This window comes from Pelophylax lessonae, assembly GCF_965119305.1.
Source record: "Pelophylax lessonae genome assembly, contig: HAP1_SCAFFOLD_161, whole genome shotgun sequence".
In the NCBI taxonomy this organism is placed as follows: Eukaryota; Metazoa; Chordata; class Amphibia; order Anura; family Ranidae; genus Pelophylax; species Pelophylax lessonae.
The window spans coordinates 320,422-392,510 of record NW_028120130.1 but is presented as its reverse complement, the minus strand read 5'-3'; the positions used below and the strand labels follow the sequence as shown (position 1 = coordinate 392,510).

At 47.2% G+C, this 72,089-nt stretch overlaps 1 protein-coding gene across 1 annotated transcript; it reads left to right on the top strand.

Moving 5' to 3' along the window:
- The first annotated feature begins 22,284 nt into the window (after nucleotides 1–22,284).
- Nucleotides 22,285–69,491, top strand: LOC309543528 (uncharacterized protein). Its single transcript, XM_082276001.1, has 8 exons — nucleotides 22,285–22,342; nucleotides 26,121–26,185; nucleotides 29,807–30,506; nucleotides 34,469–34,501; nucleotides 50,519–50,749; nucleotides 62,683–62,850; nucleotides 66,479–66,634; nucleotides 69,365–69,491. Exons 2-8 carry the CDS (start codon nucleotides 26,123–26,125, stop codon nucleotides 69,475–69,477), a joined length of 1,464 nt encoding a protein of 487 aa, XP_082132127.1. The 5' UTR covers nucleotides 22,285–22,342; nucleotides 26,121–26,122; the 3' UTR covers nucleotides 69,478–69,491.
- The last annotated feature ends 2,598 nt before the right edge of the window (nucleotides 69,492–72,089 follow it).

Below are 72,089 nucleotides of genomic sequence, written 5' to 3'. Positions count from 1 at the left end.
CCCCCAGATCCTTCTCCGCTGTGAATTCTCCCAGATCCTTCTCTGCTATGGATCCCCACAGCTCCTCCTCTGCTATGGACTCCCCCAGATCCTTCTCCGCTATGGACTCCCCCAGATCCTTCTCCGCTATTGATTCCCCCAGATCCTTCTCTGCTATGGATTCCCCCAGATCCTTCTCTGCTATGGATTCCCCCAGATCCTTCTCTGCTATGGATTCCCCCAGATCCTTCTCCGCTATGAATTCTCCCAGATCCTTCTCTGCTATGGATCCCCACAGATCCTCCTCTGCTATGGACTCCCCCAGATCCTTCTCCGCTATGGACTCCCCCAGATCCTTCTCCGCTATGGATTCCCCCAGATCCTTCTCTGTTATGGATTCCCCCAGATCCTTCTCCACTATGGATTCCCCCAGATCCTTCTCCGCTATGGATCTCCCCAGATCCTTCTCCGCTATGGACTCCCCCAGATCCTTCTCCGCTATGGATTCCCCCAGATCCTTCTCCATTATGGATTCCCCCAGATCCTTCTCTGCTATGGATTCCCCCAGATCCTTCTCCGCTATGAATTCCCCCAGATTCTTCTCCGCTATGGACTCCCGCAGATCCTTCTCCGGAATGGATTCCCCCAGATCCTCCTCTGCTATGGACTCCGCTATGGATTCCCCCAGATCCTTCTCCGCTATGGATTCCCTCAGATCCTTCTCCGCTATGAATTCTCCCAGATCCTTCTCTGCTATGGATCCCCACAGATCCTCCTCTGCTATGGATCACCACAGATCCTTCTCCGCTATGGATTCCCCCAGATCCTTCTCTGCTATGGATTCCCCCAGATCCTTCTCTGCTATGGATTCCCCCAGATCCTTCTCTGCTATGGATTCCCCCAGATCCTTCTCCGCTATGAATTCTCCCAGATCCTTCTCTGCTATGGATCCCCACAGATCCTCCTCTGCTATGGACTCCCCCAGATCCTTCTCCGCTATGGACTCCTCCAGATCCTTCTCAGCTATGGATTCCCCCAGATTCTTCTCCGCTATGGATTCCCCCCGATCCTTCTCAACTATGGATTCCCCCCGATCCTTCTCAAATATGGATTCCCCCAGATCCTTCTCCGCTATGGAGTCCCCCAGATCCTTCTCCCCTATGGATTCCCCCAGATCTTCCTCTGCTATTGGCTCAGCTATGGACTCCCCCAGATCCTTCTCTGCTATGGATTCCCCCAGATCCTTCTCTGCTATGGATCCCCACAGATCCTCCTCTGCTATGGACTCCCCCAGATCCTTCTCCGCTATGGACTCCCCCAGATCCTTCTCAGCTATGGATTCCCCCAGATCCTTCTCCGCTATGGATTCCCCCAGATCCTTCTCAACTATGGATTCCCCCAGATTCTTCTCCGCTATGAATTCTCCCAGATCCTCCTCTGCTATTGGCTCCGGTATGGACTCCCACAGATCCTTCTCTGCTATGGATTCCCCAGATCCTTCTCTGCTATGGATTCCCCCAGATCCTTCTCTGCTATGGATTCCCCCAGATCCTCCTCCGCTATGAATTCTCCCAGATCCTTCTCTGCTATGGATCCCCTCAGATCCTCCTCTGCTATGGACTCCCCCCGATCCTTCTCCGCTATGGACTCCCCCAGATCCTTCTCCACTATGGATTCCTCCAGATCGCTCTCCGCTATGGAATCCCCCAGATCCTTCTCTGCTATGGATTCCCCCAGATCCTTCTCTGCTATGGATTCCCCCAGATCCTTCTCTGCTATGGATTCCCCCAGATCCTTCTCTGCTATGAATTCTCCCAGATCCTTCTCTGCTATGGATCCCCGCAGATCCTTCTCCGCTATGGATTCCCCCAGATCCTTCTCTGCTATGGATTCCCCCAGATCCTTCTCCACTATGGATTCCCCCACATCCTTCTTCGCTATGGATTCCCCCAGATCCTTCTCCGCTATGGATTCCCCCAGATCCTTCTCCGCTATGGATTCCCCCAGATCCTTCTCTGCTATGGATTCCCCCAGATCCTTCTCTGCTATGGATTCCCTTAGATCCTTCTCTGCTATGGATTCCCCCAGATCCTTCTCCGCTATGGATTCCCCCAGATCCTTCTCCGCTATGGATTCCCTTAGATCCTTCTCCACTATGGATTCCCCCAGATCCTTCTCTGCTATGGATTCCACCAGATCCTTCTCTGCTATGGATTCCCCCAGATCCTTCTCTGCTATGGATTCCCCCAGATCCTTCTCTGCTATGGATCCCCACAGATCCTTCTCCGCTATGGATTCCCCCAGATCCTTCTCTGCTATGGATTCCCCCAGATCCTTCTCTGCTATGGATTCCCCCAGATCCTTCTCTGCTATGAATTCTCCCAGATCCTTCTCTGCTATGGATTCCCCCAGATCCTTCTCTGCTATGGATCCCCACAGATCCTCCTCTGCTATGGACTCCCCCAGATCCTTCTCCGCTATGGACTCCCCCAGATCCTTCTCAGCTATGGATTCCCCCAGATCCTTCTCCGCTATGGATTCCCCCAGATCCTTCTCAACTATGGATTCCCCCAGATTCTTCTCCGCTATGGAGTCCCCCAGATCCTTCTCCCCTATGGATTCCCCCAGATCCTCCTCTGCTATTGGCTCTGGTATGGACTCCCACAGATCCTTCTCTGCTATGGATTCCCCAGATCCTTCTCTGCTATGGATTCCCCCAGATCCTTCTCTGCTATGGATTCCCCCAGATCCTCCTCCGCTATGAATTCTCCCAGATCCTTCTCTGCTATGGATCCCCTCAGATCCTCCTCTGCTATGGACTCCCCCCGATCCTTCTCCGCTATGGACTCCCCCAGATCCTTCTCCACTATGGATTCCTCCAGATCGCTCTCCGCTATGGAATCCCCCAGATCCTTCTCTGCTATGGATTCCCCCAGATCCTTCTCTGCTATGGATTCCCCCAGATCCTTCTCTGCTATGGATTCCCCCAGATCCTTCTCTGCTATGAATTCTCCCAGATCCTTCTCTGCTATGGATCCCCGCAGATCCTTCTCCGCTATGGATTCCCCCAGATCCTTCTCTGCTATGGATTCCCCCAGATCCTTCTCCACTATGGATTCCCCCACATCCTTCTTCGCTATGGATTCCCCCAGATCCTTCTCCGCTATGGATTCCCCCAGATCCTTCTCCGCTATGGATTCCCCCAGATCCTTCTCTGCTATGGATTCCCCCAGATCCTTCTCTGCTATGGATTCCCTTAGATCCTTCTCTGCTATGGATTCCCCCAGATCCTTCTCTGCTATGGATTCCCCCAGATCCTTCTCCGCTATGGATTCCCTTAGATCCTTCTCCACTATGGATTCCCCCAGATCCTTCTCTGCTATGGATTCCACCAGATCCTTCTCTGCTATGGATTCCCCCAGATCCTTCTCTGCTATGGATTCCCCCAGATCCTTCTCTGCTATGGATCCCCACAGATCCTTCTCCGCTATGGATTCCCCCAGATCCTTCTCTGCTATGGATTCCCCCAGATCCTTCTCTGCTATGGATTCCCCCAGATCCTTCTCTGCTATGAATTCTCCCAGATCCTTCTCTGCTATGGATTCCCCCAGATCCTTCTCTGCTATGGATCCCCACAGATCCTCCTCTGCTATGGACTCCCCCAGATCCTTCTCCGCTATGGACTCCCCCAGATCCTTCTCAGCTATGGATTCCCCCAGATCCTTCTCCGCTATGGATTCCCCCAGATCCTTCTCAACTATGGATTCCCCCAGATTCTTCTCCGCTATGGAGTCCCCCAGATCCTTCTCCCCTATGGATTCCCCCAGATCCTCCTCTGCTATTGGCTCCGCTATGGACTCCCACAGATCCTTCTCTGCTATGGATTCCCCAGATCCTTCTCTGCTATGGATTCCCCCAGATCCTTCTCTGCTATGGATTCCCCCAGATCCTCCTCCGCTATGAATTCTCCCAGATCCTTCTCTGCTATGGATCCCCTCAGATCCTCCTCTGCTATGGACTCCCCCCGATCCTTCTCCGCTATGGACTCCCCCAGATCCTTCTCCACTATGGATTCCTCCAGATCGCTCTCCGCTATGGAATCCCCCAGATCCTTCTCTGCTATGGATTCCCCCAGATCCTTCTCTGCTATGGATTCCCCCAGATCCTTCTCTGCTATGGATTCCCCCAGATCCTTCTCTGCTATGAATTCTCCCAGATCCTTCTCTGCTATGGATCCCCGCAGATCCTTCTCCGCTATGGATTCCCCCAGATCCTTCTCTGCTATGGATTCCCCCAGATCCTTCTCCACTATGGATTCCCCCACATCCTTCTTCGCTATGGATTCCCCCAGATCCTTCTCCGCTATGGATTCCCCCAGATCCTTCTCCGCTATGGATTCCCCCAGATCCTTCTCTGCTATGGATTCCCCCAGATCCTTCTCTGCTATGGATTCCCTTAGATCCTTCTCTGCTATGGATTCCCCCAGATCCTTCTCCGCTATGGATTCCCCCAGATCCTTCTCCGCTATGGATTCCCTTAGATCCTTCTCCACTATGGATTCCCCCAGATCCTTCTCTGCTATGGATTCCACCAGATCCTTCTCTGCTATGGATTCCCCCAGATCCTTCTCTGCTATGGATTCCCCCAGATCCTTCTCTGCTATGGATCCCCACAGATCCTTCTCCGCTATGGATTCCCCCAGATCCTTCTCTGCTATGGATTCCCCCAGATCCTTCTCTGCTATGGATTCCCCCAGATCCTTCTCTGCTATGAATTCTCCCAGATCCTTCTCTGCTATGGATTCCCCCAGATCCATCTCTGCTATGGATTCCACCAGATCCTTCTCTGCTATGGATTCCCCCAGATCCTCCTCCGCTATGGACTCCCCCAGATCCTGCTCTGCTATGGATTCCTCCAGATCCTTCTCCACTATGGATTCCACCAGATCCTTCTCTGCTATGGATTCCCCCAGATCCTCCTCCGCTATGGACTCCCCCAGATCCTGCTCTGCTATGGATTCCTCCAGATCCTTCTCCACTATGGATTCCCCCAGATCCTTCTCCGCTATGGATTCCCCCAGATCCTTCTCTGCTATGGATTTCCCCAGATCCTTCTCTGCTATGGATTCCCCCAGATCCTTCTCTGCTATGGATTCCCCCAGATCCTTCTCTGCTATGGATTCCCCCAGATCCTCCTCCGCTATGAATTCTCCCAGATCCTTCTCTGCTATGGATCCCCTCAGATCCTCCTCTGCTATGGACTCCCCCCGATCCTTCTCCGCTATGGACTCCCCCAGATCCTTCTCCGCTATGGATTCCTCCAGATCGTTCTCCACTATGGAATCCCCCAGATCCTTCTCTGCTATGGATTCCCCCAGATCCTTCTCTGCTATGGATTCCCCCAGATCCTTCTCTGCTATGGATTCCCCCAGATCCTTCTCTGCTATGAATTCTTCCAGATCCTTCTCTGCTATGGATCCCCGCAGATCCTTCTCCGCTATGGATTTCCCCAGATCCTTCTCTGCTATGGATTCCCCCAGATCCTTCTCCACTATGGATTCCCCCACATCCTTCTTCGCTATGGATTCCCCCAGATCCTTCTCCGCTATGGATCCCCCCAGATCCTTCTCCGCTATGGATTCCCCCAGATCCTTCTCTGCTATGGATTCCCTTAGATCCTTCTCTGCTATGGATTCCCCCAGATCCTTCTCCGCTATGGATTCCCCCAGATCCTTCTCCGCTATGGATTCCCCCAGATCCTTCTCCGCTATGGATTCCCCCAGATCCTTCTCTGCTATGGATTCCCTTAGATCCTTCTCTGCTATGGATTCCCCCAGATCCTTCTCCACTATGGATTCCCCAGATCCTTCTCTGCTATGGATTCCACCAGATCCTTCTCTGCTATGGATTCCCCCAGATCCTCCTCCGCTATGGACTCCCCCAGATCCTGCTCTGCTATGGACTCCCCCCGATCCTTCTCCGCTATGGACTCCCCCAGATCCTTCTCCGCTATGGATTCCCCAGATCCTTCTCTGCTATGGATTCCACCAGATCCTTCTCAGCTATGGATTCCCCCAGATCGTTCTCCGCTATGGATTCCCCCAGATCCTTCTCTGCTATGGATTCCACCAGATCCTTCTCCGCTATGGATTCCCACAGATGCTTCTCTGCTATGGATTCCCCCAGATCCTTCTCCGCTATGGATTCCCCCAGTTCTCCTCCCCCTAGTATGTATGATGCATGCATATTCTTACCCCCCGAGTGCATAACTTTACATTTATCAACATTAAACCTCATTTACCACATAGCTGCCCAATGAAACAGTGCATTGAGGTCAGCTTGTAAGTTGGAGACAGATTAAGTGTATTATAGATGTTGGAGTCAATTAGGGAAGAATAGAATATATACGGTATATATATATGGGGCTTTATGTTGGTATCTTCTGCTTTTGACGTATATCATTTGTCTTTTGAAGTTGTTTTTTCTTTGATTTCTCACATGCTTGTATATTGTGACTCTCAGTGATGTCCGTCTTGTCCTGGGTTTTTCTTTGAATGACACTAATTGCCCTTATATACTGATGCCCACCCCATTGTTGTGAATGTCCACCCTTTGCGTATAGACCATGTATGAGTGGCTTCCTGTCATCCTGGGTGGCTCTTCTCCTGCTGGTTTTCCTTCCCCTTTGTTGTTGCTCAGCAACCTTGGGGTTTGACTCTCCGGACGATGTTACCGCCCCAGAGGCGTAACTAGAACCTTCAGGGTCCCGGAGCAGGAAACAATGAAGGGCCCCCCGGACCCCTTCCCTTCCAGCCTGGGGCTCTTTCCACTGATCCTGGGGCCCTTTACTCTCATTGCGGAGCCCTTTATTGCAGTCCCGCAGCGGGACTCTTTCACAAGTCCTGCAGTGGGCCCCCCTTCTTGACATCTTGGGTCCTCCCCACAGTGGTGGAATGCCAGGGCCTGGTCGCAAGTGTGACCTTTGCAATCCTGGAAGTTCACCCACTGGTGTCAGTAGTTTTTATTTTTTGGTATTTTAATTGAATTATTTTTTATCATTTTAGTTTATTTTTTTACAATGTCACTGACTATGACTCTGTCCATTCAGAAAAGGAAGGAGCTGGTAAATTACATATTTACCGACCCCTTTCTGGTTCTCTATTATAACACATCCCCTGCAGCAGCCGGCAGGAAAGGGGAGGGAGCACAGTGGGGGTCCCAGAGACAGCAAACCACAAGTGAACTGGATAGGAGGAGTGGTGGGGGCAGCATACAGAGGAACCAATCTCCTCCATTTTCCTCCTGCAGCTACAGGAGGAAAAAGGAGGACAGTGATTTCTCTACATGCTGCCTCCGCCGCCCCTCCTATCCAGGTGTACAGGGGAGCCGCACAGACCCCCTGGAGCATGGGGCCCGGTTGCAATTGCAACTCCTGCAACCCAGTGGCGGCCGGTGTATAGAGGGCGCAGGGGCGCCGCCCCCCCCCCCCATCCGTGCGTCCGGCCCCCTAATCTGCATGCAGGGCACTGGACGCATGGAGCTTAATGGGGTTTTTTTTACATCACCTGATTAGAGCCAGAGACTCTAATAGGGCGATGCAAAGGGTGGGCTCGGGGCGCAGAGCAGTGTGTCCTGAGCCCACCCATTGTGTGACAATAGCGAATGAAAATTCACTATTGCCACACCGATCCTCCTCCTGGCCAATCAGGAAGCGCGTCCGATAAGCGCTTCCTGATTGGCTGCAAGGCAAACCCCATGCCATTGGCCGAGGACGGAGGAGGCGGGAGCAGGGGGACTGCAGGAGATGCACCGGGGGACAGAGTGAGGAGAAGCCGCCGCCGGGACTGAAGAGAAGCCGCTGCTGCCGCCGCTGCCGCCGCCGCCGCTGGGACTGAAGAGAAGCCGCTGCCGCCGGGACTGAAGAGAAGCCGCCGCCAGGTAAGTGCATTGGTCTCGGGGGGAAACCCACACTGCATTGAAGGGGGCACGCACGCTGGTCTCTGCATTGATGGGGGCATGCTGTGGCGCTCTGCATTGATTGGGGGGCACGCTGTGGCACTCTGCATTGATTGGGGGGCATGCTGTGGCACTCTACATTGATTGGGGGGGCATGCTGTGGCACTCTGCATTGATTGGGGGCATGCTGTGGCACTCTGCATTGATTGGGGGCATGCTGTGGCACTCTGCATTGATGGGGGCATGCTGTGGCGCTCTGCATTGATGGAGGCATTCTGTGGCACTCTGCATTGATTGGGGGGCATGCTGTGGCACTCTGCATTGATTGGGGGGCCAAGCTGTGGCACTCGGCATTGATTGGGGGCACGCTGGTCACTCATTTTTCTGTTTGCGCCCCCCCCCCCAAAAAAAATTTTGAGCACCAGCCGCCACTCCTGCAACCCCTGTAGTTACTCCCCTGTCCTGCCCCTACGCGCGTGGGCGGGCGCCTGGCAATTGATGCCGCCCTGTCACGGATGGGCGGGGCTGCACCGCACATCACACACCCGGGGACCAGGCTGGAACGCACGCCAGTATCTGAGAAGGATGGAAGTACATCCTTCCTGCGGCTTGTTGTCCATTGGTTGGATGTATAAAAGGAGGACACATTACTGTGTCTTCCCACCCGTCCTCCGGATCCTAGTGCGCTCTGCGACAAAGAGAGAAACAGGCAAATAGCTGTGTCATGGTCAATGTCAATGGAAGTCGTCCTCCTCCAACACGCTTGTTTATTTATGCTCAGGCAAAAAGGGGTTCACAGGGGTGGTGTCAACACAACCAATCACAGACATGTATATTTTCAAAAGTACAATAGAAATGGGAGTGTATGTTAATGGACATCCTGAGCCGTGTGCAAGAGTCAGTCGTTGGGTGCAAGGAGGAACCATGCACTATTGCTAACAATGGGACCCACGTATAGAAAAATGGCTGCCAAACACTATACAATGGAACTAGCGTGGATTCTCATGAAAGTAGCCGAGCCAGTACATACGCATGCACTCCCGTCATAACCTGTTAGAGTGAATCCTATATAATATAGTTCATAAAAATCATATTTGATAGTGATTATGCTATTATTCCAGTAAATGAGACGATATCTGCAAAGGAAATAGCAGCAGTATTTCATTCATGCAGATCAAGCATAATAGAAAGCTACCAGCCATTATTTCAACAAAAGGGCAGATACTTATCAAAACGATAAGAATTCCACATCACAAACATATCTCCGCCAGTGAATACTGGGGCCCTGGCTGGCTGATATATATTTGTGTGGCGGAGTTTGCATCGCACTGCCATAGATCCAGACCGGCACTTGCTTGTTCGTGTAGCCGCTCAGAGCGCCCGCTGATAGGGATGATCAGGCTACAAATAGCATGCAGTCTCCGTTTAATGGAAGGTTGCCACATCTACAGGTCTTTCCTCAATGCCAGTTAAAGCAATATTCGCTGTGCACAGCGATTACCGGTAAACTGACACTGGGAGAAATAATGGCAATTTACATAAAACACATCCTGAAAAATGTCCACACAAATAATAATAAAATTTCAACAACACGGTGGTCATGGTAGAGCTCCCTTATGTTGGTGGTCATGGTAGAGCTCCCTTATGTTGATGGTCATGATAGAGCTCCCTTACGTCGGGGGTGATGGAAGAGCTCCCTTAAGTTGGTGATCATGGTAGAGCTCCCTTATGTCGGTGGTCATGGTAGAGCTCTCTTACGTTGGTGATCATGGTAGAGCTTCCTTACATTGGTGATCATGGTAGAGCTTCCTTATGTTGGTGGTCATGGTAGAGCTCCCTTATGTTGGTGGTCATGGTAGAGCTCCCTTATGTCGGTGGTCATGGTAGAGCTCCCTTATATTGATGGTGATGGTAGAGCTCCCTTACGTCGGTGGTCATGGTAGAGCTCCCTTACGTCATTGGTTATGGTAGAGCTCCCTTACTTTGGTGGTCATGGAAGAGCTCCCTTAGATTGGTGATAACGGTAAAGCTTCCTTACGTCAGTGGTCATCATAGAGGTTTCTTACGTTGGTGGTCATGGTAGAGCTCCCTTACGTCGGTGGTCATGGTAGAACTCCCTTATGTTGATGGTCATGGTAGAGATTCCTTACATACTGTAAGTGGTGATGGTAGAGCTCCCTTACATTGGTGGTGATGGTAGAGCTCCCTTACGTTGGTGGTCATGGTAGAGCTCCCTTACGTCATTTGTCACGGTAGAGCTCCCTTACATCGGTGGTGATGGTAGAGATCCTTTACGTCGGTGGTCATGGTAGAGCTCCCTTGTATTGTTGGTCATAGTAGAGCTCCCTTACGTTGGTTGTCATGGTAAAACTGCCTTATGTCAGTGGTCATGGTATAAATTCCTTACATTGGTGGTCATGGTAGAAATCCCTTACACCCACTGATGCTGACTAGAATTATGTCCCTATACAAGTCACCTTCCCCTAGGATTCGGATTAACGGCTCCTTGTCTCCGGCCTTCCATGTCCATAACGGCACGCGTCAAGGGTGCACCTTATTTTCCCTGCTATATGTCCTTGTCATGGAACACCTGACCATCGCCCTCCGTAACAACCCTGATGTGTGTGGAGTGCCCGTTGGCCCCATCCACTCTAAATTAGCGCTATTTGTGGATGACTTACTACTCTATGTCACTTTGCCTAGACGGTCCTTCCCTGCGATCCTGGCCAAGTTCAGAGAATTTGGCCTCATGAGCAACTTTAAAGTGAATCACTCTAAATCTGAGATACCGAACATCTCTCTGCCCGAGTTGGAGCTTAGACGGATTTCAACTTTGTACCCCTTTAAGACTGGGTCTTCTTCAGACTTGTATAAAGTACTCGAAATTTCTACTTGAGTAAAAGTACAAGTGCTCGATCAAAAAGTGACTTAAGTAGAAGTGGAAGTGCTCGCAGAAAAAGTTACTTAAGTAGAAGTACTAAAGTATTCAACATTTTTTTTACTTAAGTATTGCAAGTAGTTTTTTCAAAAAAATTGCTACTTAAGTACTAAAAGTAAAAAGTACCAGTAATTTTGAAAAAAAAATTCTACTTAAGTACTGAAAGTAGAAGTAGAAGTACTGTGTTATGTAGTTATTAAAGAAAGAAGTCAAAAGTTTGAACATCATATTGTTTTTTATTATTTCAAATGATTTATTCAAATGATTAACCTGTGTTTGTTAGTAGTTTCTTGATGCACTTTAAGCGCTGTAGCACCATTTATTTGTTTGTTTCATATTTTCTTTTTATTGGAAAGATTTGGTATAGCAGCTTTTATTATACACAGCCTTTATTTTCGTATATGCGCTGATTTACAAATGACATTATACACATTTTTTTGAGCTTTATGCAACCTGCCATCTACTGTTCTGGCAGTGGTAATTTTTTTTAAAGTAACGAGTAACTATGCAGCACAAAAAAAAAATATCGGAGTAGAAGTATCGAAATCCTCGAAAAAATGTAGTGAAGTAAAAGTAGAAGTAGGAGAAAAAAATTCTACTCTAGGAAAGTACAGATACCGCATTTCGGTACTTAAGTACAGTACTTAAGTAGTTCTACTTCGTTACTATACATCTCTGGTCTTCTTCTAGTCACTACCTGGGCATCAACCTACTTTCTCATTTGACTTTACTAAAACTCTATCTGATTTGTCTGCGTACTCCGTGAAACGGTTGTCCTGGTTTGGAAGGATCAATGTTCTGAAGATGGACGTTCTATAGCGATAAGCTGCGTAGAGCCCTCTCACGGTTCGTGTGGCATCACAACAGGCCTCGTCTGAAGTACACAACGCTCACCCTCCCAAAATCTAGAGGGGGTGCCGGTATCCCTGACCTCGCTCTCTACCACCGTGCGGCGACCCTGACTCGAATTGTAGATTGGTTCCACAACGCCCCCACTAAACTGTGGGTCCAAATTGAATGCCTTCTCACCCCCTTTGATCTCAGAGCGCTTCCATGGACCTCGTTACCCCTTCGTAGACATATGTCCTCCCTCGGCCACTTAACCCAACAAACCTTGCGGCCTTGGACCCGTCTGAATGCGTCGGGCCGCCTCTCCAACCCCCATGGCCCCATGACTCCCTTTTTTAGTACTCCAGCTTTCCCTCCGGCGGCCTCTTGCTCGAGATTTGGACCTTGGAGCGCGATGGATCATCGCCGGGTGTCCCAACTTTTGCGAGTCGACCCTTCCTTGCTGTTACCCCCTGGTTCCACCATCCCAGTGGAACCTTACAGGCTGGCTTAAATGGTGCCAGGCCCTCTCCTATGTGCATACCCTACCCTCACTGACTGAGGTCTGAGGGGACCTCTCGGCGTTTGACGATATCCTTCTTCAGGATGACCCCCCTGCACATACGGTGTCCCTGTTGTATTCTCTACTCCTGAATACCCTCCGCCCTGATATGCCGGCATACACTGCTGTATGAGGCAGAGACTTGGGGCGAATTATTTCACCTAATGACTGGCGCAAATGCTTCGCTCTTACCTACTCGCTGTCCCCTGCTACACACGTACAAGAGAAAGGGTTGAAGCTCCTGACCAGGTGGTACAGGTGCCCTGCCTCAGCTACACACATAGACCCTCTCCAATCGGACAGCTGTTGGAGGTGCATGTCATCCAGGGGAACGCTCTTGCATATTTGGTGGGAATGTCCCCTAATTTGCAGTTTTTGGAACAATATTATTGCTCTGTACTGCAGGCTTCAAGCGACCACAGTTTCTCCCTCACCGGAATTGGCCCTGTTATCTCTGCTCCCTGGCTCCTTCCGGTTCTTTTTGGCGGCTGTTAGGGCGGTGATCCCCAGACACTGGAAAACTGTGCATGTGCCTTCTAGGCTCGATTGGGTCCTGGAAATTGATAAAATCAGGGACATGGAAAGCTTGTTGGCACGGGAAGGAGGCAGGGAGGGACGGTTCTCTATCACGTGGTCATCCTGGGATATATTTAGGTGTTCGACTGATTTCAAATCTTGGATTGGAACACCTGCGTCGTTGGTTACTGGTTGGCTGTAGTGGTCTGCGAGCAACCCCTCCTGACTTCATACCACTTTTCTTCCTCCTTGAGTCCCTTGTACCTGTTCTTTTCTACAGTACTTTACTTTACTTCCTTCTATGTGCATCCACTGGTATGTCACCGGCTACGAGTGCAGTCCTTCCCATGTTCCCACTTGTTGCTACTCAGCATTTTTCAATGAAATGCCTTGGAATGTACCAATGACCTACACACTGGATTACCTCTATTAACCACTTGCCGACTGCCGCAAGTACATTTACTGCGACAGTGTGGCGCTTCTGGGCAAACCGACGTAGTACAACCTCGCTCGCCCAGGAGCCTGTAGGGAATGAGCGCGCCGCCGGAGGCACGCTCCTGCCCCCGCTCATTTCCTGACATCCCCGCGCGAGTGATTGGCAGCTCCGATGTCCGCCGGCCACTCGCGATCTCCCGCTGTTGAGGGAGAAAGGCAGACGGCTGAAGTAAACAAAGCTGTCTGTCATTCTCCCTGGTGTAACTGCAGAGATCATACGATCCTGCTATGTAGGATCGTATGTCTCTGTGGTTACATCACAAGCCACGCCCCCCACAGTTAGAAACACGCCCCTAGGGATACATTTAACCCGCTGATCACCAAAAAAATTAACCCCTTCCCTGCCAGTGTCATTTTTACAGTAACAGTGCATATATATAGCACTGATTACTGTAGTAATGTCACTGGTACCCCCAAAAGTGTCAAAAATGTCAGTCAAGGGTCCGATCTGTCTGCCGCAATTTGTCGCAGTCCCGCAAAAAAAATCGCAGATCGCCGCCATTACTCGTTAAAAAAAAAAACAATAAAAATTACATAAATCTTTCCCGTAGTTAGTAAACGCAATAACTTTTGCGCAAACCAATCAAAATACGCTTATTGCGATTTTTTTTGCCAAAAATATGTAGCAGAAAACAAATTGGTGATAGTATGAGTCTCGCGCTGTCTAGAGGATTCCTTATACCCCTTAAAGCTGTGTATACCCGTTCTGTGAACCAGACAGTGTATGAACAAGTAAAAGAAGGGGGGGGGAGGTATCGCGCTTCAGGGAAAGATGGTATTCACTCAGTGGTGATAGTGATATAAAACTCAATATGTATAAAATATGTGATAGTGTCCAAAATCAATCCATACTTAAAATCAATAAATAAAATACCAGTAATAGTGACAGTACTGCCCAAATAAATGTACATATAAATAAAGTGTTCTAGTGCTGAGTAGACAGTGAAATTATACTCTAAAATTGCATTAATGGTGACTAAAGTGACAAGTGCTCATAAATTACAAAACAAATCCAGCTAAGTATTTATAAAGTGCTTAAAGCGGAGTTCCGGGCACAAAATCAATATTTTTTTTTGTGCCCCTCCGCTAGTTCGACATCACCTGAAAAGGAATTGGATAGTTAGGTTTTTTTTTTTGTTTACTCACCTTGTAATTGAAGATCCTAAATACTCACCTCAGTGTACTTTCTCCCTCAGCGCCGCGGCTCCGCCGTCACTTCCTGTCTCGCGATGATTCCTGGGAGCTGAACGTCATCGCTCCCAGGAATCAATGCGACGGCACCGGCCCCGCTCGTCACTTCCGGGCGACGCCGCATTCCCCTGCTAAACAGCTTCTGGGCATGCCCAGAAGCTGTGGAGGAATGCGGCGCCGCCCCGGAAGTGACGAGAGGGGCCGGTGCAGGCGCATTCTGGGAGAAGAGGACGCGGAGGAAGACGCAGAAGAGGACCGCGCCGGCTTCAGTTGCCCACAAGAGAGATGGAAACGCTGTGGAAGAAATTTTATAAGTAAGTATTTCTTCTAAAAGGTAAGTGCGAACCGGGACAGATCAGAGGCTATCCATTGTGGAATGTACCAACCCTGACTTTCCCGGGGGTATGTTTACTGAAAAATGACTTCTGTGCCCGGAACTCTGCTTTAAAAGTGAAAAGAAGGTGCTTATAGTGTCCAAATAATGTCCAAATCATGTGACTCGCACATGCAGTGTTTCTTCTTATCTTCGTTATTCCACCTCCACCTTACACCAAATATTTGTGGGGGTGCTTCTTACTCCTTAACCCCCTCGGGGGTGCTAGCCTCGCACCTCAAACTAAACAGAGATACGCCTTAAGATCGTGTGGCTCTCCATTTCCACTCCTTCTCCTAAACCTCTTCACATATGGGGGATGGTAATCTCCTGTTCTCTGGATCGGGGTAGGTACTCACTGGATATACCGCCAATCTCGGAAAAAAGTGCTTATATAGTGCAGTATTTTCGTAAAAGCATTTATTGAAAGATAATATATAATGCACTCACATAAAAACGGGGATTGCGGAGCATAAACTCGAGTACAGCAATCCTGCGGACTGTCCCTCTGCTTCCAACGTCACTTCCGGTATACCGCCCTACGCGTTACGCCACTTCCGGTCACGTGGCTTCTTCAGGGAGTAAGAAGCACCCCCACAAATATTTGGTGTAAGGTGGAGGTGGAATAACGAAGATAAGAAGAAACACTGCATGTGCGAGTCACATGATTTGGACATTATTTGGACACTATAAGCACCTTCTTTTCACTTTTAAGCACTTTATAAATACTTAGCTGGATTTGTTTTGTAATTTATGAGCACTTGTCACTTTATTCACCATTAATGCAATTTTAGAGTGTAATTTCACTGTCCACTCAGCACTAGAACACTTTATTTATATATACATTTATTTGGGCAGTACTGTCACTATTACTGGTATTTTATTTATTGATTTTAAGAAAAATTGGCCTAAAATGTTAAAAAATTTTAATTTTTACATTTTTTTGAGAATTTCATATTAAAAAAATGTGAAAAATATTGTTATTTTTACAAAATTATCGCTCTTTTTTTGTTTATAGCGCAAAAAGTAAAAACCGCACAGGTGATCAAATACCACCAGAAGAAAGCTCTGTTTGTGGGGAAAAAAAAGGATGTCAATTTCATTTAGGTACAGCGTGGCATGACCGCGCAATCGTCCGTTAAAGTCACGCAGTGCCGAATCGCAAAATAGGGCCTGGTCAGGAAGGGGGTAAAATCTTCCGGGGCTTAAGTGGTTAATGTAACGCTCATTATCACTATGCCTATACTATTATTTACTGGTCTTTATTTACCTTCTAAACTGCCAGGTGTTATAACATGTTAATGTTTACCACTATATGAATAGATAATGCAGCTGGACTTTGATAGACTTGGAGGTATATGTTTCTAATATACACTTATTGAACTTGGTGGCTACTTACTGTGTCTGCCTTTTCTGTATGTTTACTGCTGTTCATGCCTTTTTTCATGCTTTGTAAAACTACTTTCTTCTTCAATAAATTCAGATTGAACTAGAAATCCCTTACATTGGTGGTCATGGTAAAGCTCCCTTATATTGGTGGTCATGGTAGAAATCCCTTACATTGGTGGTCATGATAGAGCTCCCTTATATTGGTGGTCATGGTAGAAATCCCTTACATTGGTGGTCATGATAGAGCTCCCTTATATTGGTGGTCATGGTAGAAATCCCTTACATTGGTGGTCATGGTAAAGCTCCCTTATATTGGTGGTCATGGTAGAAATCCCTTACATTGGTGGTCATGATAGAGCTCCCTTATATTGGTGGTCATGGTAGAAATCCCTTACATTGGTGGTCATGATAGAGCTCCCTTATATTGGTGGTCATGGTAGAAATCCCTTACATTGGTGGTCATGATAGAGCTCCCTTATATTGGTGGTCATGGTAGAAATCCCTTACATTGGTGGTCATGATAGAGCTCCCTTATATTGGTGTTGCGGAAATGTTATTAATATTTGTGTGGACATTTAATTTGCCATTATGTCTCCCAGTGTCGGTGTAAGTACCGGTAATCGCTATGCACAGCGAATATTGCTTTAACTGGCATTGAAGAAAGACTGTTAGTTGTGGAAACTTCCATTAAATGGAGACTGCATACCACTCGCCTGATCTCTCGAACGCCGGGCGTTCTGAGCGGCTGCCGCTGGAGAGAACGCCGATCCGAATCTGTGGCAGAGCGATGCGAACTCCACCGTGCAAATGTATGTCAGACAGGTGGGGCCCTTGGTGTGTATTAATATCCACAAGTTCGATTTTTAGCACAGTGAAGTTTTCAGCGCACCGAGCGAATTACTATGCTCTAAACCCGACTAATTTCCATAACAGTCATGCTAGAGCTCTCTTATATCGGTGGTCATGGTAGAGGTCCCTTACATTGGTGTTCATCGTAGAGCTCCCGTACATTGGTGGTCATGGTAGAGCTCCCTTACATTGGTGGTCATGGTAGAGCTCTCTTATGTTGGTGGTCATGGTGGAGCTCCCTTACATTGGTCGTCATGGAAGAGCTCCTTTATATCAGTGGTTATGGTAGAGCTCCCTTACATTGGTGGTCATGGTAGAGCTCCCTTAAATTGGTGATCATGGTAGAGCTCCCTTACATTGGTAGAGCTTTCTTACATTGGTGGCCATGGTAGAGCTTTCTTACATTGGTGGCCATGGTGGAGGGTCCTTACATTGGTGGTCTTGGTAGAGCTTCCTTATATTGGTGGTTATGGTAGAGCTCCTTTACATTGGTGTTCATGGTAGAGCTGCCTTATGTTAGTGGTCATGATAGAGCTCACTTACGTCGGTGGTCATGGTAGAGCTCCCTTACATTGGTGGTAATGGTAGAGCTCCCTTACGTTGGTGGTCATGGTGAAGCTCCCTTATATCTGTGGTCATGGTAGAGTTCCTTTACATTGGTGTTCATGGTAGAGCTCCCTTACAATGGCGGTCAAGGTAGAGCTCCCTATCGTCGGTGGTCATGGTAGAGCTCCTGTCAGGGTGCCAGGAAACCAGACCATACGAAGAAGTAAGTAAAATAAAGCAGTTTATTCATGCAAAAATAATAAACACACAGCAAGAGAGAGGAGCAAAATCAAGAACAGACGGGGTCAGGTTCAGGAAGCGGGTAGTCATCCAAGCCGGGATTGAGTCTAGAAAAGAGTAGTCTGCCGAAGTTGGGTTGTCAGCCGATGCGGAATAGAGAGCCAGGAAGGTCGTCTGCCAAGCGAAGTCATGCACGGAGAAAACACAGAGACCAGAGGGCTGCTAGCAGTGATGTACCTTGAAGCACAAATGCAAGGGCAAGGTCTGAAAGTCATCAGGTTATATACAGTATACTGTATAGTCAGGTGTGCAACCTCATCACTGAGCGATGCCCAGACAGCAGGCAAGTGATGATGCAAACAGAGTTTATAAGAGACAGAAGTCTGCACATGTCCAAGATGGTTCCCAACAGGATTGCAATGTAGGACCTTGACAGCTCCCTTACCTTGGTGGTCATGAAAGAGCTCCTTTATATCAGTGGTCATGGTAGAGTTTCCTTATATTGGCGATCATGGTAGAGTTCCTTTACATTGGTGTTCATTGTAGAGCTCCCTTACCTTGGTGGTCATGGTAGAGCTCCCTTACGTTGGTGGTCATGGAAGAGCTCCTTTATATCAGTGGTCATGGTAGAGCTTCCTTATATTGGCGATCATGGTAGAGTTCCTTTACAATGGTGTTCATTGTAGAGCTCCCTTACCTTGGTGGTCATGGTAGAGCTCCCTTCCATTGGTGGTCATGGTAGAGCTCTCTTATGTTGGTGGTCATGGTGGAGCTCCCTTACATTGGTTGTCATGGAAGAGCTCCTTTATATCAGTGGTTATGGTAGAGCTCCCTTACATTGGTGGTCATGGTAGAGCTTCCTTATATTGGTGGTCATGGTAGAGCTCCTTTACATTGGTGTTCATGGTAGAGCTGCCTTATGTTAGTGGTCATGATAGAGCTCACTTACGTCGGTGGTCATGGTAGAGCTCCCTTACATTGGTGGTAATGGTAGAGCTCCCTTACGTTGGTGGTCATGGAAGAGCTCCTTTATATCAGTGGTCATGGTAGAGTTCCCTTACGTTGGTAGTCATGGTGGAGCTCCCTTACGTTGGTGGTCATGGAAGAGCTCCTTTATATCAGTGGTCATGGTAGAGTTCCCTTACGTTGGTAGTCATGGTAGAGCTCCCTTACGTTGGTGGTCATGGAAGAGCTCCTTTATATCAGTGGTCATGGTAGAGCTTCCTTATATTGGCGATCATGGTAGAGTTCCTTTACATTGGTGTTCATTGTAGAGCTCCCTTACCTTGGTGGTCATGGTAGAGCTCCCTTACGTTGGTGGTCATGGTGGAGCTCCCTTACGTTGGTGGTCATGGTGGAGCTCCCTTAAGTTGGTGGTCATGGTGGAGCTCCCTTAAGTTGGTGGTCATGGTGGAGCTCCCTTACATTGGTGGTCATGGTAGCACTCCCTTACATTGGTAGAGCTTTCTTACATTGGTCGTCATGGTGGAACTCCCTTACATTGGTGGTCACGGTAGAGCTTCTTTATGGTCTTGGTAGAGCTCCCTTACATTGGTGTTCATGGTAGAGCTGCCTTACGTTGGTGGTAATGATAGAGCTCACTTATATTGGTGGTCATGGTAGAGCTCCCTTAAGTCGGTGGTCATGGTAGATCTCCCTTACGTTGGTGGTCAGCGGGAAGAAGGTCACCCTTACAGTAGGATTACCACCTCATCCCTTTAAACCAGGACACATAATAATTGCACAGGTTCTGGGGCTGATAAGGTGGTAAATAAACTCACTTGTTGCCATATGTGCATTATATCAGCCTCAGAACCCGTGTTATAATATGTGTCCTGGATTAAAGGGATGAGGTGGCAACCCTACCTTACAGACACATATAAAGAAAAATGGTGTCAGAGGTTACCTATCAGAGAGACTCCACTTGCCCCCAGAACTGACTCTGTGAGGTGATACCAACCCTAGAACTCTGCAAGGACAACCAGGCAACAGGTCAGTTTTCCACTGCTTACTACTCAAGGAACCCTGGCTGAAAATGTAGAGATTATCACACACACCCCACTGCCTGCCTGTAAATCTGTGCCCCCAGAAAGTGAAATATGTCAGGAAAGACTATCAACCAACTCAGAGACAAAAATGACATAGAAATCAGATGTATGAATGGAGCTGGACCGGTATAATAAATCTGTGTGACAGAAGTGATGAGCGCCCCCCCTGTGGGTCTGGATTATAGAATTGTTGCATCTCCTCCACACTCCCTCTTGGCTCTTGGAGTCCTCCTGGTAACGAAGCAGTCAATAGAGGTGAACCACCCCGGTACAGTCCTGGAATGCTAACCTAGGTAGCGGGGATTTTTCTTGAGTCATCCGTTATTGTCACCTGAGAAAGTTATAGCTGAAGGAAACAATAAGAAAATATTTATGACTGACTCATCTGAGCCCCTCCCACTTCAGGGTGGTAAATAGAAACTGATTTCACTTCTAGTAATAAGGAACTAAAAGTTATTAAGCTACCGTAATAAAGCCTCCCTCTTCTCCAGGTGAGGCTCATCAACACTCTGAAGTCTCATTCTCCTCCCTCTTCTCCAGGTGAGCATCGTCTGCCCTCTGAAGTCTCAATCTCTGGTCTCTTCTCCTCCAGGTGAGCATCGTCTGCCCTCTGAAGTCTCATTCTCTGGTCTCTTCTCCTCCAGGTGAGCATCGTCTGCCCTCTGAAGTCTCATTCTCCTCCCTCTTCTCCTCCAGGTGAGCATTGTCTGCCCTCTGAAGTCTCATTCTCTGGTCTCTTCTCCAGGTGAGCATCATCTGCCCTCTGAAGTCTCATTCTCTGGTCTCTTCTCCTCCAGGTGAGCATCGTCTGCCCTCTGAAGTCTCAATCTCTGGTCTCTTCTCCTCCAGGTGAGCATCATCTGCCCTCTGAAGTCTCATTCTCTGGTCTCTTCTCCTCCAGGTGAGCATCGTCTGCCCTCTGAAGTCTCAATCTCTGGTCTCTTCTTCTCCAGGTGAGCATCGTCTGCCCTCTGAAGTCTCATTCTCCTCCCTCTTCTCCAGGTGAGGCTCATCAACACTCTGAAGTCTCATTCTCCTCCCTCTTCTCCTCCAGGTGAGCATCGTCTGCCCTCTGAAGTCTCATTCTCTGGTCTCTTCTCCTTCAGGTGAGCATCGTCTGCCCTCTGAAGTCTCATTCTCCTCCCTCTTCTCCAGGTGAGCATCGTCTGCCCTCTGAAGTCTCATTCTCTGGTCTCTTCTCCTCCAGGTGAGCATCGTCTGCCCTCTGAAGTCTCATTCTCTGGTCTCTTCTCCTCCAGGTGAGCATCGTCTGCCCTCTGAAGTCTCATTCTCCTCCCTCTTCTCCTCCAGGTGAGCATCGTCTGCCCTCTGAAGTCTCATTCTCTGGTCTCTTCTCCAGGTGAGCATCATCTGCCCTCTGAAGTCTCATTCTCTGGTCTCTTCTCCTCCAGGTGAGCATCGTCTGCCCTCTGAAGTCTCAATCTCTGGTCTCTTCTCCTCCAGGTGAGCATCATCTGCCCTCTGAAGTCTCATTCTCTGGTCTCTTCTCCTCCAGGTGAGCATCGTCTGCCCTCTGAAGTCTCAATCTCTGGTCTCTTCTTCTCCAGGTGAGCATCGTCTGCCCTCTGAAGTCTCATTCTCCTCCCTCTTCTCCAGGTGAGGCTCATCAACACTCTGAAGTCTCATTCTCCTCCCTCTTCTCCTCCAGGTGAGCATCGTCTGCCCTCTGAAGTCTCATTCTCTGGTCTCTTCTCCTTCAGGTGAGCATCGTCTGCCCTCTGAAGTCTCATTCTCCTCCCTCTTCTCCAGGTGAGCATCGTCTGCCCTCTGAAGTCTCATTCTCTGGTCTCTTCTCCTCCAGGTGAGCATCGTCTGCCCTCTGAAGTCTCAATCTCTGGTCTCTTCTTCTCCAGGTGAGCATCGTCTGCCCTCTGAAGTCTCATTCTCCTCCCTCTTCTCCAGGTGAGGCTCATCAACACTCTGAAGTCTCATTCTCCTCCCTCTTCTCCAGGTGAGCATCGTCTGCCCTCTGAAGTCTCATTCTCTGGTCTCTTCTCCTCCAGGTGAGCATCGTCTGCCCTCTGAAGTCTCATTCTCTGGTCTCTTCTCCTCCAGGTGAGCATCGTCTGCCCTCTGAAGTCTCATCTCTGGTCTCTTCTCCTCCAGGTGAGCATCGTCTGCCCTCTGAAGTCTCATTCTCTGGTCTCTTCTCCTCCAGGTGAGCATCATCTGCCCTCTGAAGTCTCATTCTCCTCCCTCTTCTCCAGGTGAGGCTCATCAACACTCTGAAGTCTCATTCTCCTCCCTCTTCTCCTCCAGGTGAGCATCGTCTGCCCTCTGAAGTCTCATTCTCCTCCCTCTTCTCCAGGTGAGCATCGTCTGCCCTCTGAAGTCTCATTCTCTGGTCTCTTCTCCTCCAGGTGAGCATCGTCTGCCCTCTGAAGTCTCATTCTCTGGTCTCTTCTCCTCCAGGTGAGGCTCATCATCCCTCTGAAGTCTCATTCTCCTCCCTCTTCTCCTTCAGGTGAGCATCGTCTGCCCTCTGAAGTCTCATTCTCCAGGTCTCTTCTCCTCCAGGTGAGGCTCATCATCCCTCTGAAGTCTCATTCTTTGGTCTCTTCTCCTCCATGTCTCTTTATGGGTCTCTGTGTCTCTCTATGGGTCTCTATGTCCCTCTATGTCTCTCTATGGGTCTCTATGTCCCTCTATGTCTCTCTGTGGGTTTCTATGTCTCTCTATGTATCTCTTAGGGCATCTATGTCCCTTTTTGTCTCTCTGTGTCTCTCTATGGGTCTCATGTCTCTCTATGCCTCTTTATATCTCTCTATGGGTCTCTATGTCTCTCTATGGATCTCTCTGTGTCTCTCTGTGTCCCTCTATGTCTGTCTGTGTCCCTCTATTGGTCTCTATGACTCTCTGTGGGTCTCTATGTTCCTCTATATCTCTCTATGGGCCTCTACGTCTCTCTATTGGTCTCTATGTTCCTCTATGTCTCTATGTCTCTCTATTGGTCTATATGTCCCTCTATATCTCTCTATGGGCCTCTATGTCTCTCTCTGTCTCTCTGTGGGTCTCTATGTCTCTCTATGGGTCTCTGTGTCTCTCTGTGGGTCTATATGTCTCTCTGTGTCTCTCTATGGGTCTCTTTGGGATTCTATGTCTCTCTATGGGTCTCTGTGTCTCTCTAAGTCTCTCTATAGGTATCTATGTCTCTCTATGGATCTCTATGTCTCTCTGTCTCTCTCTATGGGTCTCTATGTCTCTCTGTGTCTCTCTATGTCTATCTGTGTCTATCTGTGTCTCTCTGTCTCTCTCTATGGGTCTCTATGTCTCTCTGTGTCTCTCTATGGGTCTCTATGTCTCTCTGTGTCTCTCTATGGGTCTCTATGTCTCTCTATGTCTCTCTATGGGTCTCAATGTCTCTCTGTGTCTCTCTATGGGTCTCTATGTCTCTCTATGGGTCTCTATGAGACTCTATGTCTCTCTATGGGTCTCTCTATGTCTCTCTATGGGTCTCTATGTCTCTCTGTGTCTCTCTATGGGTCTCTTTGTCTCTCTATGGGTCTCTATGTCTCTCTATGGGTCTCTATGTCTCTCTATGTCTCTGTGTCTCTCTATGTCTCTCTATGGGTCTCTATGTCTCTGTGTCTCTCTATGGGTCTCTATGTCTCTCTATGTCTCTGTGTCTCTCTCTATGGGTCTCTATGTCTCTGTGTCTCTCTATGGGTCTCTATGTGTCTATATGTCTCTCTATGGGTCTCTATGTCTCGCTATGTCTCTCTATGTCTCTCTATGGGTCTCTATGTCTCTCTATGGGTCTCTATGGGCCTCTATGTCTCTCTATGGGTCTCTATGTCTCTCTATTTCTCTCTATGGGTCTCTATGTCTCTCTATGTCTCTCCATGTCTCTCTATGGTTCTCTATGTCTCTCTATGGGTCTCTATGTCTCTCTGTCTCTCAATGTCTCTCTATGGTTCGCTATGTCTCTCGTCTCTCTATGGGTCTCTATGTCTCTCTGTGTCTCTCTATGGGTCTTTAAGGGTCTCTATGTCTCCCTGTGTCTCTCTATGGGTCTCTTTGGTTTTCTATGTCTCTCTATGGGTCTCTATGTCTCTCTGTGTCTCTCTATGTCTCTCTATGGGTCTCTGTGTCTCTCTATGGGTCTCTCTATGTCTCTCTATGTCTCTCTATGGGTCTCTATGTCTCTCTATGGGTCTCTATGGGTCTCTATGGTTCTCTATGTCTCTCATCTCTCTATGTTTCTCTATGGTTCTCTATGTCTCTCATCTCTCCATGTCTCTCTATGTCTCTCTATGGGTCTCTATGTCTCTCAATGTCTCTCTATGGTTCTCTATGTCTCTCTATGTCTCTCGTCTCTCCATGTCTCTCTATGGGTCTCTATGGGTCTCTATGTTTCTCTGTGTCTCTCTATGGGTCTCTATGTCTCTCTATGTCTCTCTATGTCTTTGTGTCTCTCTATGTCTCTCTATGGGTCTCTATGTCTCTCTATGTCTCTCTATGTCTCTGTGTCTCTCTATGGGTCTCTATGTCTCTCTATGTCTCTCTATGGGTCTCTATGTCTCTCTATGTCTCTCTATGTCTTTGTGTCTCTCTATGTCTCTCTATGGGTCTCTATGTCTCTGTGCCTCTCTATGGGTCTCTATGTCTCTCTATGTCTCTCTATGTCTCTGTGTCTCTCTATGGGTCTCTATGTCTCTCTATGTCTCTGTGTCTCTCTATGGGTCTCTATGTCTCTCTATGGGTCTCTATGTCTCGCTATGTCTCTCTATGGGTCTCTATGTCTCTCTATGGGTCTCTAGGGGTCTCTATGTCTCTCTATGGGTCTCTATGTCTCTCTATGTCTCTCATCTCTCTATGTTTCTCTATGGTTCTCTATGTCTCTCTATGTCTCTCATCTCTCCATGTCTCTCTATGGGTCTCTATGTCTCTCTATGGGTCTCTATGTCTCTCTGTCTCTCAATGTCTCTCTATGGTTCGCTATGTCTCTCGTCTCTCTATGGGTCTCTATGGGTCTCTATGTCTCTCTGTGTCTCTCTCTGGGTCTTTAAGGGTCTCTATGTCTCCCTGTGTCTCTCTATGGGTCTCTTTGGGTTTCTATGTCTCTCTATGGGTCTCTCTGTCTCTCTGTGTCTCTCTATGTCTCTCTATGGGTCTCTATGTCTCTGTGCCTCTCTATGGGTCTCTATGTCTCTCTATGGGTCTCTATGTCTCTCTATGTCTCTGTGTCTCTCTATGGGTCTCTATGTCTCTCTATGGGTCTCTATGTCTCGCTATGTCTCTCTATGGGTCTCTATGTCTCCCTATGGGTCTCTAGGGGTCTCTATGTCTCTCTATGGGTCTCTATGTCTCTCATCTCTCTATGTTTCTCTATGGTTCTCTATGTCTCTCTATGTCTCTCATCTCTCCATGTCTCTCTATGGGTCTCTATGTCTCTCTATGGTTCGCTATGTCTCTCGTCTCTCTATGGGTCTTTAAGGGTCTCTATGTCTCCCTGTGTCTCTCTATGGGTCTCTTTGGGTTTCTATGTCTCTCTATGGGTCTCTATGTCTCTCTGTGTCTCTCTATTTCTCTCTATGGGTCTCTGTGTCTCTCTATGGGTCTCTCTATGTCTCTCTATCGGTCTCTATGTCTCTCTATGGGTCTCTATGTCTCTCTATGGGTCTCTATGTCTCTCTATGTCTCTCTATGGTTCTCTATGTCTCTCATCTCTCTATGTTTCTCTATGGTTCTCTATGTCTCTCTATGTCTCTCATCTATCCATGTCTCTCTATGGGTCTCTATGTCTCTCTGTCTCTCAATGTCTCTCTATGGTTCTCTATGTCTCTCGTCTCTCCATGTCTCTCTATGGGTCTCTATGTCTCTCTGTGTCTCTCTATGAGTCTTTAAGGGTCTCTATGTCTCTCTATGGGTCTCTTTGGGTTTCTATGTCTCTCTATGGGTCTCTATGTCTCTCTGTGTCTCTCTATGTCTCTCTATGGGTCTCTGTGTCTCTCTATGTCTCTCTATGGGTCTCTCTATGTCTCTCTATGGGTCTCTATGTCTCTCTATGGATCTCTATGTCTCTCTATGAGTTCAGTTATAAGGGACTATAAGGGGAAGTTATAAGGGATTAGGAAGGGGGCGGAGGTGTTATTTTTGTAGTGTTATATTTTTGGGGTTTGGGATGAGAATGTTTTCTGATCATAATCTCTGGATTGTCTGATAAGGACCGCTTCTCCTTCCTGCACAGAGATGAGAATAAAGAACTTTCTGGCTGCAATTCTCTGCCTGCTGATTGGATGTAAACATGTGGAGGTAAAACGAGGACAGACACAATTTCCTTGTGATGCTGAAAAATGAAATAAAATCGGATTTATTGTAACATTCTTTTCTCTGGTCCCCTCAGGAAGACTTCCTGTATTGCCTCTTTCTCCAGGTCCCCGCACTCCTGCGCCACCCCCCATGTTCCCCTTCTCCTACCCCGCCCCCCATGTCCCCCTTATCCTGCCCCGCCCCCCATGTCCCCATTCTCCTGCCCCCACTCCCCATGTCCCCCTTCTCCTGACCAGCTCCCCATGTCACCCTTCTACTGCCCCGCTCCCCATGTCCCCCTTCTCCTGCCCCACGCCCCATGTCCCCCTTCTCCTACCCCGCTCCCCATGTCCCCCTTCTTCCCCGCTCCCCATGTCCCCCTTCTACTGCCCCGACTACCCATGTCTCCCCTTCTCCTGCTCCACTCCCCAGGTCCTCCCTCTCCTGCCTCGCTTCCCAGGACCCCTCCTCTCCTTCCTCACTACCCAGGTCCTTCCCTCCTGCCTCTTTCTCCAGGTCCCCCTTTTCCTACTTCACTCCCCAGGTCCTCCCTTTCCTGCCTCGCTCCCAGGTCCCCCTCTCCTGCCTCACTTCTCAGGCCCCCCACCTCTTTTTCCTGCCTTGCTCTTCAGGTCCTCCCTTTTCTGCCCTTCTTTCCAGCCCCCCCTCTCCTGCCTCTTTTTCCAGGTCCCCCCTCTCCTGCCTTGCTCCCTGGGTTCTCTCTCTCCTACCTTCTTCCCAGGTGCCCCCCTCTCCCGCCTCATTTTCCAGGTCCCCCTCTCTGCCCCCCTCTCCTGCCTTGCTCCCCAGGTCCTCCCTCTCCTGTCCGCCTTCCCAGGTCCCCCCTCTCCTGCCTCAATACCCAGGCCCCCCCTCTCTTGCATCTTTCTCTAGGTCCCCCTCTCCTGCCTCGCTACCCAGGTCCCCCCTCTCCTGCCTCGCTCCCCAGGTCCCCCTCTCCTGCCTCACTCCCCAGGTCCTTCCTCTCCTGTCTGTCTTCCCAGGCCCCCCTCTCCTGCCTCACTACCCAGGTCCCCCCTCTCTTGCCTCTTTCTCCAGGTCCCCCCCCCATCCTGCCCCACTTCCCAGTTCCTCCCTCTCATGCCTCACTCCTCAGGTCCCCCCTCTCATGCCTCATTACCCTGGTCTCCCCTTTCCTGTCTCTTTCTCCAGGTACTCCCTCTACTGTCCGTCTTCCCAGGCTCCCCCCCCTCTCCTGCCTCACTATCCAGTTCCTCCCCTCTTGCCTCTTTCTCCAGGTTCCCCCCCTCCTGCCCCACTTCCCAGTTGCTCCCTCTCCTGCCTAGCTCCCCAGGTCCCCCCTCTCATGTCTCATTACCCTGGTCTCCCCTCTCCTCTCTCTTTCTCTAGGTCCTCCCTCTCCTGCCCCACTTCCCAGGTCCTCCCTCTCCTGCATCAATCCCCAGGTCCCCCCTCTCCTGCCTCACTACTCAGGTCCTCCCTATCCTGCCTCTTTCTCCAGGTCCTCTTCTCCTTTCCCTTCCCATAGGTTCCCCCTTCTCCTGTCTCACTACCTAGGTCTTCCCTCTTCTGCCTTACTACCCAGGTCTCCCTCTCCTGCTCTTCTTCTTAGGTCCCCCCTCTCCTGTCTTGTTCCATCTTAATTTCTGTCCTTCCCAGGTCCCCCATCTCCTGCCTCACTGCCCAGGTCCCCCCTCTTCTGCCCTTCTTCCCAGGTTCCCCTTTCTTGCCTCTTATTCAAGGTTCCCTTCTCCTGTCCCTCCTCCTAGGTCCCCTCTCTCCTGCCTTTCTTCCCAGGTTCCCCTTTCTTGCCACAGTCCCCTTGTCCTGCTCCTCCTTCTAGGTTCCCCTTTTCCTACTTTTTTCTCCAGGTCCCCCTTTTCCTGTCTCACTAACCAGATCCATTCCTCTCCTGCCCTTCTTCCTAGGTCCCCCTTTCCTTGCCTCTTTCTCTAGCCCCCCCCCCTCTCCTGCCTTGCTCCCCTGGTCCTCCCTCTCCTGCCCTTCTTCCCAGGTCCCTATTCTCTTGCTTCACTACACAGATCACCCCTCTCCTGCCCTTCTTCCTATGTCCCCCTTTTCTTGCCTCTTTCTCCAGGCCCCCCTCTCCTACCTCACTCCCCTGGTCCTCCCTCTCTTGCCCCTCTCCCCAGGTCCTCCCTCTTCTGCCTTTCTTCCTAGGCCCTCCCCCTCTCCTGCCTTGCTCCCCAGGTTCTCCCTCTCCTGCCTTGCTCCCCAATTCCTGCCTCTTCTGCCATTCTTCCCAGGTCCCTCCTCTCCTGCCTCACTCTCCAGGTCCCCCCTCTCCTGTTCTTCTTTGAAGGTTCCCTTTTCTTGCTTCTTTCTCCAGGTCCCCCCTCTCCTGCTTTGCTTCCCTGGTCCTACATCTCCCGCTCTTCTTCCCTGGCCCCCCTCTCCTGCTTCACTACCCAGGTCCCCCCTCTACTGCCCTGCTCCTCAGGTCCTCCCCTCTCCTGCCCTTTTTCCCAGGTCCCCCTTAACTTGCCTCGTTCTCCAAGTCCCCCCTCTCCATTCTCGCTCCCCAGGTCCTCCCTCTCTTGCCCTTCTTCTCTGGTCCCCCCTCTCCTGTCTTTTTGTTCAGATCCCCCTCTCCTGCCGTGCTCCCCAGGTCCCCCACTTTCTGCCCTGCTCTTGAGATTCCTTATTATCTCCTGCCCTATGCTTTAGGTCCACCTTTTCCTGCTCTTTTATCCAGGTCTCCCCTCTCTTACCCTTCTCTCTAAGTCCCCCTTCTCCCGCCAAACTACCCCTTCTTCTGCTCCTCTATCCAGATTCCCCCTCCCCTCCCCAGCTCCCCCATTATTTAGTCCCCCCTCACTTGCCCTGTTTCCCAGGCCCCCTCCCCAGTCCCATTCCTCAGGTTCCCCTTCTCCTGCCCCACCCTCCAGTCCCCCCCCTCCTGCTTCACTCCCTAGGTCCCTCTCTCTTGCCCTGATTTTCAGACTCCCTTTCTCCTGCCCCAATCCTAAGGTCCACCAGGTAGCCTGAGTGTCCTGTGGAGGGGCAACAATGCTGCTGAATTGTCATTCCTCCGCTCTGCGTCTCCTAATCCCCATCTCGCTGGTGTTCATGGCTCCAAAGACATTGCTGTATGATGTATGAGCGATGGGGGGGGGGGGGTGGATCTTACAGCAGAGTTTTGACTTCTGTTGGGTTTAAAACTGAGCTGTGAAGTTCCATTGATGCAGCTTTTAGGTATGTAGGTCCTGTGCCAAGCAGTTGCCCCACTACACAATGACTGCAGGGGGTCACTCAGTCGGCACTGCCACCCTTCACAGAACACCTTGTACTCTTTCATTGAATGCCAAGTGTTCTCTGACTGGACGAGGTAAAGAGCGTGACATCACCATCCTGCCTCTAGGTTTCATCCAATTAGAGAACGCCTTGTATTCAATAAATATTCTGTAAATGGTGACGTGCCAGGTGGGTGACCTCGTATGGTTAATATTCAGAGGGGAAACACCTAGGCCCAGGGCCTTGAAGATGATGGCCATCGTTGGGGTAATTTCCAGCTTTCTCGGGATCCATTAGTTATAAGATTGGAAGCCTTCCATTGTGCAATTTATTAAAAACCATAGCTTTACATTTGGCCATTTTCACCCATAACTTATATCTCCACAGCTGATCCGCAACACCTACGAGTTAAAGTTTAAGCCCATCGTCTTTGATGACCAGTACATCGGGTGTGCAGACAAACTCAACGATGATGTCATGCCCAGGATCCTGCGGCAGGAGAAGGCCAACCAGCAATTTGACGAAGCTTGGAAGAGGGCAACTAAAGTGTGGAACAATTTGATGTCCAAGGTCCACCTCCCGGATGAATTTGAGGATGAGCATGGGATTGCTCTACTGGTGTTTACTGACCAGTTCCCAGAAGAGGACCCCATATACCAGCAAATGAATGCCAACCTCACCATCGCCGGAGCCTCACTCAAGGACTACATGGACAAGTTTCACTTCAAAGCTCTTCACTTCTACCTGACCAGAGCCCTGCAGATCCTCAAACCAGACTGCAGAAAACCGTATACCACGTTTCGGGGGAGCTGGGACACCTTTAAGGCCTCTCCACTCTTTAAGTTTGGGAGATTTACCTCCACTTCCCTCAACAGCACCCAGGCTCAAACCTTTGGCGTGACGTCCTTCTTCCAGATAACCACCTGCTTTGGTGCCAAAATTGAAGGCTTCTCGTTTTACCCTGGGGAAGACGAAGTTCTGATCCCACCTACGGAGAAATTCACCTACATTATGAAGAGTAACTCCACCTACGTTCTGGAGAGCACCGGTCAGCTTTGCAGCTATTTCAACTGTGCCATCATGGGAGGTAAGAACTCGGATCTCAAAGTATGGTCACCAGATATTCAAAATGGAACCCGAGGACACCCTACTGACCACTCCCTTTTATGACCACACCCACAATACCACTCCCACCATCTGTAGCAATACCCACAAAAATCTCTTACTCATCTGTAGCCACACCCACACAAAAATCCCTCACCTATTTGTAGCCACACCCACACAAAAATCCCTCACCCATCTGTAGCCACACCCATAAACCACTCCCCTATTTGTAGGCACACCCACAAATCACTTCCCTATCTGCAGCCACACACACAAAACCACTCCCCATCTGTAGCAACACCCACACAACATAACTCCCATAACTGTAGCTAGACCCACAAAATCACTCACCCATCTGTAGCCACACCCACAAAAAAAATCTCTCACTCATCTGTAGCCACACCCACAAACCAATCCCCCATCTGTAGCCACACCCACACAACATAACTCCCACATCTGTTGCCACATACACAAAATCACTCACCCACCTGTAGACACACCCACAAAAAATCACTCACTCCTCTACAGACACAGGCACAAAAATCTCTCACTCATCTGTAGCCACACCCACAAACCACTACCCCATCTGTAGCCACACCCACACAAAACCACTCCCCCATCTGTAGCCACACCCACACAAAAATCACTCCCCCATCTTTAGCTGCCCCCACAAAATGACATACCCATCTATAGCCGCACCTACAAAACCACTCCCCCATCTGTAGCCGCACCCACAAAATTACAATTACAAGACTACAATTTGCACAATAGAAGATTGGAAAAACGTTGCCTGGTCTGATGAGTCTGGATTTCAGCTGTGATATTCAGATGGGGGAGGGTCAGAATTTGGGGCATGGATCCATCCTCCCTTGTATGGTGTGGGGGAGGAGGGGGGGTAATGGTTTAGGCTGGTGGTGGTGGTGTAATGGTGTGGAGGAGGGGGGGGGGGTAATGGTTCAGGCTGGAGGTGGTGGTGTAATGGTGTGGAGATGGAGAGGGGTAATGGTTCAGGCTGGTGGTGGTGTAATGGTGTGGGGAAGGAGAGGGGTAATGGTTCAGGCTGGTGGTGTAATGATGTTGGGGAAGAGGGGGGGGGGGTGGGTAATGGGTCAGGCTGGTGGTGGGGGTGTAATGGTGTGGGATAGGAAGGGGGAGGGTGAGGGTTCAGGTTGGTGGTGGTGGTGTAATGGTGTGGGGGAGGAAGAGGGGGGGTAATGGTTCAGGCTGGTGGTGTAATGATGTTGGGGAAGGGGGTGGATAATGGGTCAGGCTGGTGGTGGGGGTGTAATGGTGTGGGGGAGGAAGGGGGAGGGTGGGGGTTCAGGTTGGTGGTGGTGGTGTAATGGTGTGGGGGAGAGGAAGGGGGGTAATGGTTCAGGCTGGTGGTGTAATGGTGTGGGGGAGGAGGGGGGGGGGGTAATGGTTCAGGCTGGTGGTGTAATGGTGTGGGGGAGGAGGGGGGGTAATGGTTCAGGCTGGTGGTGTAATGGTGTGGGGGAGGAGGGGGGGGGGGTAATGGTTCAGGCTGGTGGTGTAATGGTGTGGGGGAGGAGGGGGGGGTAATGGTTCAGGCTGGTGGTGTAATGGTGTTGGGGAAGAGGGGGGGGTAATGGGTCAGGCTGGTGGTGGGGGTGTAATGGTGTGGGGGAGGAGGGGGGGTAATGGTTCAGGCTGGTGGTGTAATGATGTTGGGGAAGGGGGGGGTGGGTAATGGGTCAGGCTGGTGGTGGGGGTGTAATGGTGTGGGGGAGGAAGGGGGAGGGTGAGGGTTCAGGCTGGTGGTGGGGGTGTAATGGTGTGGGGGAGAAGAAGGGGGGTAATGGTTCAGGCTGGTGGTGGTGGTGTAATGGTGTGGGGGAGGAGGGGGGAGGTAATGGTTCAGGCTGGTGGTGGGGTAATGGTGTGGGGGAGGGGGTAATGGTTCAGGCTGGTGGTGGTGGTGTAATGGTGTGGGGGAGAAGAAGGGGGGTAATGGGTCAGGCTGGTGGTGGGGGTGTAATGGTGTGGGGGAGGAGGGGGGGGTAATGGTTCAGGCAGGTGGTGGGGGTGTAATGGTGTGGGGGAGGAAGGGGGGATGGTGAGGGTTCAAGCTGGTGGTGTAATGGTGTGGGGGAGGAGGGGGGAGGTAATGGTTCAGGCTGGTGGTGGGGTAATGGTGTGGGGGAGGGGGTAATGGTTCAGGCTGGTGGTGGTGGTGTAATGGTGTGGGGGAGAAGAAGGGGGGTAATGGGTCAGGCTGGTGGTGGGGGTGTAATGGTGTGGGGGAGGAGGGGGGGGTAATGGTTCAGGCAGGTGGTGGGGGTGTAATGGTGTGGGGGAGGAAGGGGGGATGGTGAGGGTTCAAGCTGGTGGTGTAATGGTGTGGGGGAGGAGGGGGGGGTAACGGTTCAGGTTGGTGGTGTAATGGTGTGGGGGAGGGGGATTTTTACGGTCCTCTTCATCAGGCAGGTGATATATAATACAATATGCAAGAAGATTTAAAGTGACATCACAATAGCCCCCCCCCCCCCGACCTCCCACATCATATGACATCATACCCTCCCCCCCCAAAGTCATGTAACCAACAGCAGAATGAAGGTCCCTCCTGTATTCAGTATCAGGAAATCCTGGATCCTCCCTCCCCCGATCCATCATATGCCAGTCATGGAGGCGGATGATGTCACTGTGGTGCCAGTCCTATTGTTGCCAGGACAATAGACAGCCTCCAATGGGGTCCATAGGTGTGGCAGGCACATGGTCCATGACTACCCACACTATGGTAACTGAGGATGCCAGGCAGCCACCACCATGGAAACCTGTGATGTCACAGAGCCCAGAAACCAGAGTACCACCGGGGTCACCATCTGCCAGGGTGGCTGTGATGGGTTTCCATGGCCACCTGGCGATCTCAGTTATCATGGTGTATGTGGATGCCAGGACCGGCCCATGATAGGCTCATTGATCAGTATCCAGCTGGTAGGTACTACAACACCCAGAATGGTGTGTGATGGGAATATTATAGACCTGTGGCCCTCCAGCTGTTGCGAGACTACAAGTCCCATCATGCCTCAGCCTCTGGGAGTCATGTTTGTAAATGTCAGTCTTGCAATGCCTCATGGGACTTGTAGTTGGAGGGCCACAGGATGAGCACCCATGTTATAGACCAGTGATGGGGAACCTTGGCACCTTAGATGTTTTGGAACTGCATTTCCCATGATGCTCAGGCACTCTGCAGTGTAGTTGAGCATCATGGGAAATGTAGTTCCAAAACATCTGGGGTGCCAAGGGTCCCCATCACTGTTATAGACGGTCTGCAGAGAGGAGGAAGTTGGACCGAGCACCTGAAAGAATCCCTCCTCCCACTTCCAGAACGAATCAACAAGGAAGGGGCGGGGTTATCATTGATGAAAAAAATGGCTGTCCAGATGCCCCCCCACCCCAGGGTGACAAAGCTGCAGTGAATTCACTACAGGCATAAAAAGTGTTGTCACCCCATAGGAGGAAGTGCCATGGATGGGCGGGGTCACCAGCTGTCCATTCTATGACATGAGCATGAGATCTGATTGGTCGGGGTGACAGCCGCGTCACCTGAACACCTTTCCCTTCTCTATGACTGAGCAGCTCCAAAACCGGTCCAACCTCCAGTCCACCGTCCCAGGAGCTTCTGGAAAGTCCCGGTATTTCTGGCGGAAGATCTGATACTTTGTACTTTCATTGTTTTATTATTATTAGATGTGATTTATAGAATGTCAGCAGATCTATAAAGATAGGAAATCAGCCGGAACATCTCGCTGGTTTCCTTCTTCCCGGCTGAGTCACCCCAAATCACCCGATTGCCAAATAGTGGGTAAATAAAGGCGAGGGTGGGGGGAGGGTGCTGGGTGTAGTAGGGTAGATGATGAGGGTTATAATACCGGTACTACAAGTCCACACAATATGACAATGAGGATTTCTGTCTGTTTACAGGAGAGAAGCAGATGGAAGCTGTCTGTCACTCAGGTAAGGAGGCAACGCCTGCCCATCCCTCCTATACATCCCACCAATGGCTGGAGATCTCCGACAATGACATCACACATCACTACATGACGTAACAATGACATCACACGTCACTACATGACATAACAATGACATCACATGACACTACATGACATAACAATGACATCACATGACACTACATGACATAACAGTGACATCACACATCACTACATGGCATAACAATGACATCACATGACACTACATGACATAACAATGACATCACATGTCACTAGATGACATAACAATGACATCACATGACACTACATGACATAACAATGACATCACACATCACTACATGACATAACAATGACATCACACATCACTACATGGCATAACAATGACATCACATGACACTACATGACATAACAATGACATCACACATCACTACATGACATAACAATGACATCACATGACACTACATGACATAACAGTGACATCACACATCACTACATGGCATAACAATGACATCACATGTCACTACATGACATAACAATGACATCACATGTCACTACATGACATAACAATGACATCACATGTCACTACATGACATAACAGTGACATCACACATCACTACATGACATAACAATGACATCACATGTCACTACATGACATAACAATAACATCACACATCACTACATGACATAATTATGACATCACATGACACTACATGGCATAACAATGACATCACAGAACACCACATGACATAACAATGACATCACACGTCACTACATGACATAACAATGACATCACATGACACTACATGACATAACAATGACATCACATGACACTACATGACATAACAATGACATCACACATCACTACATGACATAACAATGACATCACATGACACCACATGACATAACAATGACATCACATGACACTACATGACATAACAGTGACATCACACATCACTACATGACATAACAATGACATCACATGTCACTACATGACATAACAATGACATCACATGACACTACATGACATAACAGTGACATCACACATCACTACATGACATAACAATGACATCACATGACACTACATGACATAACAGTGACATCACACATCACTACATGACATAACAATGACATCACATGTCACTACATGACATAACAATAACATCACACATCACTACATGACATAATTATGACATCACATGACACTACATGGCATAACAATGACATCACAGAACACCACATGACATAACAATGACATCACACGTCACTACATGACATAACAATGACATCACATGACACTACATGACATAACAATGACATCACATGACACTACATGACATAACAGTGACATCACACATCACTACATGGCATAACAATGACATCACATGACACTACATGACATAACAATGACATCACATGTCACTAGATGACATCACATGACACTACATGACATAACAATGACATCACACATCACTACATGACATAACAATGACATCACACGTCACTAGATGACATAACAATGACATCAGATGACCCCACATGACATAACAATGACATCACATGACACTACATGACATAACAATGACATCACACGTCACTACATGACATAACAATGACATCACACATCACTACATGACATAACAATGACATCAGATGACCCCACATGACATAACAATGACATCACATGACATAACAATGACATCAGATGACACTAGATGACATAACAGTGACATCACACATCACTACATGACATAGCAATGACATCACATGACACTAGATGACATAACAGTGACATCACACATCACTACATGACATAACAATGACATCACATGTCACTACATGACATAACAATAACATCACACATCACTACATGACATAACAATGACATCACATGACACTACATGGCATAACAATGACATCACATGACACTACATGACATAACAATGACATCACACGTCACTAGATGACATAACAATGACATCACGCGTCACTACATGACATAACAATGACATCACGACACTACATGGCATAACAATGACATCACATGACACTACATGACATAACAATGACATCACATGACACTACATGACATAACAATGACATCACACATCACTACATGACATAACAATGACATCACACGTCACTAGATGACATAACAATGACATCACATGACACTACATGACATAACAATGACATCACACGTCACTACATGACATAACAATGACATCACATGACACTACATGACATAACAATGACATCACATGACACTACATGACATAACAATGACATCACATGACACTACATGACATAACAATGACATCACACATCACTACATGACATAACAATGACATCAGATGACCCCACATGACATAACAATGACATCACATGAGACTACATGACATAACAATGACATCACACGTCACTACATGACATAACAATGACATCACATGAGACTACATGACATAACAATGACATCACATGACACTACATGACATAACAATAACATCACACATCACTACATGACATAACAATGACATCACATGACACTACATGGCATAACAATGACATCACATGACACTACATGACATAACAATGACATCACACGTCACTAGATGACATAACAATGACATCACGCGTCACTACATGACATAACAATGACATCACGACACTACATGGCATAACAATGACATCACATGACACTACATGACATAACAATGACATCACACGTCACTACATGACATAACAATGACATCACATGACACTACATGACATAACAATGACATCACACGTCACTACATGACATAACAATGACATCACATGACACTACATGACATAACAATGACATCACATGACACTACATGACATAACAATGACATCACATGACACTACATGACATAACAATGACATCACACATCACTACATGACATAACAATGACATCAGATGACCCCACGTGACATAACAATGACATCACATGAGACTACATGACATAACAATGACATCACACGTCACTACATGACATAACAATGACATCACATGAGACTACATGACATAACAATGACATCACACGTCACTACATGACATAACAATGACATCACATGAGACTACATGACATAACAATGACATCACATGACACTACATGACATAACAATGACATCACATGAGACTACATGACATAACAATGACATCACACATCACTACATGACATAACAATGACATCACATGACACTACATGGCACAACAATGACATCACACGTCACTACATGACATAACAATGACATCACGCGTCACTACATGACATAACAATGACATCACGACACTACATGGCATAACAATGACATCACATGACACTGCATGACATAACAATGACATCACACATCACTACATGACATAACAATGACATCACATGACACTACATGACATAACAATGACATCACACGTCACTACATGACATAACAATGACATCACATGACACTACATGACATAACAATGACATCACATGACACTACATGACATAACAATGACATCACACATCACTACATGACATAACAATGACATCAGATGACCCCACATGACATAACAATGACATCACATGAGACTACATGACATAACAATGACATCACACGTCACTACATGACATAACAATGACATCACATGAGACTACATGACATAACAATGACATCACACGTCACTACATGACATAACAATGACATCACATGAGACTACATGACATAACAATGACATCACATGACACTACATGACATAACAATGACATCACATGAGACTACATGACATAACAATGACATCACACATCACTACATGACATAACAATGACATCACATGACACTACATGGCACAACAATGACATCACACGTCACTACATGACATAACAATGACATCACGCGTCACTACATGACATAACAATGACATCACGACACTACATGGCATAACAATGACATCACATGACACTACATGACATAACAATGACATCACACATCACTACATGACATAACAATGACATCACACGTCACTAGATGACATAACAATGACATCACATGACACTACATGACATAACAATGACATCACACGTCACTACATGACATAACAATGACATCACATGACACTACATGACATAACAATGACATCACATGACACTACATGACATAACAATGACATCACACATCACTACATGACATAACAATGACATCAGATGACCCCACATGACATAACAATGACATCACATGAGACTACATGACATAACAATGACATCACACGTCACTACATGACATAACAATGACATCACATGAGACTACATGACATAACAATGACATCACACGTCACTACATGACATAACAATGACATCACATGAGACTACATGACATAACAATGACATCACATGACACTACATGACATAACAATGACATCACACGTCACTAGATGACATAACAATGACATCAGATGACCCCACATGACATAACAATGACATCACATGACACTACATGACATAACAATGACATCACACGTCACTACATGACATAACAATGACATCACACATCACTACATGACATAACAATGACATCAGATGACCCCACATGACATAACAATGACATCACATGACATAACAATGACATCAGATGACACTAGATGACATAACAGTGACATCACACATCACTACATGACATAGCAATGACATCACATGACACTAGATGACATAACAGTGACATCACACATCACTACATGACATAACAATGACATCACATGTCACTACATGACATAACAATAACATCACACATCACTACATGACATAACAATGACATCACATGACACTACATGGCATAACAATGACATCACATGACACTACATGACATAACAATGACATCACACGTCACTAGATGACATAACAATGACATCACGCGTCACTACATGACATAACAATGACATCACGACACTACATGGCATAACAATGACATCACATGACACTACATGACATAACAATGACATCACATGACACTACATGACATAACAATGACATCACACATCACTACATGACATAACAATGACATCACATGACACTACATGACATAACAATGACATCACACGTCACTACATGACATAACAATGACATCACATGACACTACATGACATAACAATGACATCACATGACACTACATGACATAACAATGACATCACATGACACTACATGACATAACAATGACATCACACATCACTACATGACATAACAATGACATCAGATGACCCCACATGACATAACAATGACATCACATGAGACTACATGACATAACAATGACATCACACGTCACTACATGACATAACAATGACATCACATGAGACTACATGACATAACAATGACATCACATGACACTACATGACATAACAATAACATCACACATCACTACATGACATAACAATGACATCACATGACACTACATGGCATAACAATGACATCACATGACACTACATGACATAACAATGACATCACACGTCACTAGATGACATAACAATGACATCACGCGTCACTACATGACATAACAATGACATCACGACACTACATGGCATAACAATGACATCACATGACACTACATGACATAACAATGACATCACATGACACTACATGACATAACAATGACATCACACGTCACTAGATGACATAACAATGACATCACATGACACTACATGACATAACAATGACATCACACGTCACTACATGACATAACAATGACATCACATGACACTACATGACATAACAATGACATCACATGACACTACATGACATAACAATGACATCACATGACACTACATGACATAACAATGACATCACACATCACTACATGACATAACAATGACATCAGATGACCCCACATGACATAACAATGACATCACATGAGACTACATGACATAACAATGACATCACACGTCACTACATGACATAACAATGACATCACATGAGACTACATGACATAACAATGACATCACATGACACTACATGACATAACAATAACATCACACATCACTACATGACATAACAATGACATCACATGACACTACATGGCATAACAATGACATCACATGACACTACATGACATAACAATGACATCACGCGTCACTACATGACATAACAATGACATCACGACACTACATGGCATAACAATGACATCACATGACACTACATGACATAACAATGACATCACACGTCACTACATGACATAACAATGACATCACATGACACTACATGACATAACAATGACATCACATGACACTACATGACATAACAATGACATCACATGACACTACATGACATAACAATGACATCACACATCACTACATGACATAACAATGACATCAGATGACCCCACGTGACATAACAATGACATCACATGAGACTACATGACATAACAATGACATCACACGTCACTACATGACATAACAATGACATCACATGAGACTACATGACATAACAATGACATCACACGTCACTACATGACATAACAATGACATCACATGAGACTACATGACATAACAATGACATCACATGACACTACATGACATAACAATGACATCACATGAGACTACATGACATAACAATGACATCACACATCACTACATGACATAACAATGACATCACATGACACTACATGGCACAACAATGACATCACACGTCACTACATGACATAACAATGACATCACGCGTCACTACATGACATAACAATGACATCACGACACTACATGGCATAACAATGACATCACATGACACTGCATGACATAACAATGACATCACACATCACTACATGACATAACAATGACATCACATGACACTATATGACATAACAATGACATCACACGTCACTACATGACATAACAATGACATCACATGACACTACATGACATAACAATGACATCACATGACACTACATGACATAACAATGACATCACACATCACTACATGACATAACAATGACATCAGATGACCCCACATGACATAACAATGACATCACATGAGACTACATGACATAACAATGACATCACACGTCACTACATGACATAACAATGACATCACATGAGACTACATGACATAACAATGACATCACACGTCACTACATGACATAACAATGACATCACATGAGACTACATGACATAACAATGACATCACATGACACTACATGACATAACAATGACATCACACGTCACTAGATGACATAACAATGACATCAGATGACCCCACATGACATAACAATGACATCACATGACACTACATGACATAACAATGACATCACACGTCACTACATGACATAACAATGACATCACACATCACTACATGACATAACAATGACATCAGATGACCCCACATGACATAACAATGACATCACATGACATAACAATGACATCAGATGACACTAGATGACATAACAGTGACATCACACATCACTACATGACATAGCAATGACATCACATGACACTAGATGACATAACAGTGACATCACACATCACTACATGACATAACAATGACATCACATGTCACTACATGACATAACAATAACATCACACATCACTACATGACATAACAATGACATCACATGACACTACATGGCATAACAATGACATCACATGACACTACATGACATAACAATGACATCACACGTCACTAGATGACATAACAATGACATCACGCGTCACTACATGACATAACAATGACATCACGACACTACATGGCATAACAATGACATCACATGACACTACATGACATAACAATGACATCACATGACACTACATGACATAACAATGACATCACACATCACTACATGACATAACAATGACATCACACGTCACTAGATGACATAACAATGACATCACATGACACTACATGACATAACAATGACATCACACGTCACTACATGACATAACAATGACATCACATGACACTACATGACATAACAATGACATCACATGACACTACATGACATAACAATGACATCACATGACACTACATGACATAACAATGACATCACACATCACTACATGACATAACAATGACATCAGATGACCCCACATGACATAACAATGACATCACATGAGACTACATGACATAACAATGACATCACACGTCACTACATGACATAACAATGACATCACATGAGACTACATGACATAACAATGACATCACATGACACTACATGACATAACAATAACATCACACATCACTACATGACATAACAATGACATCACATGACACTACATGGCATAACAATGACATCACATGACACTACATGACATAACAATGACATCACACGTCACTAGATGACATAACAATGACATCACGCGTCACTACATGACATAACAATGACATCACGACACTACATGGCATAACAATGACATCACATGACACTACATGACATAACAATGACATCACACGTCACTACATGACATAACAATGACATCACATGACACTACATGACATAACAATGACATCACATGACACTACATGACATAACAATGACATCACACATCACTACATGACATAACAATGACATCAGATGACCCCACGTGACATAACAATGACATCACATGAGACTACATGACATAACAATGACATCACACGTCACTACATGACATAACAATGACATCACATGAGACTACATGACATAACAATGACATCACACGTCACTACATGACATAACAATGACATCACATGAGACTACATGACATAACAATGACATCACATGACACTACATGACATAACAATGACATCACATGAGACTACATGACATAACAATGACATCACACATCACTACATGACATAACAATGACATCACATGACACTACATGGCACAACAATGACATCACACGTCACTACATGACATAACAATGACATCACGCGTCACTACATGACATAACAATGACATCACGACACTACATGGCATAACAATGACATCACATGACACTACATGACATAACAATGACATCACACATCACTACATGACATAACAATGACATCACATGACACTACATGACATAACAATGACATCACACGTCACTACATGACATAACAATGACATCACATGACACTACATGACATAACAATGACATCACATGACACTACATGACATAACAATGACATCACACATCACTACATGACATAACAATGACATCAGATGACCCCACATGACATAACAATGACATCACATGACACTACATGACATAACAATGACATCACACATCACTACATGACATAACAATGACATCAGATGACCCCACATGACATAACAATGACATCACATGAGACTACATGACATAACAATGACATCACACGTCACTACATGACATAACAATGACATCACATGAGACTACATGACATAACAATGACATCACACGTCACTACATGACATAACAATGACATCACATGAGACTACATGACATAACAATGACATCACATGACACTACATGACATAACAATGACATCACATGAGACTACATGACATAACAATGACATCACACATCACTACATGACATAACAATGACATCACATGACACTACATGGCACAACAATGACATCACACGTCACTACATGACATAACAATGACATCACGCGTCACTACATGACATAACAATGACATCACGACACTACATGGCATAACAATGACATCACATGACACTACATGACATAACAATGACATCACACATCACTACATGACATAACAATGACATCAGATGACCCCACATGACATAACAATGACATCACATGAGACTACATGACATAACAATGACATCACACGTCACTACATGACATAACAATGACATCACATGAGACTACATGACATAACAATGACATCACACGTCACTACATGACATAACAATGACATCACATGAGACTACATGACATAACAATGACATCACATGACACTACATGACATAACAATGACATCACACGTCACTAGATGACATAACAATGACATCACATGACACTACATGGCATAACAATGACATCACATGACACTACATGACATAACAATGACATCACACATCACTACATGACATAACAATGACATCACATGACACTACATGGCATAACAATGACATCACATGACACTACATGACATAACAATGACATCACACGTCACTAGATGACATAACAATGACATCACGCGTCACTACATGACATAACAATGACATCACATGACACTACATGACATAACAATGACATCACATGACACTACATGACATAACAATGACATCACACATCACTACATGACATAACAATGACATCAGATGACCCCACATGACATAACAATGACATCACATGAGACTACATGACATAACAATGACATCACACGTCACTACATGACATAACAATGACATCACATGAGACTACATGACATAACAATGACATCACACGTCACTACATGACATAACAATGACATCACATGAGACTACATGACATAACAATGACATCACATGACACTACATGACATAACAATAACATCACACATCACTACATGACATAACAATGACATCACATGACACTACATGGCATAACAATGACATCACATGACACTACATGACATAACAATGACATCACACGTCACTAGATGACATAACAATGACATCACGCGTCACTACATGACATAACAATGACATCACGACACTACATGGCATAACAATGACATCACATGACACTACATGACATAACAATGACATCACACATCACTACATGACATAACAATGACATCACACGTCACTAGATGACATAACAATGACATCACATGACACTACATGACATAACAATGACATCACACGTCACTACATGACATAACAATGACATCACATGACACTACATGACATAACAATGACATCACATGACACTACATGACATAACAATGACATCACATGACACTACATGACATAACAATGACATCACACATCACTACATGACATAACAATGACATCAGATGACCCCACATGACATAACAATGACATCACATGAGACTACATGACATAACAATGACATCACACGTCACTACATGACATAACAATGACATCACATGAGACTACATGACATAACAATGACATCACACGTCACTACATGACATAACAATGACATCACATGAGACTACATGACATAACAATGACATCACATGACACTACATGACATAACAATGACATCACATGAGACTACATGACATAACAATGACATCACACATCACTACATGACATAACAATGACATCACATGACACTACATGGCACAACAATGACATCACACGTCACTACATGACATAACAATGACATCACGCGTCACTACATGACATAACAATGACATCACGACACTACATGGCATAACAATGACATCACATGACACTACATGACATAACAATGACATCACACATCACTACATGACATAACAATGACATCACACGTCACTAGATGACATAACAATGACATCACATGACACTACATGACATAACAATGACATCACACGTCACTACATGACATAACAATGACATCACATGACACTACATGACATAACAATGACATCACATGACACTACATGACATAACAATGACATCACATGACACTACATGACATAACAATGACATCACACATCACTACATGACATAACAATGACATCAGATGACCCCACATGACATAACAATGACATCACATGAGACTACATGACATAACAATGACATCACACGTCACTACATGACATAACAATGACATCACATGAGACTACATGACATAACAATGACATCACATGACACTACATGACATAACAATAACATCACACATCACTACATGACATAACAATGACATCACATGACACTACATGGCATAACAATGACATCACATGACACTACATGACATAACAATGACATCACACGTCACTAGATGACATAACAATGACATCACGCGTCACTACATGACATAACAATGACATCACGACACTACATGGCATAACAATGACATCACATGACACTACATGACATAACAATGACATCACACATCACTACATGACATAACAATGACATCACACGTCACTAGATGACATAACAATGACATCACATGACACTACATGACATAACAATGACATCACACGTCACTACATGACATAACAATGACATCACATGACACTACATGACATAACAATGACATCACATGACACTACATGACATAACAATGACATCACATGACACTACATGACATAACAATGACATCACACATCACTACATGACATAACAATGACATCAGATGACCCCACATGACATAACAATGACATCACATGAGACTACATGACATAACAATGACATCACACGTCACTACATGACATAACAATGACATCACATGAGACTACATGACATAACAATGACATCACATGACACTACATGACATAACAATAACATCACACATCACTACATGACATAACAATGACATCACATGACACTACATGGCATAACAATGACATCACATGACACTACATGACATAACAATGACATCACACGTCACTAGATGACATAACAATGACATCACGCGTCACTACATGACATAACAATGACATCACGACACTACATGGCATAACAATGACATCACATGACACTACATGACATAACAATGACATCACACATCACTACATGACATAACAATGACATCACATGACACTACATGACATAACAATAACATCACACATCACTACATGACATAACAATGACATCACATGAGACTACATGACATAACAATGACATCACACGTCACTACATGACATAACAATGACATCACATGACACTACATGACATAACAATGACATCACACGTCACTACATGACATAACAATGACATCACATGACACTACATGACATAACAATGACATCACATGACACTACATGACATAACAATGACATCACATGACACTACATGACATAACAATGACATCACACATCACTACATGACATAACAATGACATCAGATGACCCCACATGACATAACAATGACATCACATGAGACTACATGACATAACAATGACATCACACGTCACTACATGACATAACAATGACATCACATGAGACTACATGACATAACAATGACATCACACGTCACTACATGACATAACAATGACATCACATGAGACTACATGACATAACAATGACATCACATGACACTACATGACATAACAATGACATCACATGAGACTACATGACATAACAATGACATCACACATCACTACATGACATAACAATGACATCACATGACACTACATGGCACAACAATGACATCACACGTCACTACATGACATAACAATGACATCACGCGTCACTACATGACATAACAATGACATCACGACACTACATGGCATAACAATGACATCACATGACACTACATGACATAACAATGACATCACACGTCACTAGATGACATAACAATGACATCACATGACACTACATGACATAACAATGACATCACACGTCACTACATGACATAACAATGACATCAGATGACACTACATGACATAACAATGACATCACATGACACTACATGACATAACAATGACATCACATGACACTACATGACATAACAATGACATCACATGACACTACATGACATAACAATGACATCACACATCACTACATGACATAACAATGACATCACATGACACTACATGACATAACAATGACATCACATGACACTACATGACATAACAATGACATCACATGACACTACATGACATAACAATGACATCACACATCACTACATGACATAACAATGACATCAGATGACCCCACATGACATAACAATGACATCACATGAGACTACATGACATAACAATGACATCACACGTCACTACATGACATAACAATGACATCACATGAGACTACATGACATAACAATGACATCACACGTCACTACATGACATAACAATGACATCACATGAGACTACATGACATAACAATGACATCACACGTCACTACATGACATAACAATGACATCACATGACACTACATGGCACAACAATGACATCACACGTCACTACATGACATAATAATGAATGAGCACAAATCTATCCCCTACTCTCCTCTCTTCTACTCTCCCATCTTCTCCCTCTCTCCTCTCCCCTTCTCTTTCTCCCCTCTTCTTCTCTTACTTTCCCTCCCCTACTGTCTCTTCTTCTCTTACTTTCCCTCCCCTACTGTCTCTTCTTCTCTTTTCTTCTTTGGTCTCCTCTTACCTTCCCTTCACTCCCCTCTCTTCTCTTTCTGTCTCTCCTCTTCCTTTCCTTACCCATCCCTTTCCTCCCCTCCCCTCTCCTTTCTTCTCCTCCCCTCTCCTCTCCTTTCTTCTCCTCCCCTCTCCTCTCCTTTCTTCTCCTCCCCTCTCCTTTCTTCTCCTCCCCACTATTCTCTTGTCTCCTCTTCTCTCCTTTTTCTCTCCTTTTATCTCTTTTTCCTCTCTTCTCCTCTCCTTTCTTCTCCTCCCCTCTCTTCTCTTGTCTCCTCTCCTCTCCTTTTATCTCTTCTTCTCTTTTCTTCTCTCATCTCCTTTCTTCTCCTCTCCTCTTCTCTTGCCTCTTTTTCTGTTTTCGTCTCCCCTCTTCCTTTCTTTACCATCCCTTTCCTCCCCTCTCCTCTCTTCTCCTCCCCACTCTTCTCTTGTCTCTTCTCCTCTCCTCTTCATCTTCTCTTCCTCTTCTCTTGTCTCTTCTTCTCTTTTCGTCTCCCCTCTTCCAATCCTCACCGATCACTTTCCTTCCCTCCCCTCTCCTTTCTTCTCCTCCCCTCCCTTCTCTTGTCTCTTCTTCTTTGCTCTCCTCTCCCCTTCCCTCTCATCTTCTCTCCTCTACCTTTCCCTTCCTCTCCCTCTCCTCTTGTCTCTTCTTCTCTCCTCTTCTTTTCCTTTCCTTTTCTTCCCCTCTCCTTTCTTCTGCTCCCTCCATTCTCTTACTCTCCCTCCTTTCTTGTCCCTTCTTCTCTTTTCTCCTTTCCTCTCCTCTTCCCTTTCCTCCTCTCCTCTCATCTCCTCGCCTCTCCTCTAATCTCCTCGCCTCTCCTCTCCCCTCTTGTCCCTTCTTCTCTTTTCTTCTTTCCATTCCTCTCCTCTCCTCGCCTCTCCTCTCCCCTCTTGTCCCTTCTTCTCTTTTCTTCTTTCCTTTCCTTTCCTTTCCTCTCCTCTCATCTCCTCGCCTCTCCTCTCCTCTCCCCTCTTGTCCCTTCTTCTCTTTTCTTATTTCCTTTCCTCTCCTCTCATCTCCTCTCATCTCCTCGCCTCTCCTCTCCCCTCTTGTCCCTTCTTCTCTTTTCTTCTTTCCTTTCTTCTCCTCTCCTCTCCTCTCCCCTCTTGTCCCTTCTTCTCTTTTCTTCTTTCCTTTCCTCTCCTCTCCTCGCCTCTCCTTTCCTCTCCCCTCTAGTCCCTTCTTCTCTTTTCTTCTTTCCTTTTTTTTTTCCTCTCCTATCCTCTCATCTCCTCTCATCTCCTCGCCTCTCCTCTCCCCTCTTGTCCCTTCTTCTCTTTTCTTCTTTCCTTTCATCTCCTCTCCTCTCATCTCCTCGCCTCTCCTCTCCTCTCCCCTCTTGTCCCTTCTTCTCTTTTCTTCTTTCCTTTCCTCTCCTCTCCTCTCATCTCCTCGCCTCTCCTCTCCTCTCCCCTCTTGTCCCTTCTTCTCTTTTCTTCTTTCCTCTCCTCTCCTCTCCTCTCCTCTCCTCTCCCCTCTTGTCCCTTCTTCTCTTTTCTTCTTTCCTCTCCTCTCCTCTCCTCTCCTCTCCTCTCCTCTCCTCTCCCCTCTTGTCCCTTCTTCTCTTTTCTTCTTTCCTTTCCTCTCCTCTCGCCACAATGAGATGTTCTATCCTGAAGAGAAGATAATATGGCAATCATAGGAGATGATCCTATTACAGACAGTATGCCGATCGTTCCTTGTGTCTGTGCGCATGCCTAGGATATCCCGCGCAATTTTATTTACAAATAAACCCCAAAAAGTTACAATAAATTGTCGGATATTTATAGGATTTCTTCCCCAATCTGTTTCTGTGTTTTAAGACTCCTCCAAAATAAAGAAGCTCGAAAATATTAAGAAAAGCAAAGTCTTCATCCCGGCGTCTGAGCAGGAGGAGCGAATCGCAGCCCTGGAGAAGCTGGCCATCCGCAACCACGAAGCATGGGACGAGGTCCAAGCCAACATCTCACATGTCAATGAGGTGGTGAAGGCACAGACCACTGTCAATGCCTACCTGGCAAAAGTCATTACGGAGGTGTATGAGGAACTGGAAGGTAATTTCTTATCTCAACATGGAACTAAACCCTCCTTACCGCCAAGGAGGCTCTCCTCTCCCTCCCCTCTCCCCTCCTCTCCTCTCCTTCTGCCCATCTCCTCTCCCTCCCCTCTTCCTCTCCCTGTCTTCTCTCCCCTCCCCTTATCACCATCTCCTCCCCTCTCCTCTTTTCTCCCTCCCCTCTCCCCATCTCCTCTCCCCTCTCCCCATCTCCTCTCCTCTTGTCTCCCTCCCCTCTCCCCTCCCTTTTCTCCCATCTCCTCTCCTTCCCCTCTCCTCTCACTCATCTCCTCTTTCTCCCTCTCCTTCTCTCCTCCCCTCTCCTTCTCTCCTCTCCCTCCCCTCACCTCTTTCCTCCCTCTCCCCTCTCTCTCCTCTTTTCTCCCTCTCCTTTCCCTCCCCTCTCCCCCATCTCCTCACCCTCTCTCCTCTTTTTTCTCTCTCCCTCCCCTCACACCTCCCCTCTCCACTCACATCCCTCTCCTCTTTTCTCCCTCTCCTCTCCTCTTTTCTCCATCTCTTCTCCCTCCCCTCTCCTTCTCCCCTCCCCCCTCCCCTCTCCCCTGTTTCCTCTCCCCTCCCCTCTCCTCTCCTCTCCCTCCCCTCTCCTCTTTCCTCCGTTTCTTCTCCTCTCCCTTCCCCTCCCCTCTCCTTTTTTCTCCCTCTCCTCTCCTCTCCCTCCTCTCTCCCTCCCCTGTCTCCTTTCCCTCCCCTCTCCCCTCCTTCTCTCCTCACATCTCCTCTCCCTCCCCTCTCTTTCTCTTTCTCTTTCTCTTCCTCTCCTCTCCCTCTTTTCTCCATCTCCTCTCATCTCTCTACTCCCTCTCCCCTCTCCCTTCTCTCTCCTCTTTTTTCCCTCTCCTCTCTTTTACCTCTTCTCTCCTTCTCTCCTCTCTCTTCACCCTCTCCCCCCACCCTCTCCTTTCCCCTCCCCTCCCTTTTCTTTCTCTCCTCTCCTACTCCTCTCCCTTTCTCTGTCACTCTCTCTATCCTCTTCCTTCCCTCTGCTCTATCCCATCTCCCTCCCCTCTCCTCTTAACTCTGTCTCCTCTCCCTCTCCTCTCCATCTCCCCCCCACCCGTCTCCTCTCCCTCTCCTCTTTTCTACCTCTCCTCTCCCTCCCCTCTCCCTCAACCCCGTCTCCTCTCCCTCCCCTCTCTTTTTCTTTTTACTCTCTCCTTTCCCCTCCCCGCTCCTCTTTTTTTCCTCTCCTCTCGTATTCTCGTCTCTCTCCTCTCCCCCCACCCTCTCTTCTCCCTGCCATCCCCTTCCTCTCCTCTATAATCTCTCTCCCCTCTTTTCTCCCTCTCCTTCCCCTCCCCTACATAGTTACATAGTTACATAGTTTGTATTGATGTTACATAGTTACATAGTTACATAGTTTGTATTGATGTTACATAGTTACATAGTTAGTGAGGTTGAAAAAAGACCTCAGTCCATCCAGTTCAACCTATGATGTGTGCAGTGTTGGTCATCTTACTTTAAAAAAAGTAATTAGTTACAGTTACAAATGACTTCTCCCAAAAAGTAATTGAGTTACTGACTCAGTTACCACATAGAAAAGGTAATTAGTTACTCAGCAAAGTAACTGCCACTTTTTTTTTTCTATTCTATAATGCAATTATGTTCTATAGGATCTTTAATAGTGGTGGCGGTGTGGCACACTGTGGGGGTCTGAGTCCTCCTGACTGTGTGAGTAAATGTTGTGACAGGAAGTCAGGTAAATCTGTGGGTGTTGTCACAGACGGGAGATACATTTCTGCCTTGTTTAGACAATTCAACAATTTCTATTAGGTGTCGGCTACGGAGGTAGTCAGAAAGGTTTAAAGCGGAGTTCCGGCCACAAAATCAACATAGTCGATTTTGTGGCCATCCGCTTGCTTTTCGTCACCTGAAAAAGAAATGGATAGTTACGATTTTTTTTTTTTACTTACCTTGTTATTGTAGAAAAATATACTCACCTTTCTTCCACTTCCTCCCTCGGCGGCCGCGGCCCGCGCTGTCACTTCCGGTTTGCAATGATTCCTGGGAGCTGAACGTCATCGCTCCCAGGAATCAATGCGACGGCACCGGCCCCGCTTATCAGTTCCGGTGCGGCGCCGCATTCCCCGCTAAACAGCTTCTGGGCATGCCCAGAAGCTGTGGAGGAATGCGGCGCCGCACTGGAAGTGACGAGCGGGGCCGGTGCAGGCGCGTTCTGGGAGAAAAGGACACGGAAGAGGACTCGGAAGAGGATCGCGCTGGCTTCAGCTGCCCACATCCGAGATGGCAACGCTGGAGAAGAAATTTCTAAAGGTAAGTATTTCTTCTTGCAGGTGAGTGCGATCCGGGACAGTACAGAGGCTATACATTGTGGAATGTTTTGCCCTGACTGTCCCGGGGGTATTTTTATTGAAAATTTTTTTTCATGGCCGGAACTCCGCTTTAAGGACGTTGGAAAGCTTCAGCTATTCAGAATGAGGCAATTAAGGCCTCTATAAGTTATCCAGAGGATGACTACTGATTGCTGCCTCCTGAGGCTTTGTGCGTTAAGGAGAGCAGTGAGCTGGGAAACTTCTGAAGGTGAGGTGGTGGTGACTTTTTCTGTGTGAAAAGAAAACAAATAGACTATTGGTTTTCTGCTGTATGACCAGCAGTGTCTGCCCAGCAGTAGGTTGGGACAGACTCCATAGGTAGGTTCCTGTGTTGTGAAGGTAGACGCCCCAAGTGGTTTATTTTATGTTTGTTTGATTTATGCTGTTTGGATGCTTGCACTTGTTTCCAGCAAATTGGAAGAATAAACCATAGACCGTTGTTTTCAACCACTCCTCGGCTGTCCCTCTGTGTAGCGAACCCCCCAAGGGGTCACCCACACCCACTACCGAGCCAACCCCTTACACTGTATTTTGTTTTTTTTTTGTTTTTTGGTACCTGCTGCCTGGAGTGGCTGGCTGCTGGTGGTGTGGCACACGGGTGGTGGCGGTGTGGCACACTTGTGGTGGTGGTGTGGCACACTGGTGGTGTGTCACACTGGTGGTGGCGGTGTGGCACACTGGTGGTGGTGGCAGCAGCGTGGCATACTGGTGGTGGCGGTGTGGCACACTGGTGGTGGCGGTGTGGCACACTGGTGGTGATGGTGTGGCATACTGGTGGTGGTGGTTGCAGTGTGGTACACTGGTGGTGGCGGTGTGGCACACTGGTGGTGGTGGCGGTGTGGCACACTGGTGGTGGCAGTGTGGCACACTGATGGTGGCGGTGTGGCACACTGGTGGTGGTGGCACACTGGTGGTGGTGGTGGCGGTGTGGCACACTGAATGTGGTGGTGGGGGGTGTGGCACACTGGTGGTGGCAGTGTGGCACACTGGTGGTGGGGTGTGGGACACTGGTGGTGGTGTGGCACACTGGTGGTGGCGGTGTGGCACACTGGTGGTGGTGGTGGGGGGGTGTGGCACACTGGTGGTGGTGGTGGCGGCAGTGTGGCACACAGGTGGTGGCGGTGTGGCACATTGGTGGTGGCGGTATGGCACACTGGTGGTGGTGGTGTGGCACACTGGTGGTGGTGGGGGTCTGAGTCCTGACTCCTGACTGTGACTGAGTCTGTGAGGTTTTATTTTTTTGGTACCTGCTGTGCTGGCTGCTGGTGGTGGTGTGGCCTGCCCAGGCACTGGCACACTGTGGTTCGGGTCCGTTTGGCTCTGTCCTCCTCCAGGCCTGTCTGTCTTCACTTCTCTCTTCTCTTCTGGGCTGGCTGACTGGTGGTGGACTTCCTGCTACTGCCCTGGAGACTCCTGGTCCTGGACTATATTTTTATAATAAAATCTATATGGCCGCCAGCAACCCACTGGCTGGCAAACTGGCAATGCTCTGCCCTCCTGGGCCTGGCGCGCTGTGCTCTGCCGCTCGCCTCTCCTCCTCCTCTCTCTCTCTCCAGTACCGCGGACAGCGCCGGCCGTGGTCATAAAGGAGAGGGGGAATTACAATTACACTACTGCCATCTAGTGGCGGTAGATGTAATTGTGGTAACGCAGCCGCAGTAGCGGCAACGGCATTACAGGGAGGGCACGAGTATTCAGTTAGATTACTCGTTACCCTCTAAAGTAACTGCGTTAAGTAACGCCGTTTACTTAAAACGCAGTTACTTCCATCACTGGATGTGTGTGTGTGTGTGTTTGCTGCTAACCGTACATTGTATACCCCTGTATGTTGTACATTGTATACCCCTGTATGTTGTACATTGTATACCCCTGTATGTTGTACATTGTATACCCCTGTATGTTGTACATTGTATACCCCTGTATGTTGTACATTGTATACCCCTGTATGTTGTACATTGTATACCCCCTGTATGTTGTACATTGTATACCCCTGTATGTTGTACATTGTATACCCCTGTATGTTGTACATTGTATACCCCTGTATGTTGTACATTGTATACCCCCTGTATGTTGTACGTTGTATACCCCCTGTATGTTGTACATTGTATACCCCTGTATGTTGTACATTGTATACCCCTGTATGTTGTACATTGTATACCCCTGTATGTTGTACATTGTATACCCCCTGTATGTTGTACGTTGTATACCCCCTGTATGTTGTACATTGTATACCCCTGTATGTTGTACATTGTATATCCCTGTACGTTGTACATTGTATACCCCCTGTATGTTGTACATTGTATACCCCTGTATGTTGTACATTGTATACCCCTGTATGTTGTACATTGTATACCCCCTGTATGTTGTACATTGTATACCCCTGTATGTTGTACATTGTATACCCCTGTATGTTGTACATTGTATACCCCTGTATGTTGTACATTGTATACCCCCTGTATGTTGTACATTGTATACCCCTGTATGTTGTACATTGTATACCCCTGTATGGTGTACATTGTATACCCCTGTATGTTATACATTGTATACCCCTGTATGTTGTACATTGTATACCCCCTGTATGTTGTACATTGTATACCCCTGTATGTTGTACATTGTATACCCCCTGTATGGTGTACATTGTATACCCCTGTATGTTGTACATTGTATACCCCTGTATGTTGTGGTCTTTAAGGTGCCCATCTAATAGTTTTTTGAAACTATCGATGCTCCCTGCTGATACCACTGCTTGTGGAAGAGAATTCCACATCCTTACTGCTCTGACAGTAAAGAACCCCCTACGTACTTTAAGGTTAAACCGCCTTTCCTCTAGTTTTAGTGAGTGGCCACGTGTCTTATTGTATCTCCTTTCTCTGAATAGTTTGTTCCCTATGCTAGGGTCACCAGTACAGTATTTGTACATTGATATCATATCCCCTCTCAATCGTCTCTTCTCCAGAGAGAATAAGTTCAGTGCTTGTAGTCTTTCCTCATAGCTGATGTCCTCCATTCCCCTAATTATTTTTGTTGCCCTTCTCTGGACTCTCTCCAGTTCCAGCACATCCTTCCTGAGGACCGGTGCCCAGAACTGGACAGCATACTCCAGATGTGGCCGGACCAGAGTCTTGTAGAGTGGGAGAATAATCTCTTTATTTCTGGAGTGAATCCCCTTTTTTATACATCCCAGTATTCTGTTGGCTTTGCTTGCAGCGGCTTGGCATTGCATGCCACTGCCAAGCCTGTTGTCTACCAGTACCCCCAGGTCCTTTTCCATCCTAGACTCACCCAGAGGTTCCCCCCTAGTAAGTAGCTTGCTTTCTGGTTTCTGGCACCCAAGTGCATTACTTTACATTTTTCAACATTAAACCTCATCTGCCATGTAGTTGCCCCTCCCCCACCCCGTTATTTTGTTCAGGTCTGCTTGTAAGATTTCCATATCCTGCATAGAAGATATTGGCATGCCTAATTTAGTATCATCTGCAAATACTGAGATTGTACTAGATATCCCCTCCTCTAGATCATTTATGAATAAATTAAACAGGATTGGTCCCAGGACAGAACCCTGGGGGACCCCACTTTCCACCCCCGCCCAATCCGAGTACTCCCCATTAATCACCACCCTCTGTACTCTCCCCTGGAGCCAGTTCTCTATCCAGGTACTCACCTTATGGTCCATACCTACCTTCCTTAGTTTGTACAGTAAGCGTTTGTGGGGAACGGTGTCAAAGGCCTTTGCAAAGTCCAGATACACCACATCCACAGGCCTTCCTTTATCCAGATACACCACATCCACAGGCCTTCCTTTATCCAGATACACCGCATCCACAGGCCTTCCTTTATCCAGATACACCACATCCACAGACTTACCTTTATCCAGATACACCACATCCACAGCCCTTCCTTTATCCAGATACACCACATCCACAGACCTTCCTTTATCCAGATACACCACATCCACAGGCCTTCCTTTATCCAGATACACCACATCCACAGACCTTCCTTTATCCAGATACACCACATCCACAGACCTTCCTTTATCCAGATACACCACATCCACAGACCTTCCTTTATCCAGATACACCACATCCACAGACTTACCTTTATCCAGATACACCACATCCACAGGCCTTCCTTTATCCAGATACACCCCATCCACAGGCTTACCTTTATCCAGATACACCACATCCACAGACCTTCCTTTATCCAGATACACCACATCCACAGACCTTCCTTTATCCAGATACACCTCATCCACAGACCTTCCTTTATCCAGATACACCACATCCACAGACCTTCCCTTATCCAGATACACCACATCCACAGGCCTTCCTTTATCCAGATACACCACATCCACAGACCTTCCTTTATCCAGATACACCACATCCACAGACCTTCCTTTATCCAGATACACCACATCCACAGACCTTCCTATATCCAGATACACCACATCCACAGACTTACCTTTATCCAGATACACCACATCCACAGACCGTCCTTTATCCAGATACACCACATCCACAGACCTTCCTTTATCCAGATACACCCCATCCACAGACCTTCCTTTATCCAGATACACCACATCCACAGACCTTCCTTTATCCAGATACATCACATCCACAGACCTTCCTTTATCCAGATACACCACATCCACAGACCTTCCTTTATCCAGATACACCACATCCACAGCCCTTCCTTTATCCAGATACACCACATCCACAGGCCTTCCTTTATCCAGATACACCACATCCACAGACCTTCCTTTATCCAGATACACCACATGCACAGGCCTTCCTTTATCCAGATACACCACATCCACAGCCCTTCCTTTATCCAGATACACCACATCCACAGACCTTCCTTTATCCAGATACACCACATGCACAGGCCTTCCTTTATCCAGATACACCACATCCACAGACCTTCCTTTATCCAGATACACCACATCCACAGGTCTTCCTTTATCTAGATACACCACATCCACAGGCCTTCCTTTATCCAGATACACCACATCCACAGACCTTCCTTTATCCAGATACACCACATCCACAGGTCTTCCTTTATCCAGATACACCACATCCACAGGCCTTCCTTTATCCAGATACACCACATCCACAGGCTTTCCTTTATCCAGATACACCACAATCCACAGGTCTTCCTTTATCCAGATACACCACATCCACAGACCTTCCTTTATCCAGATACACCACATCCACAGACCTTCCTTTATCCAGATACACCACATCCACAGACGTTCCTTTTATCCAGATACACCACATCCACAGACCTTCCTTTATCTAGATGGCAGCTCACTTATCATCCCCTCCAATATCTTGCAGACTACAGATGTTAGGCTGACTGGCCTATAGTTACACGGGATACATCTCGGCCCTTTTTTAAATATTGGTACCACGTTGGCTTTTCTCGAATCAGCTGGCACCATACCCGTCTGTAAACTATCCTTAAAAATTAAGAATAATGGTCTGGCCATCACCTGGCTGAGTTCTTTAAGGACCCTCAGGTGTAAGCCATCCGGTCCCGGGGATTTATTTATGTTTAGTTTTTCAAGTCCAATTCTGAGTCTTCTGTTAACCATGGGGGGGGGGGGGGGGCTTCCTGTGACGTGTTATTAACTTTAACATTACAGTCTAGATCAGTGGTTCTCAACTCCGGTCCTCGGGACCCACCAACAGGCCAGGTTGCAAGATAACTAAATTACATCACAGGTGATCTCATTTCCTCTCATGATTGCAGTATTCTAGTCTGCATCCCCCAAGGTAATACTTAAAATCTGGCCTGTTAGTGGGTCCCGAGGACTGGAATTGAGAACCACTGTCTAGATAACGTATCCCTCAATTATTTTGTGAAGACTGAAGAGAAGAATTTATTTTAGCACTCCGCTTCTCTCTGTCCAATGTAACCAGAGTCCCTTCATCATCATCACTCCTCTTTGCCCCCCCATATCCTCTCCCTCCCCTTCCTCTTTCTCCCTCTCCCCTCCCCTCTCCTTCCATATCCTCTCCCTCCCCTTTCCTTTTTTCTCCCTCTCCTCTCCCCTCCCCTATCCCCCTCCCCATATCCTCTCCCTCCTCTCTCCCTCTCCCCCCATAATCCCTCTCCCTCCCCTTTCCTCTTTTCTCCCTCTCCCCTCCCCTCTCCTTCCATATCCTCTCCCTCCCCTTTCCTTTTTCTCCCCTCTCCTCTCCCCTCCCTATCCCCCTCCCCATATCCTCTCCCTCCTCTCTCCCTCTCCCCCATATCCTCTCCCTCCCCTTTCCTCTTTTCTCCCTCTCCTCTCCCACCTCTCTCCCTTCTCCCCTCCCCTCTCCTTCAATTTCCTCTCACCCCCTTTCCTTTTTTTCTCCCTCTTCTCTCCCCCTCCCCCATATCCTCTCCCTCCCCTCTCCCCCACATCCTCTCCCTCCCCTCTTCTCTTTGCTCTCTCTCCTCTCACCTCCCATCTCCCCCGTGTCCTCTCCTTCCCCTCTCCTTTTTCTCCCTCTACTCTCCTCACCTCCTCTCCTCTTCTCTCCTCTCCCTCCCCTCTCTCCCCATCTCCTCTCCTCTCCATCTCTCCCCTCCTTCCCTCCTCTCTCTGCCCACTCCTCTCCCCCCCCTCTCCTCTCCCTTCCCTCTCCCCCACCCTCTCCTCTCCCCTCCCTGTCCTCTTCCCTGTCCTCTTTCCTCCCCTCTCCTCTTTATTCCCTCTCCTCTCCTTTTCTCCTCTCTCCTTATTTCGCCCGCTCTCCTCTCCTCTCTCCTCTTTTCTCCCTCTCTTCCCTCCTGCACCTCACCCTCTCCTCTCCCTCCTCTTTTCCCCTCTTCTCTCCTCCCCTCTCTCTTCTCCCTCCCTCCCCTCTCCCCATCTCCTCTCCCTCCGCTTTCCTCTTTTCTCCCTCTCCCCTCCCTGTCTCCTCTCCCTCCCCTCACCTCTTTCCCCCTCTCCCTCCCTCTTTTTTTCATCTCCTCTCCTTTTCTCCTCTATCTCCTACCTCCTCTTTTCTCCCTCTCTTTCACTCCTTCTCTCCTCCCCTCTGCCCTCTCTTCTCCCTTCTCTCCCCCTACCATTTCTCTCCCTTCTCTCCCCTCCCTCTCCTCGCTCTCTCGCATCCTCTCTTCTCCCTCCCCTTTTCCTCTCCTCTCCCCCTCTCCCTCCCCTGTCTCCTCTTTCTCCCCTCTCCTCTTTTCTCCCTCTTCCTCTCCCTTCCCTCGCCCCTCCTCTTTCCCCCGTCTCCCTCTCCCTCTCTCTCCTCCCCCTCTCCCCCATCTCCTCTCCTCACCTCTCTTCTTTTCTCCCTCTCCTCTCCCCTCTCCTCCCCTTCCCCGTCCCTCTCCCTCCCTCTTTCTCCCTCTCCCCTCCCTCCGCTCTTACCCATCTCCTCTCCCTCCCTTCTCCTCTTTCTCCTTTCTCCCCTCCTTCTCTCCCTCCTCTCTCTTCACCTCTCCTCTCCCTTCCCTCCCCCACCCTCTCCTTCTCTCCCCTTCCTCTCCTCTCTCCCCTCCCTCTTCTTTCCCTCTATCCTCTCCTGCCCCTCCCGCTTTCTCTCCCTTCCCTCTCCTCTCTCCTCTCCCTTCCCCTCTCCTCTTCTATTCACTCTCTCCTCTCCTATCTCTCCCCTTCCTCTCCTCTTTCCCCTCCCCTAATCTTCCTCTTTTCTCTCCCCTCTCTCTCTATCCTCTCCATCTCCTCTTCCTCTTCTCTCCCCCCGTCTCCTCTCCCTCCCCTCCCCTTCTCCTCTCCTCTCCCTCCCCTCTCCTCTTTTCTCCCTTTCCTCTCCTCTCCCCTCCCTCCTCCCCTCCCTCTCCTCTCCCTTGTCTCCTCTTTTCTCCCTCCCTTCTCACCCATTACCTCTCCCTCTCCTCTTTTCTCCCTCTTCCCCATTTCCTCTCCCTCGCCTCTTTTTTGTCCCTCTCCTTCCCTCTCCTCTTTTCTCCCTCTCTCCCTCTCCTTATCTCATCTTTTCTTCCTCTCTCCCCTCCTTCTCTCCTCTCTCTCCGCCCTTAGTTACATAGTTACATAGTTAGTGAGGCTGAAAAAAGACACAAGTCCATCCAGTTCCAGTCCGCCCTCTTCTATCCCTCACCACCCTATCCTCTCCTTTCTCTCCTCTCCTTTTCTCTCTATCCTCTCTTCATCCCTCCCCTCTTCCTCTCCTCTCTCCCATTCCTCTTTCCCCATCTCCTCCCCCTTCCCTCTTTTCTCCCTCTCCTCTCCCATTCCCTCTCCCTTCCCCTCTCCCCCATGTCGCTCCCTGCCTTCTCCTATTTTTTCCCTCACCTCTCCCTTCTGTCTCCTCTTTTCTCAATCTCCTCTCCCTCTCCCCTCCCCCTCCCCTCCCCTCCCCTCCCCTCTACCCATATCGCTCCCTCCCTTATCCCTTTTTTCCGTCTCCTCTCCTCTCCCTCCCCTCTTCTCTTTTCTCCCTCTCTTTCCTTTCTCTCCTCTTCCCATCTCCTCTCCCACCCCTCTCCTCTCTTTTCTCTCCCTCTCTCCCCTCCTTCTCTCCTCTCTCCCCCCACCCTCTCCTCTCCCCTTCCTACTTCTTGCTATTGGTGGATGGGAGATAGCTCCAGGAAAAACCTCTTCCTATTGGTGGATGGGAGATAGCGCCAGGAAAAACCTCTTCCTATTGGTGGATGGGAGATAGCGCCAGGAAAAACCTCTTCCTATTGGTGGATGAGAGATAGCACCAGGAAAAACCTCTTCCTATTGGTGGATGGGAGATAGCGCTAGGAAAAACCTCTTCCTATTGGTGGATGGGAGATAGCGCCAGGAAAAACCTTTTCCTATTGGTGGATGGGAGATAGCTCCAGGAAAAACCTCTTCCTATTGGTGGATGGGAGATAGCTCCAGGAAAAACCTCTTCCTGTCTGTGGAATATGTTTTACACATGTGCAGTTCCGGAGTCAGCTGATTCTTGATTGGCTGAGCTTAGGAGATCCATGGTTTACAGCAACAAACTGATCTGAGCAGTGCAGAGATTTCCAGGATATGTTACCAGTGGGTGGCTTTCGTTCCCAGGGGGCAGCACCCCTTCCTGGAATAGGCAGAGGATGACTCTGTGACTCCACACCTCTGCACCACCTACCAAAATGTATGAAGTGAGGAAGGAGCCTTCCATGAGCTATCCCTCCTCGTCTGGAACCTGACCCTATGCTAAGTCCTAAGGTGGGCTCCCTTACTTACTAAGGTTTCCTCACCCAAGATGGCTGCCAAAGTCTCTTGAGAGTTCAGTGTCCAATCTAACCACTTCTCCTCTGGAGGCACTGGCCAGGATCACTTCATTTCCATTATGAGACTCCCCTTCCCATGTAGTAATGACACAGAGCCACCTATAGGCAGGGAGGCTAACTGCACCTGCCTACAAGTGTGTGTAAGGCCCCTGGCACACACAGCCGTCTAGGTGCAGAGTGCCCATCCTAGGTTTGTAGTGTGCCCAGGATAGAGAGGTGCAGAATCCAGTCCCTCTGCAGGCTGGCACGGTCTATGTGGCCCTCATCTTTCCTTTTCCTTCTTTAAGTACATTCTAGTTAGAGTTCCTCTTTGGTGTTCAGATGATAATGAGTCCTTTCTTCTCCGCAGAGCTGAAATCCAAGATGGAATCCTCCCAGAACCAGCACAGCCCGTACGCCGAGGTCTTCCATCACACCACCAATATCCTGAATCTGCTGCTGAAAGAAGAGCTGATGGACCGTAGATCCCTCCGGGGGGAGGAGGATAAACTGGACAGGATCCGCACCAAGCTGGATGGTAAGTCACCAACCTGTAAGGGTCACTATATATCATGTGCAATGACGTGTGTGTGACCAGATTGATCTAGAGTCACCACAGTCACCCAAAAAAACCTGCACCCCTGGAGGAAGGATTGGGGGAAGAAGTATAAAGTAACACAAAGAGTCACTTTTAGAGATAAATGAGTCAATAGGCTCGGGTGAGTGTTACCCAAGAAAGTGTAAGGGTGACCCCATGTTACCCTAGAAAGTGTTAGGGTGACCCCATGTTACCATAGAAAGTGTTAGGGTGACTCCATGTTACCATAGAAAGTGTTAGGGTGACCCCATGTTACCGTAGAAAGTGTTAGGGTGACCCCATGTTACCATAGAAAGTGTTATGGTGACCCCATGTTACCCTAGAAAGTGTTAGGGTGACCCCATGTTACCGTAGAAAGTGTTAGGGTGACCCCATGTTACCGTAGAAAGTGTTAGGGTGACCCCATGTTACCATAGAAAGTGTTAGGGTGACCCCATGTTACCATAGAAAGTGTTAGGGTGACCCCATGTTACCCTAGAAAGTGTTAGGGTGACCCCATGTTACCCTAGAAAGTGTTAGGGTGACCCCATGTTACCATAGAAAGTGTTAGGGTGACCCCATGTTACCATAGAAAGTGTTAGGGTGACCCCATGTTACCATAGAAAGTGTTAGGGTGACCCCATGTTACCATAGAAAGTGTTAGGGTGACCCCATGTTACCGTAGAAAGTGTTAGGGTGACCCCATGTTACCGTAGAAAGTGTTAGGGTGACCCCATGTTACCGTAGAAAGTGTTAGGGTGACTCCATGTTACCCTAGAAAGTGTTAGGGTGACCCCATGTTACCATAGAAAGTGTTAGGGTGACCCCATGTTACCGTAGAAAGTGTTAGGGTGACTCCATGTTACCCTAGAAAGTGTTAGGGTGACCCCATGTTACCATAGAAAGTGTTAGGATCCGATGACTCCATGTTACCCTAGAAAAGCATTACGAGGACTCCATGATACTATAGAGAGTGCTATGAGAACTTCTTGCTACCATAGAGTGTGTTAGGAGGACTCCATGTTACCATAGATAGTGCTATGAGAACTCAGTGTTACCATAGAGAGTGTTAGGAGGACTCAGTATTACCATAGAGTGTGTTAGGAGGACTCCATGTTACCATAGAGAGTGTTAGGAGGACTCCATGTTACCATAGATAGTGATATGAGAACTCAGTTTTACCATAGAGAGTGTTAGGAGGACTCCATGTTACCATAGAGAGTGTTAGGAGGACTCAGTGTTACCATAGAGAGTGTTAGGAGGACTCAGTATTACCATAGAGAGTGTTAGGAGGACTCAGTATTACCATAGAGAGTGTTAGGAGGACTCAGTATTACCATAGAGAGTGTTAGGAGGACTCAGTATTACCATAGAGAGTGTTAGGAGGACTCAGTATTACCATAGAGAGTGTTAGGAGGACTCAGTGTTACCATAGAGAGTGTTAGGAGGACTCAGTGTTACCATAGAGAGTGTTAGGAGGACTCCATGTTACCATAGATAGTGATATGAGAACTCAGTTTTACCATAGAGAGTGTTAGGAGGACTCCATGTTACCATAGAGAGTGTTAGGAGGACTCAGTGTTACCATAGAGAGTGTTAGGAGGACTCAGTATTACCATAGAGAGTGTTAGGAGGACTCAGTATTACCATAGAGAGTGTTAGGAGGACTCAGTATTACCATAGAGAGTGTTAGGAGGACTCAGTATTACCATAGAGAGTGTTAGGAGGACTCAGTGTTACCATAGAGAGTGTTAGGAGGACTCCATGTTACCATAGATAGTGCTATGAGAACTCAGTGTTACCATAGAGAGTGTTAGGAGGACTCAGTATTACCATAGAGAGTGTTAGGAGGACTCAGTGTTACCATAGAGAGTGTTAGGAGGACTCCATGTTACCATAGATAGTGCTATGAGAACTCAGTGTTACCATAGAGAGTGTTAGGAGGATTCCACGTTATGATAGAGTCACTGTCCTCAGTCTTCCAAGTTGGTTGATATGTTCGTTGTTTTTCACCCTGCAAGAGGGCATCTTAGGAGTGCAGGGCATCAGTGAGCATGGCATTCTGGACTCACAATGATGCAGAGAGCAGCACTAAAATCTGAGGGTGTCTGGGGCTGGCACAATAAGGTGTGGACATCTGGGGGGTCTGGAGGTGGGAGGATGAGGCACTGATATCTGGGGGGTCTGGAGGTGGGAGGATGAGGCACTGATATCTGGGGGGTCTGGAGGTGGGAGGATGAGGCACTGATATCTGGGGGGTCTGGAGGTGGGAGGATGAGGCACTGATATTTGGGGTGGGGGGGTCTAGGAGTGGGGAATGAGGCACAGACATCTGGGAGTAGGAGGGTGAGGCTCTGATATCGGGGGGGGGGGGGGCAGGAGGGCAAGGCAATGATATCTAGGGGTCTGGGAGTGGGAGGAGGAATCACAAATATCTGGGGGTAGGAGGATGAGGCACTGATATCTGGGGGAAGGAGGAGAAGGCGCTGATATCTAGGGGTGTCTGTGAACAGGAGGATGGGGCACTGATATCTAGGGGTGTCTGGGGGCAGGAGGATGAGGTACTGATATCAGGGGGGTCTGGGAGTGGGAGAATGAAGCACAGACATCTGGGGATAGGGGGTTGAGGTACTGTTATCAGGGGCAGGAGGATGAGGCACTGATATCTAGGGGTGTCTAGGGGCAGGGGGATGAGGCACATATCTGGGGAAAGGAGGGTGAGGCACTGATATCTGGGGGTGTCTGGGAGTAGGAGGCCGAGGCACTGATATCTGGGGGTGTCTGGGAGTAGGAGGATGAGGTACTGATATCTAGGGGTGTCTAGGGGCAGGGGGATGAGGCACATATCTGGGGAAAGGAGGGTGAGGCACTGATATCTGGGGGTGTCTGTGAGTAGGAGGATGAGGTACTGATATCTAGGGGTGTCTAGGGGCAGGGGGATGAGGCACATATCTGGGGAAAGGAGGGTGAGGCACTGATATCTGGGGGTGTCTGGGAGTAGGAGGATGAGGTACTGATATCTAGGGGTGTCTGGGAGTAGGAGGATGAGGCACTGATATCTGGGGAAAGGAGGGTGAGGCACTGATATCTGGGGGTGTCTGTGAGTAGAAGGATGAGGCACTGATATCCAGGGGTGTCTGGGAGTAGAAGGATGAGGCACTGATATCTAGGGGTGTCTGGGAATAGGAGGATGAGGCACTGATATCTAGGGGGGTCTGGGAGTGGGAGGATGAAGCACAGATATCTGGGGGTGTCTGGGAGTAGGAGGATGAGGCACTGATATCTGGGGGTGTCTGGGAGTAGGAGGATGAGGCACTGATATCTGGGGGTGTCTGTGAGTAGGAGGATGAGGTACTGATATCTGGGGGTGTCTGTGAGTAGGAGGATGAGGCACTGATATCTAGGGGTGTCTGTGAGTAGGAGGATGAGGCACTGATATCTGGGGGTGTCTGCAGCAGGAATGGGTCTGAAATTGGGCTGTACTATGTAGTGGTACTTGCAGTCCTTGATGATCATTATTTGGGGGTATGTCATACTTTTCTCTGACCAAATTTGACAGATGTGTCCTCTGGTCATTTCTCCTCCTCAGACCTCCGGGACTTTGCCTGGAACGTTAAGCTCCGCCTTCGTGATATGGAGGAAACTCTGGACACTGACAGGACGAAGGTGACAGATGTCCAGGATTCCATTTCCCACAATCTGGAGACAGTGGAAACTCTGCAGGGACACATATCCGTTCTGCAAGGTAATCAGTGCAAGGGTGTTGTAGGTCACCCCCCCCCCCCCCAGCCTTTGGATACTGAACTAACAAAAGGGCCCCACATGGGCCACAACTTTTCAGGGACAGCTGACCCCAAACTAGGCCCCTGGGATCCAAAGTAGAACTCCTTGATGGTTCCACCCTTCAGGCCATAATCCCAGATAGGAGAACACAGTTCTTGTCTATATAGGGGTCCCATGATTCCATGGTTACAGGGGAGGTTATCAGGGAGTCTCCACCCATATCTGAGGCCAGTGCTACACAGGTGTCCACATATCACAGCTGGTACACCGGAGGAACCTTTCCAGTCACCAAGGATTCACCTCCCTCAAAGGGGAGAATTATTTTTCTTCAAAGGTTTACAAAGATAGAAAATACTGCTCTGGTAGAGTCCCTACACATGGTACAGTGTCCCCCCATGTACATTCCCAGAGAGGGTAGTCACCCCACACAACAGACTCACAGTTCATTGGGTTCCCAATGAAGAGTGCCAAGAATGGATGGGGAGTCCTCAGTCTATACTCAGCTATGGCTACAGCAGTCTATGGAGGCTTAAAGTCCTCCTTCGAGGATCCCTCCGCAGTGTGTTCTCCTTCATGTCCTTCAACTCTATATTGCCCTCCTCCTTCACTCCTCTCTCCAATACCTAGAGCAACCCATAATGAGGAGTAACCCGATGTGACCCCCAATCCTCCGTGTTCTCCATGTCCTTTCACCTCTACATCGCCGTCCTCCCTCACTCTTCTCTATAATATCTAGAACAACACCGGAGGAGTAACCCCAATCTTCTTTGTTCACCATGTCCTTCCACCTCTACATTGCTCTCCTCCCTAACTCCTCTCTACAAAATCTAGAACAACCCATAAGGAGGAGTAACCTCTGTGTGACCCCAATCCTTGGCGTTCTGCATGTCCTTCCACCTCTTCATCACCCTCACTCCTCTCTACAATATCTAGAACAACCCATAAGGAGGAATAAGCCCATGTAAACCCCAATCCTTTGTGTACTCCATGTTCTTCCACCTCTACATCACCTTCCTCCCTCACTCCTCTTTCCAATATTTAGAACATAAGGAGTAGTAACCCCATGTGACCCCAATCCTCAGTGTTCTTCATGTCTTCCCACCTCATCACCCTCCTCCCTCACTCTTTTCTCGAATATTTAGAAAAACACCTGAGGAGGAGTAACCCCATGTAACCCCAATCCTCAGTGTTCTCCATGTCCTTCCACCCCTTCATTGCCCTCCTTTCTCACTCCTCTCCACAATATCTAGAACAACTCATAACAAGGAGGAGCCCTGTGTAACCCCAATCTTCTGTGTTCTCCATATCCTTCCACCTCTTCATCACCCTCCTCCCTCACTCCTCTCTACTTGATAAAACACAGTGGACCAATACCAGCAGATGACATGACTCCCCAAATCATCCCCGACTGTGGAAACTTCAAACTGGACCTCATGCAACTTGGATTCTGTGCCTCTCCACTCGTCCTCCAGACTTTGGGACCTTGATTTTCAAATGAAATGCAAAATATACTTTCATCCAAAAAGAGGACTTTGGACCACTGAGCAACAGTCCAGTCCTTCTTCTCCTTAGCCCAGGTAAGACCCATCTGACGTTGTCTCTGGTTCAGGAGTGGCTTGACACAAGGAATGCGACAGTTGTAGCCCATTTTCTGGATACATCACTGACACCATCCGTAGTTCAGTCCTTGTGAATCTCCCCCAAATTCTTGAATGGCCTTTCCTTTACAATCCTCCTAAGGCTGCGATTATCCCTGTTGCCTATGCACCTTTTTCCACCACACATTTTCCTTCAACTCAACTTTCTAATAATATGCTTGGATACAGCACTCTGTAAACAGCAATGACCTTTTGTGACTTACCCTTCTTGTGGAGGGTGTCAATGACTGTCTTCTGGACAACTGTCAAGTCAGAAGTCTTCTCCATGATTGTGTAACCTACTGAACCATACTGAGAGACCATTTAAAGGCTCAGGAAACCTTTACAGGTGTTTTGAGTGAGGCAGCTGATCAGAGGGTGACACCATGAGTCTCCAATAGAGGGTGACACCATGAGTCTCCAATGGAGGGTGACACCATGAGTCTCCAATAGAGGGTGACACCATGAGTCCACAATATTCAACTTTTTCACAATATTCTAATTTTCTGAGATACTGCATTTTGGGTTGGCACTAGCTGCAAGCCATAATCATCAAAATAAAATGAAAGCAGTGGAAACGATTGGCTCCTGCTGCTGTCAATCAAGTCCGGGGGTGGGGCCGAGCTGTGCAGTATGTGTGTCTATGGACTCACACAACCCGGCTCTGGAGTGAATGCATGTGTGCCTCCATAGGAAGTGTCTTTGTATGGTGGTGCAACGAGAAGAGGAGAAGCCGAGAGGGGACCCCAGAAGAGGAGGATCGGGGGCCGCTCTGTGAAAAATGATCACGAAGCCGGTAAGTATAACTTGTTTGTTATTTTTGAAAAAGACATTTTAACCTTAATGACCTCTTTAGGTAGAAATACATAAAAGAACGTGTAGGGAAAGATGTTTCTACATTCAGGGTGTTGAATCTCAAATGACTGCAGTGCAGGTACTGGGGGAACCAATAGGCACGCGTCCACCCAAAACTGAAACCACTCTAACACCTTGTTCATCTTTTCGGGAGACACAGATTTGTGCAGTGTTGGATTTATCTATTTTTTTTCCTTCAGTTTCCAGAGATGAGCTGCAGGCCACTGTGAACAACATCAGCTGGGGATTGACTGTCGTCAGTACGATTGGAATCCTAATCTTGATGAACAGATTTCATTTGACTTATCTATAGAAGAGGACTTGAATGAAGACAACTGTGAATTCCAATAAGAAGCTGCTTCAGTGAATGATTTGTGAATCTGGGTCTGGTGAAAGCCGTCATCTCCCCCCCAAGAGGACTGTCCTCAGCTAAGGAAGGGTCTTCCAGTGTGTAGATGCATTGGATACAAAGATGTGAGAATCTTCCAATCATCTTCTGGTGGGCCTGGTACATATAAGCACCTTTGTTTCATCTTTACAATACTCTTATATTCTTTCTAGATACGGTTGGACAACAAATACCAGATTGCCTTTTAAATTTTTCTGTGGAGTTAAATACTCCTTTATTATTACTGCTACAGATCCATTCCTGGTTGGGGGGGTTGGTGTGTTACTCCATAAACTTGCATGGACCTGATTCAAAGGAATCTCTGCTGCTAATGATCACTGAGACCCCTGAACAAGAAGAGCCATTTATCTGATTTTGTGATTTGTATTTACATCAACTGATTGGAGGAAGGTTGTAGGAGGGTGGTGGAACCAATATCCATGAATGTCAAAGAGGATGGATGAACTTGTATCCAGCCATGGTCCATGAATGTTATAGAAGGTGGTTGAGCTGATATCTAGGCATGAACCATGAATGTCAAAGAGGGTAGTGGAGCCATATTTAGCCATGGTTCATGAATGTCCAAGAGTGCGGTGAAGCCAATATCCAGCCATGGTCCATGAATATCGAAAAGAGTGGAAGAGCTGATGTTCAGCCATGGTCCATGAATGTAATAGCGGGTGGTGTCCACGCAGGATCCTTAAATACCCAAGAGGCTTAGTAAAGCTGGTGTCCAGCCATGGTCCATGAATATCGAAGAGTGGAAGAGCTGATGTTCAGCCATGGTCCATGAATGTAATAGCGGGTGGTGTCCACGCAGGATCCTTAAATACCCAAGAGTCTTGGTAAAGCTGGTGTCCAGCAATGGTCCATGAATACCAAAGAGGGTGGTTTAGCTGGTGATCAGCCATGGTTCATGAATGTCAGAGGGTGGTAGAAACAGCATCTGGTCATGGTCCATGAATGTCAATGAGGGTGCAAAAGCTAGTGTCCTGCCATGGTCCAAGAATGTCATAGCAGGTGAATGAGCCAGTATCCAGCTATGGTCTATGAATGTCATTGTGGGTGATGGAGACAGTATCCAGCCATGAACCATGATTTTCATAGAGGATGGTAGAGACAACATTTAGTCATGGCCCGTAAATGTCAAAGAATGTGAATGAGCCCATGTCCAGCCATGGTCTATGAATCTTATTGCGGGTGATGGAGACAGTATCGAGCCATGGTCCATGACTATCATAGAGGGTGGTAGAGAGAGCATCCAGTCAAGGTCCATAAATGTCAAAGAGGTTGAACGAGCCCATGTCCAGCCACAGGCCATGAATGTCCAAGAAGGTGGTAGAAATAGCATCCAGTCATGGTCCAAAAACGTCAAAGAGGGTGAAGGAGCCAATGCCCAGCCATGGTCCATGAATGCCCAAGAGTGTGAACAAGCTGGTGTTAAGCCATGGTCCATGAATGTCAGAAGGTGGTGGAGCTGGTGTCCAGCCATGGTCCATGGATGTCAGAGGATGGTGGAGCCAGTATACAGCTATTACCCACCTGCAGGTTCTACTTGTCAAAATGAAGGATTGCACTTACTGTGCTTCATCCAACATTATGCCTGGATATTGGTGCAACTTTTGAACTGACTTTATTAAGGAAATGGAAGGTTTGGTGAAGGTTCACAGAGGCTAACAAAAAATAAACAAAAATGTATCTAAACCCAAAACCAGAAAGTTAATATATTGCAGTTTACCAGACCTTAAACGTGATAATATATAGAGGGGTAGTGGTGTCACCCTAGGACAGGACTATGAAGCTCCTTCCCCTCTCCTCTCCACAACATAGGAAGGAGGTATTCCACGATCCAGGTTAGCTGGGATCAGTGTAACTGATTAAAACTCAGGACAGAAAGTTATCAGCTCAAAAGATTTCTGGCAGGATCAACAGGTATTTGCACTTATTGTTACATATTCCTAATTTTGCTCTTCAATGTTTAGAATTTTCATAAAAATTTGATGATTGTCCTATTTACGTTCAGTGTGTTTTATGTCCTGAGCCCGACTCATTCTAGAGCTGCATGTGGCCTTTTGGCACTTATTGTGGAGCCCTCGGGGTAGTGGCAGGCAGTAGTCTGGGTTTTGGTCAAATGCAGGCCAGAAATCTAAGAAAATCTAAGAAATCTATTTAGATTGGTGTCTGGTAGGTAAATGGTTAATTTCTTTCACTCGATCTTCCTGCATTCTGTGTTGGCCCCTCTGTATGAATATTTCTCCTCTGCTCTTCTATAATGGATCCAGTGGACAAAAATAATACATTTTTTAAACATAATTCCAAAGAGGCTGAAGGGAGCGCAGATGTGGAAGAATCAATATATAAATGGGGCTGTAAGAGCATTCTTCTCTAGTTGTCTCATGTCATGTTTACAGTCCACAACTCTCCGATCATGTCCCCAGTCTCCAACAACTCCTAGATCCCATCCCCAGTCTCCGACAACTTCCAGATCATGTCCCCAGTCTCCAACATCTCCTCTTTCTTGTCCCCCGTCTCCAACA

What these genes read in the sequence shown, in the direction of transcription:
- LOC309543528 (XM_082276001.1), top strand. Translation starts at nt 26,123, where the DNA reads ATGAGAATAAAGAACTTTCTGGCTGCAATTCTCTGCCTGCTGATTGGA. An exon ending in GGTGTATGAGGAACTGGAAG is followed by an intron (nt 50,750 to 62,682) that starts GTAATTTCTTAT and finishes TCTTCTCCGCAG; the next exon opens with AGCTGAAATCCAAGATGGAA. An exon ending in GATCCGCACCAAGCTGGATG is followed by an intron (nt 62,851 to 66,478) that starts GTAAGTCACCAA and finishes TCTCCTCCTCAG; the next exon opens with ACCTCCGGGACTTTGCCTGG.